The sequence below is a fragment of the Triticum aestivum genome, chromosome 1D (assembly GCF_018294505.1).
Source record: "Triticum aestivum cultivar Chinese Spring chromosome 1D, IWGSC CS RefSeq v2.1, whole genome shotgun sequence".
Lineage (NCBI taxonomy): Eukaryota > Viridiplantae > Streptophyta > Magnoliopsida > Poales > Poaceae > Triticum > Triticum aestivum.
Genome location: NC_057796.1, coordinates 183,647,254 through 183,719,342, shown reverse-complemented (window position 1 = coordinate 183,719,342; position 72,089 = coordinate 183,647,254). Strand labels below are relative to the sequence as shown.

Here is a 72,089-nt window from a genome sequence, read left to right as displayed (position 1 = left end):
CGCCGCCGCTCGCCCTGGATACGTCCAAGCCGCGCGCCCCGCCAGCGCTGTCCGCGGCCTCTCTCCCCTGCTGCCCGCTGCTGCGTTGATGCCGTTACTGCTTCTTCTGCCGCTGCTTACCGTGTTGCTGCTTTAGCTGCTACGCTACTACTGCTTCTTGTGCTGCTAGCTGCTGCTATACTCTGCTGCCCAGCCGCCGCTGCTCCTGGCCACTAGCTACTGCTGCTCCAGCCGCTACTAATGGCCATGGTCGAGCACATGCGGTGTGCGTGTGTGTGCAAAGCCACCAACAGCCGGCCCATGCAATTAGCTTAGGGGCTAATAACTCGTTTGGTTAACTACTAGCCAATGATAGTGGCCCCCACTATTTGTAGTTAAGCTAATTTAATTAAAGTCTAGTTAACCATAGACAATGACATATGGGACCCGCCTACACTATTCATCTATCTGACCCGCTGTCAGGGTCATCAGTGAGTCGCCAGACCAGTGAGTCGCCGGTCGTCGGGCGGGTTACCGAGGAAGCGCCAAGTCTCAGCCGGGTCATATATCCGGCCGGGTCATACCACGGGGTATATCCCCGACAGTCTCCAATACTCGAAGTGACAAATTTCAATCTCGATCCATTCCAACTCAACAAACACCTTCAGAGATACCTGTAGAGCATCTTTATGATCACCCAGTTATGTTGTGACATTTGATAGCACACAAGGTATTCCTCCGGTATCCGGGAGTTGCATGATCTCATGGTCGAAGGAACATGTATTTGACATTCAAGAAAGCAGTAGCAATAAACTGAACGATCATATGCTAAGCTAACGGATGGGTCATGTCCATCATATCATTCTCCTAATGATGTGATCCCGTTATCAAATGATAACACATGTCTATGGTTAGGAAACCTTAACCATCTTTGATCAACGAGCTAGTCTAGTAGAGGCTTACTAGGAACACAGTATTTGTTTATGTATTCACACATGTATTGAAGTTTCCGATCAATACAATTCTAGCATGAATAATAAACCTTTATCATGAATAAGGAAATATAAAATAACAACTCTATTATTGCCTCTAGGGCATATTTCCTTCACATAGTTGTGTCTCTCAGAAACGGAGGAAAAACACAATTTTTTTTGCTTCCATAAGAGGCACGGATTTGGTTACGCGAGAGGCACGGGTTTGCTTCCACGAGAGGCACGGGTTTGCTTCCACGAGAGGCACGTTTGTGCCTCTCAGAAACAAAAAAAGGTCTCTTCTTTTCCTTCTGCGAGAGGTATGGATTTGCTTTCGTGAGAGGGCACGACCATGCCTCTCGGAAACGGAAAAAAATGTGTTTTCTTTTTCTTCCGCGAAAGGCATGGGTCTCCTTCCGCGAGAAGCATGGGTTTGCTTCCGTGAGAGGCATAGTCATGCCTCTTTCGGAAAGGGAAAACTTGTGCTCCCGGTTCAGGTTTTCCATCCAGCTTTTTCGTCCGGGTTTTTTCCTGGAAAAAAAGTTTGACAAAACCTATCAACATGGGGTCTAGTTTTGAAGATCTCGCCGCAAGAAATCCAACGGTGAAAACAGTTCGAGATTTGGACGCACGGTTTAAGAGATAAAACATTTTGAATAAACGGATCTACGAAAAGAAAAGAAAAACTCTCATGCTGCGACAAGCGGCGCACATGTAGTGCGCCCCTTGTCACAACCTGGGAGGTGGAACTGACATTTGCAAAGAGTGCTCCTTAATTAGTGATTTTGATGATTTTGAGGATTATGAGAGCAGGAAACCTTGCCATATAGTTCAGAAAAAAGCGTTGATCTCGAGCACGTGTCTAGGGTGCCACAAAGGTAGAATCGCCCCTAATCTGCCAGGACGGCTCACACCTGGGGGACGCGGTTGGAAGATCAATCACGGGTGGATCGAGGATGGTGCGCTCGCTCGCTACAGTTGACGCGCGTCGATGACGGGTGGACCGAGTGCGTTTGCTCGGTACAGTCGGCATGCGTGGTGCGAGCGCCTCCAAGCCGTTCATGAAAGTGCGTTAAGTCGACTAGAGGGGGTGAATAGGCGATTTTTACGAATTCTTCACTGAGGAATTTCAGGGAGAGGAAATTCCTAAGAGAAGAACTACTTGCAGCGGAATAAGTACTCAGATGCAAACATAACAGAGCATAAACATGGTCATCATGATGAAATGAAAACAAGCACAGAGTACAGAAAGCGTAAACATAGGATACACAGGATGAAGACAAACAGACTGAAGAAATTGAACTGAGGAAATTGAGAAAGTCTTCAATCAAAGTCTTCGAACAGATATGAACACGCACACAACACAATAATGAGGAAATGGAAGAGTTGAGGAAATAGAACCAGTAGGCTTGGTGAAGACAATGATTTGGTAGACCAGTTCCAACTGATGTGACAGTTGTACGTCTGGTTGGTGCGGCTAGGTATTTAAACCTGAGGACACCCAGTCCCGGACACATAGTCCTCACCGTATTCTCCTTGAGCTAAGGTCACATAGACCTCGCCCAATCACTCGTGGTAAGTCTTCAGGTGACTTCCAAACCTTCACAAACTCGGTCACTCGGCGATCCACAATTTCCTCTTGGATGCTCTAGACCATGACGCCTAACCGTCTGGAAGATGCCCAGTCTTCAAAGGTAACAAGCGTCGGATCCACGCAGGATCAATCTCTTCAGTGATGCTCAATCACTTTGGGTTTGTAGGTGTTTGGGTTTGGGTTTTCCTTGTTGGGGAACGTAGTAATTTCAAAAAAAATCATACGCACACGCAAGATCATGGTGATGCATAGCAACGAGAGGGGAGAGTGTCATCTACATACCCTCGTAGACCGTAAGCGGAAGCGTTATGACAATGTGGTTGATGTAGTCGTACGTCTTCACGATCGACCGATCCTCAGTACTGAACGTACGGTACCTCCGCGTTCAGCACACGTTCAGCTCGGTGACGTCCAGCGAACTCACGATCCAGTAGAGCTTCGGGGAAGAGCTTTGTCAGCACGACAGCGTGGTGACCGTGTTGATGAAGTTACCGACGCAGGGCTTCACCTAAGCACCGCTACGATATGACCAAGGTGGATTATGGTGGAGGGGGGCACCGCACACGGCTAAGAGATCAATGATCAATTGTTATCTTGGGGTGCCCCCTGCCCCCGTATATAAAGGAGCTAGGGGGAGGCGGCCGTCCAAGGAGGAGGGCGCGCCAAGGGGGGAGTCCTACTCCCTCCGGGAATAGGACTCCTTCTTTCCTATTAGGCGTAGGAGAAGGGGAAAGGGAAGGAGAGAGGAGGAAGGAAAGGGGGGCGCCCCCCCCCCTCCTTGTCCAATTCGGACTAGAGGGGGAGGGGGCGCGCGGCCTACCCTGGCCGCCCCTCCTCTTCTCCACTAAGGCCCAATAGGCCCATTACACTCCCCGGGGGGTTCCGGTAACCCCCCCCCCCCGGTACTCCAGTATATGTCTGAAACCTCCTGAAACACTTCCGGTGTCTGAACATAGTCGTCCAATATATCGATCTTTACGTCTCGACCTTTTCGAGACTCCTCGTCATGTCTGTGATCATATCCGGGACTCTGAACTACCTTCGGTACATCAAAACACAAAAACTCATAATACCAACCGTCACAGAACTTTAAGCGTGCGGACCCTACGGGTTCGAGAACTATGTAGACATGACCGAGACATGTCTCCGGTCAATAACCAATAGCGGAACCTGGATGCTCATATTGATTCCTACATATTCTACGAAGATCTTTATCGGTCAAACTGCATAACAACATACGTTGTTCCCTTTGTCATCGGTATGTTACTTGCCCGAGATTCGATCGTCGGTATCTCAATACCTAGCTCAATCTCATTACCGGCAAGTCTCTTTACTCGTTCCGTAATGCATCATTCCGCAACTAACTCATTAGTCACTTTGCTTGCAAGGCTTATAGTGATGTGCATTACCGAGAGGGCCCAGAGATACCTCTCCGACAATCGGAATGACAAATCCTAATCTTGATCTATGCCAACTCTACAAACACCATCGGAGACACCTGTAGAGCACCTTTATAATCACCCAGTTACGTTGTGATGTTTGGTAGCACACAAAGTGTTCCTCCAGTATTCGGGAGTTGCATAATCTCATAGTCATAGGAACATGTATAAGTCATGGAGAAAGCAATAGCAGTAAACTAAACGATCAAGTGCTAAGCTAATGAAATGGGTCAAGTCAATCACATCATTCTCCTAATGATGTGATCCCGTTAATCAAATGACAACTCATGTCTATGGCTAGGAAACTTAACCATCTTTGATTCAATGAGCTAGTCAAGTAGAGGCATACTAGTGACACTCTGTTTGTCTATGTATTCACACATGTACTAAGTTTCCGGTTAATAAAATTCTAGCATGAATAATAAACATTTATCATGACATAAGGAAATATAAATAACAACTTTATTATTGCCTCTAGGGCATATTTCCTTCAGTCTCCCACTTGCACTAGAGTCAATAATCTAGTTCACATCGCTATGTGATTTAACACCAATAGTTCACATCACCATGTGATTAATATCCATAGTTCACATCGCCATGTGGCCAACACTCAAAGGGTTTACTAGAGTCAGTAATCTAGTTCACATCGCCATGTGATTAACACCCAAAGAGTACTAAGGTGTGATCATGTTTTGCTTGTGAGAGAAGTTTAGTCAATGGGTCTGCCAAATTCAGATCCGTATGTATTTTGCAAATTTCTATGTCTACAATGCTCTGCACGGAGCTACTTTAGCTAATTGCTCCCACTTTCAATATGTATCCGGATTGAGACTTAGAGTCATCTGGATCAGTGTCAAAACTTGCATCGGTGTAACCCTTTACGACGAACCGTTTGTCACCTCCATAATCGAGAAACATATCCTAATTCCACTAAGGATAATTTTGACTGTTGTCCAGTGATCTACTCCTAGATCACTATTGTACTCCCTTGCAAAACTCAGTGTAGGGTATACAATAGATCTGGTACACAACATGGCATACTTTATAGAACCTATGGCTGAGGCATAGGGAATGACTTTCATTCTCTCTCTATCTTCTGCCGTGGTCGGGCTTTGAGTCTTACTCAATTTCACACCTTGTAACACAGGCAAGAACTCTTTCTTTGACTGTTCCATTTTGAACTACTTCAAAATCTTGTCAAGGTATGTACTCATTGAAAAAACTTATCAAGCGTCTTGATCTATCTCTATAGATCTTGATGCTCAATATGTAAGCAGCTTCACTGAGGTCTTTCTTTGAAAAACTCCTTTCAAATACTCCTTTATGCTTTCCAGAAAATTCTACATTATTTTTGATCAACAATATGTCCTTCACATATACTTATCAGAAATGTTGTAGTACTCCCACTCACTTTCTTGTAAATACAGGCTTCACCGCAAGTTTGTATAAAACTATCTGCTTTGATCAACTCATCAAAGCGTATATTCCAACTCCGAGATGCTTGCACCAGTCCATAGATGGATTGCTGGAGTTTGCACATTTTTGTTAGCACCTTTAGGATCGACAAAACCTTCTGGTTGCATCATATACAACTCTTATTTAAGAAATCCATTAAGGAATGTAGTTTTGACATCCATTTGCCAGATTTCATAAAATGTGGCAATTTGCTAACATGATTCGGACAGACTTAAGCATCGCTACGAGTGAGAAAATCTCATCATAGTCAACACCTTGAACTTTATCAAAACCTTTTTCGACAAGTCTAGCTTTGTAGATAGTAACACTACTATCAGCGTCCGTCTTCCTCTTGAAGATCCATTTATTTTCTATGGCTTGCCGATCATCGGGCAAGTCAACCAAAGTCCACACTTTGTTCTAATACATGGATCCCATCTCAGATTTCATGGCCTCAAGCCATTTCGCAGAATCTGGGCTCATCATCGCTTCTTCATAGTTCGTAGGTTCGTCATGGTCAAGTAACATGACCTCCAGAACAGGATTACTGTACCACTCTGGTGCGGATCTCACTCTGGTTGACCTACGAGGTTCGGTAGTAACTTTATCTGAAGTTACATGATCATCATCATTAGCTTCCTCACTAATTGGTGTAGGAGTCACAGGAACAGATTTATGTGATGAACTACTTTCCAATAAGGGAGCAGGTATAGTTACCTCATCAAGTTCTACTTTCCTCCCACTCACTTCTTTCGAGAGAAACTCCTTCTCTAGAAAGATCCATTCTTAGCAATGAATGTCTTGCCTTCGGATCTGCGATAGAAGGTGTACCCAACTGCCTCCTTTGGGTATCCTATGAAGACAATTTCTCTGATTTGGGTTTGAGCTTATCAGGATGAAACTTTTTCACATAAGCATCACAACCCCAAACTTTAAGAAACGACAACTTTGATTTCTTGCCAAACCACAGTTCATATGGTGTCGTCTCAGCGGATTTAGATGGTGCCCTATTTAACGTGAATGCAGCTATCTCTAATGCATAACCCCAAAACAATAGTGGTAAATCGGTAAGAGACATCATAGATTGCACCATATATAATAAAGTACGGTTACAATGTTCGGACACACCATTATACTGTGGTGTTCCAGGTGGCGTGAGTTGCGAAACTATTCCGCATTGTTTCAAATGAAGACCAAACTCGTAACTCAAATATTCTCCTCCACGATCAGATCGTAGAAACTTTATTTTCTTGTTACGATGATTTTCCACTTCACTCTGAAATTCTTTGAACCTTTCAAATGTTTCAGACTTATGTTTCATCAAGTAGATATACCCATATCTGCCCAAATCATCTGTGAAGGTGAGAAAACAACGATACCCGCCACGAGCCTCAACATTCATCGGACCACATACATCGGTATGTATGATTTCCAACAAATCTGTTGCTCGCTCCATAGTTCCGGAGAACGGCGTTTTAGTCATCTTGCCCATGAGGCATGGTTCGCAAGTACCAAGTGACTCATAATCAAGTGATTCCAAAAGTCCATCAGAATGGAGTTTCTTCATGCGCTTTACACCAATATGACCTAAACGGCAGTGCCACAAATAAGTTGCACTATCATTATCAACTCTGCATCTTTTGGATTCAATATTATGAATATGTGTATCACTACTATAGAGATCCAACAAACCATTTTCATTGGGTGTATGACCATAGAAGGTTTTATTCATGTAAACAGAACAACAATTATTCTCTAACTTAAATGAATAACCATATTGCAATAAACATGATCAAATCATATTCATGCTCAACGCAAACACCAAATAACACTTATTTAGGATCACACTAATCCCGACAGTATAGGGAGTGTGCGATGATGATCTTGGAACTACTTCCAACACACATCATCACTTCACCCTTAACTAGTCTCTGTTCATTCTGCAACTTCCGTTTCGAGTTACTAATCTTAGCAACTGAACTAGTATCAAATACTGAGGGGTTGCTATAAATACTAGTAAAGTACACATCAATAACATGTATATCAAATATACCTTTGTTCACTTTGCCATCCTTCTTATCCGCCAAATACTTGGGGCAGTTCTGCTTCCAGTGACCAGTCCCTTTGCAGTAGAAGCACTTTAGTCTCAGGCTTAGGTCCAGACTTGGGCTTCTTCACTTGAGCAGTAACTTGCTTGCCGTTCTTCTTGAAGTTCCCCTTCTTCCCTTTGCCCTTTCCTTGAAACTAGTGGTCTTGTCAACCATCAAAACTTGATGTTTTCTTGATTTCTACCTTCGTCGATTTTAGCATCACGAAGAGCTTGGGAATCGTTTCCGTTATCCCTTGCATACTATAGTTCATCATGAAGTTCTAGTAACTTGGTGATAGTGACTAGAGAACTCTGTCAATCACTATCGTATCTGGAAGATTAACTCCCATTTGATTCAAGTGATTGTAGTACTCAGACATTCTGAGCACATGCTCACTAGCTGAGCTATTCTCCTCCATCTTGTTGGCAAAGTACTTGTCAAAGGTCTCATACCTTTCGATTTGGGCATGAGTCTGAAATACTAATTTCAACTCTTGGAACATCTCATATGCTCTGTGGCGTTCAAAACGTCTTTGAAGCCCCGATTCTAAGCCGTAAAGCATGGTGCACTAAACTATCAAGTAGTCATCATATCGAGCTTGCCAAACGTTCATAACGTCTGCATCTGCTCCTGCAATCGGTTTGTCACCTAGCGGTGCATCAAGGACATAATTCTTCTGTGCAGCAATGAGGATAATCCTTAGATCACGGATCCAATCCGCATCATTGCTACTAACATCTTTCAACTTAGTTTTCTCTAGGAACATATCAAAAAATGAAACAGGGGAGCTAAACGCGAGCTATTGATCTACAACATAGATATGCTAATACTACCAGGACTAAGTTCATGATAGATTAAAGTTCAATTAATCATATTACTTAAGAACTCCCACTTAGATAGACATCCCTCTAATCATCTAAGTGATCACGTGATCCATATCAACTAAACCATGTCCGATCATCACGTGAGATGGAGTAGTTTTCAATGGTGAACATCACTATGTTGATCATATTTTCTATATGATTCACGCTCGACCTTTCGGTCTCCAGTGTTCTGAGGCCATATCTGCATATGCTAGGCTCGTCAAGTTTAACCCGAGTATTCTGCGTGTGCAAAACTGGCTTGCACCCGTTGTATGTGAACGTAGAGCTTATCACACCCGATCATCACGTGGTGTCTCAGCATGAAGAACTGTCGCAACGGTGCATACTCAGGGAGAACACTTGTACCTTGAAATTTAGTGAGAGATCATCTTATAATGCTACCGTCGAACTAAGCAAAATAAGATGCATAAAGGATAAACATCACATGCAATCAATATAAGTGATATGATATGGCCATCATCATCTTGTGCCTTTGATCTCCATCTCCAAAGCAATGTCATGATCACCATCGTCACTGGCGCGACACCTTGATCTCCATCGTAGCATCGTTGTCGTCTCGCCAACTATTGCTTCTACGACTATCGCTATCGCTTAGTGATAAAGTAAAGCAATTACATGGCGATTGCATTTCATACAATAAAGCGACAACCATATGGCTCCTGCCAGTTGCCGATAACTCTGTTACAAAACATGATCATCTCATACAATAAAATTTAGCATCATGTATTGACCATATCACATCACAACATGCTCTGCAAAAACAAGTTAGACGTCCTCTTCTTTGTTGTTGCAAGTTTTACGTGGCTGCTACGGGCTGGGCAAGAACCATTCTTACCTACGCATCAAAACCACAATGATATTTTGTCAAGTATGTGCCTTTTTAACCTTCACAAGGACCGGGCGTAGCCACACTCCATTCAACTAAAGTTGGAGAAATTGACACCCGCCAGCCACCTGTGTGCGAAACACGTCGGTAGAACCAGTCTCGCGTAAGCGTACAGGTAATGTCGGTCCGGGCCGCTTCATCCAACAATACCGCCGAATCAAAGTATGACATGCTGGTAAGCAGTATGACTAGTATCGCCCACAACACATTTGTGTTCTACTCGTGCATATAACATCTATGCATAAACCTGGCTCGATGCCACTGTTGGGGAACGTAGTGATTTCAAAAAAAATCCTATGCACACGCAAGATCATGGTGATGCATAGCAACGAGAGGGGAGAGTGTCGTCTACGTACCCTCGTACACCGTAAGCGGAAGCGTTATGACAACGCGGTTGATGTACTCGTACGTCTTCACGATCGACCGATCCTCGGTATTGAACGTACGGCACCTCCGCGTTCAGCACACGTTCAGCTCGGTGACGTCCTGCGAACTCACAATCCAGTAGAGCTTCAAGGAAGAGCTTCGTCAGCACGACGGCGTGGTGACGGTGTTGATGAAGTTACCGACGCAAGGTTTCGCCTAAGCACCGCTACGATATGACTGAGGTGGATTATGGTGGAGGGGGGCACCACACACGGCTAAGAGATCAATGATCAATTGTTATCTTGGGGTGCCCCCTGCCCCTGTATATAAAGGAGCTAGGGGGAAGGCGGCCGGTCAAGGAGGAGGGCGCGCCAAAGGGGGAGTCCTACTCCCACCGGGAGTAGGACTCCTTCTTTCCTAGTAGGAGTAGGAGAAGGCGAAAGGGAAGGAAAGAGGAGGAAGGAAAGGGCCCCCCCCCCTCCTTGTCCAATTCGTACTAGAGGGGGAGGGGGGGCGCGGCCTGCCCTGGCCGCCCCTCCTCTTCTCCACTAAGGCCCAATAGGCCCATTACACTCTCCGGGGGTTCCGGTAACCCCCCGGTACTCCGGTATATGTCCGAAACCTCCCGAAACACTTCCGGTGTCCGAACATAGTCGTCCGATATATCGATCTTTACGTCTCGACCTTTTCAAGACTCCTCGTCATGTCCGTGATCATATCCGGGACTCCGAACTACCTTCGGTACATCATAATACCGATCGTCACAGAACTTTAAGCGTGCGGACCCTACGGGTTCGAGAACTATGTAGACATGACCGAGACATGTCTCCGGTCAATAACCAATAGCGGAACCTGGATGCTCATATTGGTTCCTACATATTCTAAGAAGATCTTTATCGGTCAAACCGCATAACAACATACGTTGTTCCCTTTGTCATCGGTATGTTACTTGCCCGAGATTCGATCGTCGGTATCTCAATACCTAGCTCAATCTCGTTACCGGCAAGTCTCTTTACTCGTTCCGTAATGCATCATTCCGCAACTAACTCATTAGTCACTTTGCTTGCAAGGCTTATAGTGATGTGCATTACCGAGAGGGCCCAGAGATACCTCTCCGACAATCGGAGTGACAAATCCTAATCTCGATCTATGCCAACTCTACAAACACCATCGGAGACACCTGTAGAGCACCTTTATAATCACCCAGTTATGTTGTGATGTTTGGTAGCACACAAAGTGTTCCTCCGGTATTCGGGAGTTGCATAATCTCATAGTCATAGGAACATGTATAAGTCATGGAGAAAGCAATAGCAGTAAACTAAACGATCAAGTGCTAAGCTAACGAAATGGGTCAAGTCAATCACATCATTCTCCTAATGATGTGATCCCATTAATCAAATGACAACTCATGTCTATGGCTAGGAAACTTAACCATCTTTGATTCAACGAGCTAGTCAAGTAGAGGCATACTAGTGACACTCTGTTTGTCTATGTATTCACACATGTACTAAGTTTCCGGTTAATACAATTCTAGCATGAATAATAAACATTTATCATGATATAAGGAAATATAAATAACAACTTTATTATTGCCTCTAGGGCATATTTCCTTCATTCCTCACTTGATGGTTTTCGCTCAAAGTCCTCGGAGGATGGGATGCTCTCAAATGACAAGTGTCAGTTTCTCTCGGAGCAGCCAACCAGCTAGTGGTTGTAGGGGGCGGCTATTTATAGCCTAGGGAGCAGCCCGACATGAGAAGACATAAATGCCCTTCAATGATATGACCGTTAGGTGGGTAGATATTTTGGGATAGTTGGCGCGTAGCACAGCAACGGTCGGAAATTTGACTATCAAATTCCTCATGGCTTATCATGTTCCTCACTTGTAGGCAATCCGCACTGGCGAATTCCTAACTCCTCAGTCAGAACAAATTCCTCAGAGACCAGAAGAACTTCATCTCTGTCACTGAAGAAATTGTCTGAACTGCATGAGATTTCCAATGGCTTCACTCAAAAGGATTGGTAGGTGTAGGATTTTGAGTTGAGCATCACATGGAAATTTTTCCTTAGTATTTCCTCGACCCCCTTTAACAGTACGGTGTTTCCTATGACTCAAGAAAGAGAAAATGAAACTACGAAAACAACAGTCTTCATGCTTCATGTTCCTCGAATGAATACCAAGTCTTCATGGTCACACCAATTTCTTCACTTTCAAAGTCTTCAGAAAGTCTTCAGAAATCCAAAGTCCTCAATCGAAGAACTTCATTTTTAGGGGTCGACTTTCTCTGTAAATATCAAATTCCTCATAGATTTATAGACCTGTGTACACTCACAAACGCATCAGTCACTTAACCTATAAGTCTTTAATACACCAAAATCACTAAGGGGCACTAGATGCACTTACAATCTCCCCCTTTTTGGTGACTGATGACAATATAGGTTAAGTTTTCAACGGGGATAAACATATGAAGTGTAAATACTGATATTGAGGAATTTGATTGCAAGATATATAAGAACTCCCCCTGAAGATGTGCATAGTGAGAAATTTGCTTTTGAAGCAATGCAGACTTGAAGAGTAGAATCATGGAGATCTCCCCATATATCTTGCAATTCATACACGCATTTAACATATACTATGAAGAATTTGAAATGCATGATGAAATATGGTGACTGATGTAATTCAGCATGCGTGCATTAACATATATGAGGAATAAGCATGCAGAAGAACACAGCAAAAGTATCAGACCACCATTGAGTTTAAGTTTACAACTCGATCCAGCAAAGTCTTCAAAAGAACGAGAGTTGTAACTTAGCAAAAAAACGCCCATATAGGTAGACCCGCTTGAAGACTAACTCAAATTTCTCCCCCTTTGTCATCGAATGACCAAAAGGATCGAAAAATGAGTACTAACGCCCCTGAAGAATATCATGATGATGAAGGAGCGCCAGCGTTGTTGGGGTCGGTTGTTGTAGTAGGGCTTGCCGCAGTGTCATCCAAATCTTCAAACTCGTCCTTGTCGCGTGATGAAGAATATGAGCTGGCCACCAAGGAGGGAACTTTGACCTTCTTGTATTTCTTCGCTGGTGGCTGAGACCAGTCAAAGTTCTGCTTGAGACCCATTTGCTTCAGATCTTCTTCACCATACAGATGTGACAGAACAGCCCAGGTGCGACCGAAGACTTCATGGAGGTAGTAATGGTTTTTCTTCACTGCATTGTGTGTAGCTGTCATGTTGTGAAGAATAGAACCAAACTGACGCTTAACCCATTTGTGGTTGCGATCGACCTTCTGGTGAAGACTGAGGAGAAGCTCACGATCAGTCATCACCCTTGGAGCTGTGCCTTGAGGATTTTGCTTTGAGGCATTAGCGGCAGAGTCATGAGTGGCAGAGTCATCATTGGTGGAGTAAGATGCAGCTTTGTGGAACTGACCATCCAATGGACGAATGCCTTCATCAATAACAGCAGTGGCCTTGCCCTTTTCATCAGCTGAGGAAAATGTCCGTTTGAGGACTTCAATGGGGGGCAAGTAGCTGAGATGATTTTGAAAATTAGCCTTGTAGTTGAGTGAAGACCTTGTTCTGAGGAATCTCATAATCCAAGGAGCGTAAGGCTTCAAGTCAAACGGAGAGAGTGCAACATTTGCCAGAGTCCTCATGAAGAAATCATGGTAGTTGACAGGAATGCCATGCATGATACTGAATAGCAGATTCTTCATGATGCCAACGACTTCTTCATCATTCGAGTCGTGGCCTTTTATTGGACTCAATGTCTTTGACAGAATGCGATAGACAGTTCTAGGCACATACAGCAATTCCTTCACGAGGAATTTGGTCCTTGGGGCTTAACCGGGCTTCAGCGGCTTCATCAACACTTACATGTAGTGAGCGGTAAGTTCAGGTTCATGGTATAGGCAACGAGCGCCTTCAAGGGGAGGACTGACAGGCAGGGCATGAAGCAATTCAGAGGCCAGTGCTTTGAAGTGAGTATTCTCTGTCATCCAGTCCAATACCCAAGAGTTCACATCATAAGCATCTCCTGTGATGTGCAGTGTTGCATAGAACTAAAGAATTAGCTCTTCATTTCAATCAACAATATCAGTGCAAAAGTTGAGCAGTCCAGCGTCATAAAGAACACTGAGGACTGGCGTGAAGCAAGGCAGTGATTCCATGTCCACGTGAGGAATATGCTCATGGTCGAAGACTTTGTCTTTGTTGAAAAGTAGTGAAGAATAGAAGTTGGCTTGGCTGGCAGTCCAGAAACGCTTCCTTCTAAGACAAGCAGAGTCATATGGGTTATACTCGGTGAAGAACACATGCTCGCCGAAGAAGTCATCAGCCTTGAATTTTTGCTTCTTCGAGAAGGGATCCTTTGGCTTGGGCTGAGGAGTGTCAGTCAATTGCATCACAACCTCAGGAATCGCAATCTCAGGATCCACAGGCTGAGGAATTTCAGTTTCTTCAGTGGCAGCCTGGGTCTTCAATTCTTCATCAACATTAACATCAGCACTAGTGGCTAGAATCTCGTCATGAATAGACGGAGTGGGTGAGGTTCTTGAGAGCCCATTTGAACTTCAGTTCGCACTGGGGACTGAGGAATTTGTTGCAAAGGAGTGAACAAAGGAGAATTGGGGTGCTGACTTTCCCAAAAGTCATCGTTCATCACAGGCGTTGTGCACCCAATGTCCACATCCTCACCTTCATCACTCATTTCTTCAACGCCGGCCTCTTCAGCAGTGAACTGAGGCATGGGCGATGAGACAACTGGGGTTGAAAGGATTGCATCCACTTCAATTTCTTCATCCAACTGCTCTGAAGAAGCAGCAGAAGGAATATCTTCATCGGATCCGCTTGGGATCACATATTCTTCATCAAAAGGAACAAGTTCCTTTGATGGCATGCTTGAGACTGGAACAACATCAATCGGATTCTCAAAAGAGCTAGTCAATTTCTTCATCTTCTTCGGAGCTGAAGATTCTGATGAAGTTGATGCTTTCCTTTTCTTCATAGCTGCACACTCCGCAGCCTTGGTCTTCTTCACATCTGATGCAGAGGGAAGAATTGTAATTGGTGTGGGTGCAGGAGGTGCAGAGGAAATTGGTTCAGTTTCTTCAGGCACAACTGATGCAGTTGCCCTGGCATTGTCAGTTTCTTCAGGCACAGCGGTTGAAGCTTCAGCTGGCCTGACTATTTCTTCAGGCACAACACTAGTGGTTGCCCTGGCAGAGTCACCAGCGGCTGGAATGCAGACACCAGTGGCTGGTACTAGCAGTTTCATCAGCAGCCTGATTTTCATCAGCGGTGCTGGCATGTTCTTCTGTAGGCTGAGCAGATGCCTCAGCCTGAGGAATTTCTTGTTGCGTTGGGGCTGCAACATTGGTAGTGAACTTCTCAGTTATCTTCACAAATCTGACCTTGGCTCCAAGCCAGTCAGCATAGTAGCGATCAAATTCATCACTCAGATTCTTGATCTCTGATTGCAGAGCTACAAGTTCTTCAGGTGAAAGCTTCAAGATGTTTTGCTTCAGAAAGCGCTCTTTCTTGTACTGCGCTTTCTTCACCTTCCTCCCTTGTTCATATTTCCATTTCTCTTCATCAATGAAGGCAGTCAACACATGACTTTGACCAGAAGTGAGGTTCATCTCAGGCAGAGGTGTGTTGGGGTCCTTGTGCCATAAGTCGATGAAGTCAAGGATTAACTTTGGATCCAGCATCAATGGCACATTACTGCCTTTGGCTCTAGCGGCCCTGTGCTGCCTATCTCTGATGATTTCAGTGAGTTCTTCATCATCAGCTTCATCGTCATCGGACGGTACTTGGAAGGCGACCTGCTTCTTGTGAGGACTTGGTCGAGAACCTCGTCCAGCAGTGGCCTTAGTCTTCAGCAGAGTGGGGCCTGTTGAGGAATTTGGAGGAGCTGAAGAACTTGCAGAGGCTCCTGAGGCAATAGATATGCCTATTATCCTTTAGCATGAGGCGAGATGCGCAGGTGCTGAGGATTTGGAAGGAGGAGCTGAGGACTTTGGAGGAGCTGGTGCAGCTTGAGGAAATTGCCGTGAGGGCTTTGCTGAGGAGCTGGGCCGTGAGGGCATTGCAGATGAGCTGGGCTGTGAGGACTTTGCTGCAGAACCCATGGGCTTGTGTGCGGGCTTCTTTGGCATGGCCTTTTTAGGCTTGCTAGCAGAGGCCTCAGCAGTGGCAGCAGCAGAATCTTCATTAAATTTCTTCACTTCTTCGTTTGCCATTTTGGCCAGCTTAGCTTGTCGCTTGGCCCATTCCTTGGGAAATTCCTCACCTCTTCTGATGCTAGAGGGATCAGCAACTTGGCCAGGTGCCAATGGAGGTCTTGGGCATGGAGGGTGTACAGGGAATTTCTTCATGTACTTGGGTGTAACGTAGCGATATTCCCTCCATTCCCGTGCCCATCTCCTCTCTATCTTCTGTATGCGCACCTTGCGCTGATTCTTGGTCTCCTTGCCATGTTTGGCCTCATAAGGAGTGCAATATTCATCATAGACATCCTCAAGGATTTCAAACGTTGTGTTGACTTCCAATTTCTTACCTCCCTTCTGAGGTTTCTTGCCATCTGCCATTTTCTTCAGCTGAGGATTTTGAACTATTGATTTCTTTGAAGAGGTATGCAACTTTTCTTCGAGGAACGCTGCAAATGAGTTAAGTTGATGAGAACCTAGAGATTCAGCAGCGGACATTTGTACCTGTGAACAGAGTATAGGTGTGAAGAATTTGGAGAGGTCATATGCGTTCTCAAAGTTTTTGCAAAAAGAACAAGTTTGAGGAATTTGACCATATGAGTCTTGAGGAATTTCACTAAGTGTTCTTTGACTTAGGTTCCAGAGTTGTACAGATTAAAAATCCACACAATTGAGGAATCTTGAAGAAAAATGTTGCTTAGGGAAACAGATCAAGAACAGATGATATGTGAGGTGTTTAGTGTGTGAAGATTTGAAGAATAAACACCTTTTGAAGATTTTGTAGAAAACATCGGAATCAACAAGGGCAGTAAAAGTAACTTTTAATTACCCTTGACGAAGAACACGACGAACTGTGAAGTGTAGATTTAGAAGCTCGTCAGTTCGGATCTTCCACGCCCTAACTTGGCAGAGGAAGACATCTACGGCGGAGTGAAGAAATCCGCAGCCGGCGCGAGTACGACGGCGACGAGGTCGAGGCAGTGAAGCTCTTCCTCACCGGCGACGATGGAAGTAGCGGCGGCGCTAGGGTTTGAGAGCTCGAGCGAGGGAGTGAGGTCGAGCGGAGTATTTATAGCCGAAGTGAGAAACTGCTCGCCCGAGGAAATTGGACGAACGTGCCCCTGACCCTTCTCATTCGTGTGACATGTGTCACCCACGTACTGAGAGGTGGCGATCGTGTACGATCATGGGTGAATAGGATAATATATCGTGGAATGTGGAACGGTTTGAGCGGCAAAAGCCGAAAATTCAGATAAGATAAGTTTTAAAGTTTCGTTCGCAAATTCTTCAGCTGACAAGGACACAGTGAAGATTTTGAACGAGTTTCAAATAGAACGCACATGAAGAATTTGTGAATAGACTGGGTTGAGTTTAGCATAGAGGGGGAAGAGTCCGATCACATTCACTTAGCAGAAAAGTCAACTTGAAGAAAGCAATAAGTGAATGTTGTATAGGACATAAACTCATATATATATATTGCCAATGAAGAACAACAACGGAAAGAGTGAAGACATTGCAAATTTGAAGAAAATGAACAACTGGGGAATTTTAAAAATGAGGAAAAACTCAAATTGAAGATTTTCAACTTTTGGTGGTGGCGTGACCCACCGTATAAGAATGATGATTTCAGACACCGCGTACAATTGTCGTAGGGTTCTGAGAATCAAATTCTTCGTTAATTTCTTCACACTTAGGTGTTAGTCTTCATTGATTGAAGAAAAACGTTTCTTTGCGTGTTGCACATCTAAGTCATCAATTTTGGATAAGTGTTAGGATGTGTGTCCTTTTCAAAGGACATTCGAAGATTCTAGGATATTTAGCTCACACCTCAACTTGCTAAATCTCTTCTCATCCAAGGGCTTTGTGAAGATATCGGCTAGCCGTTCTTCAGTCTTCACATGCTCAATAGAGATGTCGCCCTTCAACACATGATCACGAAGAAAATGATGACGAATCTGAATGTGCTTTGTCTTCGAGTGCTGAACAGGGTTATGAGCAATCTTGATGGCACTCTCATTGTCACAGTAGAGAGGCACATTCTTCATGTTGACGCCATAGTCCTTGAGGGTTTGCTTCATCCACAACAATTGAGCACAGCAAGAACCAGCAGCAATGTACTCAGCTTCAGCAGTAGACAGTGATACGTAGTTCTGTTTCTTCGAGGACCAACAGACCAAGGATCGTCCGAGGAAATGGCATGTGCCTGATGTTGACTTGCGGTCCACATGATCACCAGCATAGTCAGAGTCCGAATATCCAATGAGATCAAAAGCCGAGCCCTTGGGATACCATAATCCAAGTGTTGGTGTGTGAGCTAGATATCGAAGAATATGCTTCACAGCCTTATGGTGTGATTCCTTTGGTGTAGCTTGAAATCGGGCACACATGCAAACACTAAGCATAATATTTGGCCTAGATGCACATAAATACAATAAAGAACCAATCATGGAGAGGTATACCTTTTGATCGAAGTCAATACCATTTTCATCAGTGCATAGATGGCCATTTGTGGGCATAGGGATTTTGACGCCTTTGCAATCTTGCATGCCGAATTTCCTCAGTACATCCTTGAGGTATTTCTCCTGAGATATGAATATGCCATTGCGCTGTTGACGAATTTGAAGACCTAAGAAGAATTTCAATTCTCCCATCATAGACATTTGATATTCTTCACTCATCATATAGGCAAATTCATCACTGTAACGTTGGTCAGTACAGCCAAAAATGATATCATCAACATATATTTGGCACACAAACAATTCACCATCATAAGATTTAGTGAAAAGAGTTGGGTCAAGTGAACCGGGTTTGAAGCCTTTCTTCATGAGGAATTCCTTCAAAGTATCATACCACGCCCGAGGGGCCTGCTTGAGGCCATAGAGGGCCTTATTGAGTCTGAAGACTTTGTCAGGATGCTTTGGATCTTCAAAACCTGGGGGTTGAGCAACATATACTTCTTCCTCAAGCTTACCATTGAGGAATGCACTTTTCACATCCATTTGATATAAGATGATATCATGATGGTTAGCATAAGCAAGTAATATGCGAATAGCCTCAAGTCTAGCAACAGGTGCAAAAGTTTCATCGAAATCAATTCCTTCAACCTGTGTGTAGCCTTGAGCTACAAGCCGTGCCTTATTCCTCACCACAAGGCCATTTTCATCTTGCTTGTTGCGGTAGATCCACTTTGTGCCAATGATATTGTGCTTGCGAGGATCTGGACGTTTGACCAGTTCCCAGACGTTGTTGAGCTCGAATTGATGTAATTCCTCTTGCATAGCTTGAATCCACTCAGGCTCCAGAAATGCTTCATCTACCTTAGTGGGCTCTGTGATAGAGACGAAAGCAAAGTGCCCACAAAAGTTAGACAAATGTGAAGCTCTTGAGCGTGTGAGAGGACCTGGAATGTTGATGTCGCTGATGATTTTCTCAATCTGCACTTCATTTGCAACGCGAGGATGAGCGGGTTGTCGTTGAGGAATTTGATCAGCATTTTCTTCAGCACCATTTTCCTCAGGTGCATCAGCATGATGTTCTTCACGTTCTGGAATGACTTCTTCAGCAGATTCTTCGGTAGGAATGACATCCTCAGTAGCCTTGAACTTGATGGATTCCTCAGGTGATTTTCATCTAGCACAGGAGGTAGGTGCTCTCTTTGCGAGCCATTAGTTTCATCGAACCGCACATCTACAGTTTCAACAACCTTGTGGTGAACGTTGTTGAAGACTCTGTAGGTGTGCGAGTCCTTTCCGTAACCAAGCATAAAACCTTCATGTGCTTTCGGTGCAAATTTAGAATTGTGATGAGGATCTCTAATCCAACATTTAGCACCGAAGACTTTGAAATAACTCACATTGGGTTTCTTGTCAGTGAGGAGTTCATATGCAGTCTTCTTGAAGAATTTGTGAAGATATACCCTGTTGATGATGTGGCACGCAGTATCAATTGCCTCAATCCAGAAATGACGAGGCGTCTTGTATTCATCAAGCATAGTGCGAGCCATCTCAACAAGAGTCCTGTTCTTGCGCTCCACGACGCCATTCTGCTGAGGAGTATAAGGAGCAGATAACTCATGAGTAATACCAAGTTCATCAAGATAGTCATCAAGACCAGTATTCTTGAACTCAGTTCCATTGTCACTTCTGATGTGCTTGATCTTCACACCAAAGTTGGTTGAAGCCCTCGAGGAAAATCGTTTGAAGACTTCCTGCACTTCACGTTTGTAAGTGACAATATGCACCCATGTGTAACGAGAGTAATCATCAACAATAACAAAGCCATATAGAGATGCTTCATTAGTGAATGCAGAATAATGGTTAGGACCAAAGAGATCCATGTGAAGCAATTCAAATGGTCGAGTGGTAGTCATGATAGTCTTTGCTGGATGCTTGGCCTTGGTCATCTTTCCAGCTTCACAGGCTCCGCACAAGTGATCCTTGAGGAATTTGACATTCTCAATGCCAATGACATGCTTCTTCTTCGCGAGCGTGTGCAAGTTCCTCATGCCAGCATGACCTAGTCGTCGATGCCATAGCCAGCCTTCTGAAGCTTTTGCAAGTAGACATATAGCTGGTTGTGGTCCTGTAGAGAAATCAACAATATACAGATCTCCTCTCCTAAAGCCTTCGAAGACTTTGGAATTGTCAGCTTCCATGATCACAACACAACGATACTTGCCAAAGATAACAACCATATCAAGATCACAAAGCATTGAGACTGACATGAGGTTGTATCCTAAGGACTCGACAAGCATGACTTTGTCCATGTGTCGATCCTTTGAGATCGCAACCTTACCTAGACCCAATACCTTGCTTTTGCCTTTGTTAGCGAAGATGATATGCTTCAGATGCGATGGAGATAAGGGAACATCCATCAATAAATTCTTGTCGCCAGTCATGTGATTCGTACATCCACTATCGAGAACTCACTCAGTGGCTTTGGGTAGATCATCCTGCAGATGAATTAGTGCAACTTATGAACTCATATACTTCATCAGTGAAGAATATGATATCAATTTCATCAGATCAATTTCATCAAGCAATAGAGCAGATAAAGCAGTATGAGGACGTGAGAAATGAGGATTCATTTCTTCATGATTAGCCTGCGTCCTTTCAGGCATATTCAGGTCTCCAGCAAATTCTTCAGACGTTTAAGTACGTCTGGAGACCTGACCCTGAAGGGGTGGCAAAGAGTTCATCATTCTACGAGCTCCATAAGAGAACGGTGGCATTGAAGCCAGTCCACTTCGTTTCACATAAGAGGAGTTAGGGTAAGCATATGAATAAGCAGAAAAATTCTTCAAGGACTTATGAACATGATGGTTAGAAGAATAATGCTCATATTCATAGCCCTTAAATCTTCCCGTTAGCACGATGATGTTCATATGAGGACTTTGATCCTTTTGAGGAATTTGATCCACGTGAGGAATTTGGTCTGTACGAGGACTTGGATCCACATGAAGAATTTGGTCCATATGAAGAATTTGATCTGGGGTTCCTATTCTTCACAGGTGGTTTCATGATGACATTCACCTAAAGACTTTCAAGGCACCTTTTGGGAACCCAGATTTTCTTCATAGGGGAACCGTTCCTGCAGTTGGTGCCAACATATCTAGCAAATACTTCACCATTCTGATTTTTGAACAGTTTATAGTTGGAGTCAAATGACTCATCAAAAGAATGAGGAGATTCACATGTAAAGCCAGATAGAGTAGAAGGATCTACTGGAGGTCCCTTTGGAGCAACCCATGAGGTTTTGGGATACTGCTCAGGCTTCCAGTAAGTCCCATCAGCATTGAGTTTCCTCTCAAAGGCAATACCCTCTTTCCTAGGGTTCCTGTTAAGGATCTGCTTTTTAAGCACATCACAAAGAGCCTAATGCCCTTTGAGGCTTTTGTACATGCCTGTCATATACAATTCCTTCAGCCCTGCATCATCAGTGATACTAGCAATGTCCTCAGATGAGGAATTAGTGATAGCAGAGACAGGTGAAGAATTTGTAACATTAGAAGCATTTGAACATCCAGGTGAAGAATTAGCAGATTCACGTCCAATGCACTTCAAACATGGAGGAATGAATTCTTCCTAGGCAGCGCTGATTTGTTGAGCAAGTAATGAATCATGCTCCTTTTGAAGATCTTCATAACTCACCCTTAGCTTTTCAAGATCTTGCTTTCTTTGAAGAAATTCATAAGAAAGCTTCTCATGATCAGATAAGAGAGTGTTATGATGATTTTGAAGGGTGTCAAACTTAGATTGAAGTCTCTGAAGACTTTCAGCCAAAGCTTTCGACTGATCCATTTCTTCACCCAACATATCATCGCTCTTATTCAGCATGTATTGAACTTTTTCCAAAGCTCTTTGTTGTTTAGTGGCAAGGGAAGCAAGTTTGACATAACTTGGTCCAAATTCATCACCAGATTCATCATCACTGGACTCGGATAGGTAGCATTCAGTTACCTTAGCACCTTTTGCCATAAGGCATGGTGTAGAGGATGATGACTCTGGTTCGAATGCCATAGCTTTGAGTGATTCCTTGAAATCCTCAAACCAAGGATCATGACGAGTTCGATGACCTTCATAGACCTCAGAGAGTCGGTCCCAGATGAGCTTCGCATGACTGAGATGCATGATATTCCTGAACTGATTTTGAGACAGACAGGAGCAAATGACGTCCTTCGCCGTGAGGTTGAGTAGAGTGTACTTGCGAATGTCATCAGCTTCCGCCATCTTGCACAGATCGGTAAGACCAATCTCAGTGATGGTCCACAGCTCGCTGTTCATCGCCATGAGGCGCTTCTTCATCATGGCTTTCCACTTGGGATAATCGTGACCGTCAAAGATGGGGCATGACACGGTCTTCATTCCTGCGGTCGACATAACTAAAACTCCAGGCGGTTAAACCAAAATCACACAGAACAAGGGAGTACCTTGCTCTGATACCAATTAAAAGTGCGTTAAGTCGACTAGAGGGGGGTGAATAGGCGATTTTTACGAATTCTTCACTGAGGAATTTCAGGGAGAGAAAATTCCTAAGAGAAGAACTACTTGCAGCGGAATAAGTACTCAGATGCAAACATAACAGAGCATAAGCATGGTCATCATGATGAAATGAAAACAAGCACAGAGTACAGAAAGCGTAAACACAGGATACACAGGATGAAGACAAACAGACTGAAGAAATTGAACTGAGGAAATTGAGAAAGTCTTCAGTCAAAGTCTTCAAACAGATATGAACAAGCACACAACACAGTAATGAGGAAATGAAAGAGTTGAGGAAATAGAACCAGTAGGCTTGGTGAAGACAATGATTTGGTAGACCAGTTCCAACTGCTGTGACAGTTGTACGTCTGGTTGGAGCGGCTAGGTATTTAAACCTGAGGACACACCGACACAGTCCTCACCGTATTCTCCTTGAGCTAAGGTCACACAGACGTCGCCCAATCACTCGTGGTAAGTCTTCAGGTGACTTCCAAACCTTCACAAACTCGGTCACTCGGCGATCCACAATTTCCTCTTGGATGCTCTAGACCATGACGCCTAACCGTCTGGAAGATGCACAGTCTTCAAAGGTAACAAGCGTCGGATCCACGCAGGATCAATCTCTTCAGTGATGCTCAATCACTTTGGGTTGTAGGTGTTTGGGTTTGGGTTTTCCTCACTTGATGATTTTCGCTCAAAGTCCTCGGAGGATGGGATGCTCTCAAATGACAAGTGTCAGTTTCTCTCGGAGCAGCCAACCAGCTAGTGGTTGTAGGGGGCGGCTATTTATAGCCTAGGGAGCAGCCCGACATGATAAGACATAAATGCCCTTCAATGATATGACCGTTAGATGGGTAGATATTTTGGGACAGCTGGCGCGTAGCACAGTAACGGTCGGAAATTTGACTATCAAATTCCTCAGGGCTTATCATGTTCCTCACTTGTAGGCAATCCGCACTAGCGAATTCCTAACTCCTCAGTCAGAACAAATTCCTCAGAGACCAGAAGAACTTCGTCTCTGTCACTGAAGAAATTGACTGAACTGCATGAGATTTCCAATGGCTTCACTCGAAAGGATTGGTAGGTGTAGAATTTTGAGTTGAGCATCACATGGAAATTTTTCCTTAGTATTTTCTCGACCCCCTTTAACAGTACGGTGTTTCCTATGACTCAAGAAAGAGAAAATAAAACTACGAAAACAACAGTCTTCATGCTTCATGTTCCTCAAATGAATACCAAGTCTTCATGGTCACGCCAATTTCTTCAGTTTCAAAGTCTCAGAAAGTCTTCAGAAATCCAAAGTCTTCAACCGAAGAACTTCATTTTTAGGGGTCGACTTTCTCTGTAAATATCAAACTCCTCATAGACTTATAGACTTATGTACACTCACAAACGCATCAGTCACTTAATCTATAAGTCTTCAATACACCAAAATCACTAAGGGGGACTAGATGCACTTACAGTTCGTTTCTAGGTGGCGTGCATCAAGGGCTTCTCAAGGGCGCTCCAAGCTGTTCGATCTGCCCGAAAGGCTCCGAGACGGGCAAAGCCGTCTGGAACGTCCATGACGGGTGGCACTAAAGTCACTAAGGGGCACTAGATGCACTTACAGTTCATTTCTAGGTGGCGTGCATCAGGGGCTTCTCAAGGGCGCTCCAAGCTGTTCGATCTGCCCGAAAGGCTTCGAGACGGGCAAAGCCGTCTGGAACGTCCATGACGGGTGGGCCGATGGCTCGTCCGGGGCCATCGGCATGCGAGGGACTTCCGTGCTACCCCTGCCCACGAGGGAGAGAGTGGCCGGACACGCTTGTGGTGTGTTCGTGAGATAATTGAATCTATAGTCCTCGTAGTTGATGGCGATGTCTAACTTGATCATGGTAGTTGTAAAGTGCTTCAATATGGTCCCGGTACAAGAAAATACATGCTTAATACGGTCCCTGAGGTTGAAACAGCAGTCCTAACTCTACGAGTTGTGTACGTATCTCGACAGCAGTTCAGGCTCTACGTGTTGTGTACGTATCTCGTATTTCTATAGCTGACGGCCCATTTGTTTGTGGACCAAAAAATAAAACGAAAAAAAGTGCGGCGCAACGCGCGGCGATGACGGGTGAACCGAGTGCGCTCGCTCGGTACAGTCGGCATGCATGGTGCGAGCGCCTCCGAGCCATTTGTTTCTAGGTGGCGTGCATCAGGGGCTTCTCAAGGACGCTCCAAGTTGTTCGATCTGCCCGAAAGGCTCTGAGACGGGCAAAGCCGGCTGAAACGTCCATGACGGGTGGGACGATGGGTCGTCCGGGGCAATCGCCAAGCGAGGGACTTCAGCGCTACCCCCACCCACAAGGGAGAGAGTGGCCGAACACGCGTGTGGTGTGTTCGGGAGATAATTACATCTATTGTCCTCATAGTCGATGGCGAGGTCTAACTTGATCCTGGTAGTTGTAAAGTGCTTCAATATGGTCCGGGTACAAGAAAATACGTGCTTAATACGGTCATCGCTATGCGAGCTAGCCACCAGGCCAAGTCCGTGATGTTGTTTAATATCGGGATGCATTGTCTATTATATGCATATCGTTGTCTTTAAAAAATCGTGAATTTATAAAATGTTCATCAGTTTTTTCAAAAAAGCATTCATCGATTCAAAGAATGTTCATGATTGAAAAAATAAAAGTTCGTATCTACAAAGAATGCCCATGATTTTTTTTTTAATATTCAAAACAATGTTTTGGAATCAAAAAAAAAAAGATTTCCAATTATTTTTTAAAATGTTCACTGATTCAACAAGATATTCATGAATTCAGAAAATGTTCGTCACAAACAATAAATGTTTCCAAATTTCAAAAGTTGTTTCTGAATTTAAAGAAATGTTATTCCAAAAAAGCATTCATCTATGCAAAAGAAACTTGTTGACAAGTTCCAAAAAACATGTACGCAACTTGGAAAAATGTTCTGGAATTCAAAAAGATTCACGAACTTGTAAAAAAGCTCATGAATTTAGAAAATGTTCGCAACGTGAAAATTATGGTGAACTTTTTTTCAATTAGGTGAACAAATTTTAAATTCGAAAAATGTTCACCCAATTTGTAAAAAATATTTACCGATTTGACTATGTATACCTAAATTGATTTCTTTTCTAAAAAGCCTAAATAGATTTCTTATAGAAAATACTACATATATTAGAAGTGCATCTCCGCACATATAGCACACACATGCTTGGTCGAATACACTGTACATAGTTTGCATAGTTTGATAAAATTCCCAACAACGTTCAGAAAATGTTTATTCCCATTCTAAAAATAAGTGTGACATTAAAAGGAAATACTCACATATTTCCAAATAATGTATGTGAAATTTTCCAAAATGTTTGTACAATGTGAAGAAAAAAGTTTGCATAGTTTACAAATAATGTGTGTGAAAATTTCAAATGTTTATACAATGTAAAAGAAAAGTTTGCATTGTTTGATAAAATTCCCAATAACGATGGGCCAATAAAGTTTTTTGGAACTCGTCAACAAGTTTGTTTAGATAGGCGAACATTTTCTAGAAATTGGGGAACAACTTTTGAAATTCAGAAACAATTTTTGTTTGTGACAAACATTTTATGAATTCATGAATATTTTTTTGAATCAGTAAAAATTTGGAAATCTTTTTAAAAAATTCCAAACATTATTATGCATATTTTGAGAAAATTCATAGACATTTATTGTAGACACGAACTTTTATTTTTGTATGATGAACATTTTTTGAATTGATGAATGTTTTTAAGAAAACTCATGAACTTTTTATAAATTCACAAATTTATTAAAAAGACAACTATGTCCATATAATAGGCGATGCATCCCCATATTAAACAAGATAGCAGATTTGGCGTGGTGGCCAGCTCACCCAGCCATGGGGCAGAGCTTGTCAGTCTCGAATCCCCCCAGCGGGAGCGGTGCTTTTTCAACCTCAGAGACCGTATTGAGCACATACTTCTTATGTGTGTGCTTCATGAATTTGACGTTGTGCTGGTGAAGCGCTTGCAAATTGCTTGCGTAGAAGCTCTTTTGATGTCCTGTACATGGAGTTCTCCAAAGCGCCAGTGATGTATTCACATTACAGTGCTGGGGCCAAAGTAAGTAAACTGATAACGTTACAAGCAGGATGCAAACGAAACAATGAATGTGCCGTTACACCTCTGGTTCCAGTGTCACCTACTACCCTTTGCGTTTGTCAACCAAACACCTCCAAATAGTTTCCCTACACATCACATCTCAAGCATCACATCGCAAGGTCCGCCAAAACACAGCATTATAAAAAAGGAAAACACACTCCATCTTCCCCGCACGCCAAAGCAAATAACAATTTTTTAATGAAAAATTCGAACAACACCAGCTACGTGCGTGTCCAACCCTTCTAATAGAGATTAAAATTGGCAAGACACTACAAAATTATCGAGGTTATGCAATTTATTTGGTTCAAAGAAAAACAAGCAACCACGATCACATGTCTCGGGCATCTATAATTCATCAATGTACGAGCCTACAAACACAGAATAAAGAAGAAATTCCTATATTACACAAAATACATGAATGAATTCCATCAGTTGTTCCAATGCAGTCGCGCCACTTACGGGTCTGCTGATATTCTATAAGACGAGTTCTATACTCCGGCAAAAGGCATAACTTCATACATTAAACAACCGACTTGAAGAAATATACAAAACGGATGTATAGTAATGATGCATCATGAGCACGCACATAGGGAAACATGCAGAGCTGAACTGACCATACCTAGCACTATGCTTGTTGGTACCAGTCCATCTGAATTAGGTGGCCCTGATTCAGAGTGCTCCGTCTTACGGCCATCACTGCCTGAACTACGGTCCCCATCATCTTTGGGATGGTCATCAAAACTGTTTCCATCTTCGTGGTCGTTTGAGCTCCCGGAGCTACCATCCCGTGTGAAACCCTGGACTAGATCCGGTCTTGGTTCTACTCCAACTCGCCTTAAGTGTAGCTGCCAGTGTTTTGCAATTTGTTCTTCAAAGTTCCACATTAACAAACAAATGGAAAAGGAAGATAATCAACAATACCTGAAGGTACAAATTGACCTCATCTGGACGTGACAGGAAGGGAAAATCCCCACCAGTCCTCAGTACTGCACGCTTTGCACTTGAGTACCTTTCATTCACTTGGTCCTTCAACTGCCGAGGAACAGCAGAGTAGTCGTTCGTCTGTGCATAGATGTTCACTGAACATAGTTACCGTACAAGGGATGCTGGAGTGTCAAAACTAACAGATAGGAGAAAGAATCAATCTTGGAAGTCCTTGTGAATTGAGGGTTTCAAATGCATAGATTATTATATGGTACACAAGATTAACATGCGTTTTGCGTCGCCGCCGGTTACGCTGCGCCGCACCAGGCCTCGCGCTGCTGCACCCCCCGCGATTGGACGTTGGGTGACTTCCTCCAGGCTGCCACCAAGCACCTGAACGCAGCCCTGCCTCCCCCTGGTAGGCGTCCACGGAGGCAACCCCTCAACTTCTCCCCTCGCCATGGGCGCTCCACCACTGCGCCCCCCCCCCCCCCCCCCCCTCTCCTCGCCCCAAGAAGGGCGCATATTCAAATCCTGCGCACATTGGGCATCATCGGTACGGGCCAGAAGATCACCCCCGCCGAGATGAAAGCATATGATGGTGTCTTCGCGACACCCCTCCCCCTCGCCGTCATCTCAGCCATCACCGCTCTAGTTGATCAAGAGATCCCGCATGACCTTGGTGCCATGCCTATCCCTGGCGCCCCTTGTCGACGCTACAGCAACTTAGGCATCACGTTCCCCCCTCCCCCCGTCGATCTAGTTATATGGATCATGGCCTCAAGATCGTTGAACGTGCGCAGCCTCAACTCCCGCGCCTTCCGTTTGAGTATGTGATCTCTCCTTGACACTACGGGGCCGCTATTGTTTGCCTCCAGGAAACGAAAATGGAGTTGATTTGCTCCTCGGTGGTTTTAGAGACTCGCTTCGGAGTTTGAAGAGTATGTGTATCTACCTGCGATCGGCACGCGTGGCGGCATCCTACTCGCTTGGCGGGGCAGGTCCGTATCTATCACAGACCCCCAGTTCCCAGTTCACCACGAACGCGATTACCGCCAGGTGCAGACAGGCTCCGGCACTCCATGGTGGATGTCCGTGGTTTACAGACTGCAGGAGGACGACAACAAAATTGCTTTCCTCCAAGAGCTCCGTGACATTCGCCTCGATTGTGCTTGGCCTTGGATGATTTGCGATGACTTCAACCTCATATATCGCGATGAGGACAAGAAAACGGCAATCTCAATCACCGCGTGATGGGCAGGTTCCGGCGCCTAATCAACGACCTAGCACTCAAAGAGGTTTACCTCAATGGCCGGCGCTATACATGGTCAAACGAGCAATCGCCGCCCACCCTTGTCCACCTCGACAGGGTGCTGTGCACTTCGGGTTGGGAGGAATTGCACGGGGAATGCCACCTACGATGCCTCGCGTCGGTAGTGTCGGACCATTGCCCCTTACTCCTGGATTGCGCCCTGATGCCCATCGCTCGCCAGCGTTTCCGGTTTGAGGACTTCTGGTTACGCCTTGACGGCTTCCAGGAGATGGTGAACACTGCTTAGACCTCTGTCCACGACGATGACCCCTTCAAGCGCCTCGTCCTCCGCTTGCAAGCCACTGCCCGTGGCCTGACCAGCTGGAGCTCGCGCTCAGTCGGCTTCGTCAAGCAGAAACTTGCAATCGCTCGGGATATCATATCGCGATTTGACCGCGCCCAGGAGGATCGCGTCCTCACGCCGTAGGAGGACTGGTTGCGCAAGCAGCTTAAGATTGTGCACCTCGGCCTCGCCTCGCTGGAGCGCTCCATTGCCAGGCAGCACACTCACGTCTCGACACGAATACGAGCTTCTTCCACCGGCAATGTTCCTACCGCCGTCAAAAGAACAGAGTCCACAGCCTTGTCACTGGCAACCGCGTGCTCCTCGACCACACCAACATGGCCGAGGCTGCTTTCCAGCACTACGACGACCTCCTCGGGACTGCTGTTGATCGCGACCACACCATCAACTTCGAGCTCATTGAGCCCAGCAACCTGATCGATTTGGACGCGCCGTTTAGCGAGGGTGAGATCAGGAGCGCTGTGAAGCACCTTCCCACGCGCAAGGTGCCCTATCCCGACGGATTTACCGCGGAGTTCCTCCACGCGTGCTGGAGTATCGTCAAGAGCAACTTCGTTGCAGTGTTCCAGCAGCTCTACGACATGCATGGTCGTGGCTTTCACCACCTGAACCAGGCCCTGCTAACGTTGCTGCCTAAGCGCGCCGACGCCAGTACATTGGGCGACTATCGTCCAATTAGTCTCATTCACTTGGTCGTGAAGATCTTCGCAAAGGTTCGCTCCCTTCGCCTCGCGCCCAAGCTCGACAATTTGGTGAGTCGAAACAAGAACGCGTTCATCCCCGGCCGCTGTCTTCACGACAACCTCGTGCTGGTGAAGCAAACAGCGCGCCTCCTGCATCAGTTGGGCGCACACCGAGTTATGCTAAAGCTCGATCTGACCCGCGCATCCGACTCGCTCTCATGGCCCTTCCTCTTTGAGGCCCTTTGCCAGTATGGCTTTGGCGAGAGATTCCTCGAGTGGCTTGCGATCCTGCTCTCCTCGGCCAATACCAGGGTCCTGCTGAACGGCGAGCCGGGGCCCTCGATCTGGAGGCGCTGTGGATTGCGCCAGGGCGACCCCCTCTCGCCGCAACTTTTCTCCCTGGTTGTGGACATCCTTGGGCGGCTGATCAAGCGCGCCATCGACGACGGCATACTACAGCGACTCCACCCTCAACGGCCAATACAGGCAATCTCGCTATACGCCGACGACGTGGTCCTCTTTTGCCAACCATCGCCGGCCGACCTAGCTGCTGTCAAGGGTATTCTGGAAATCTTCAGGAGAGCCTCTGGCCTGCGAATCAACTACGCCAAGAGCTCAGCGACTCTGCTGCACTGCGATCCCAAGGAAGCTGCACCTGTGGTCGAGACACTTGGGTGCCCCATAGTCGAGATGTCCTTCTCCTATCTTGGGATCCCGCTTACGTTGTGACGCCCTACTGCCGCGCAACTCCAGCCCTTAGTGGATCACACTGCTGGCTGCCTCCCCTCCTGGAAAGCCCACCTGATGAACCGCGTCGGCCGTCTCGCCGTTGTCAAATCCGTCATGGGCGCGATACCGATACACCAGCTCCTGGTGTTCACCCCGCCTAAGAAGACTCTCAGACAGCTCAAAAAGATACAGCGAGGTTTTCTCTGGGCTGAACGCGCCGCCGTTCCACGTTAATTGGCGCCGCGTATGTCGCCCCCTGCCCCGGGCGGCCTGGGGGTCGAGGACCTGGAGCGCACTAGACTCGCCCTTAGGCTGCGTTGGCTTTGGTTCTCTCGCACTGACGACACCCGCGCCTGGTCTACTCTTGACATGCAGTTCTCCGCGGAGGAACAGGCCATATTCTTTGCGTCAACCTACATGATGATTGTTGATGGGCTCACTGCCAAATTCTGGGAAGACCGCTGGATTAGTGGGCGTTCGATCAGCGAAATTGCCCCACTCCTATACGCGTGCATCCCCAAGAGGCGCGGAAAGCACAGTACCGTGGTTGAGGGCCTCCATGACCATGGCTGGGCCCGTGACATTTAGGGTATCCTTGGCGTGCACGAGATTGGGCAGTACCTCTTGCTTTGGCAAAAGCACAAGGGCCTCACGCTCACTGAGGAACCCAATCGCCTAATCTGGAAGTGGACCTTGAGCGGCGTCTACACTGCGCAATCCTGCTATCGCGCTTCCTTTGGTTGTGTCCTGCGATGCATGGAAGCTGATCTGGAAATCTTGGGCACCCCCAAAAGTGAAGTTCTTACGCTGGTTGGCGAGCCAGGATCGGTGCTGGACGGCCGACTGCCTCACGCGGCGAGGCCTACAACATCCTCCCCGGTGCCCCCTCTGCGATATAACTCTGGAGACAATCCGTCAGCTATTGCTCGAATGCCCCTTCTCTCGACAGGACTGGCATGAGATATTGGCTTGGTTACAAATGACGACCGGCGCCCAACGAATGAAGCCTCGCTGAAGGATTGGTGGCAGCAAGCAAGGCAAGACACCCCCAAGCCCCTTCGCAAAGGCTTGGCCTCCATCGCCCTCATGCCATGGATGATCTGGAAGCACAGGAACGAGTGTGTTTCGATGACAATCTGCCGTCTATCCACTCCCTCATTAACAAGGTCAGGGAGGAAGCTGCCCTTTGGGCTAGAGCGGGAGCGGCTGGCCTGCGTGCCATTCTGCCCACCTGGGATGTACATTAGTTACTTCCGTGTACTCCCTCCGGTCCTTTTTAGTTCGCATATAAGGTTTGTCTGAAATCAAACCTCGTAAACTTTGACCGAATTTATAGAGAAAAATACCAACATTCAGAATGTGAAAATCAACAACATTAGATGCGTCATGACTTTAGTTTTCATATTGTATAAATTTAGTATTGTAGATATTAATATTTTTTTCATATAAATATGGTCAAACTTTATGAAGCTTGACTTCAGACAATTCTTATACGCGGAGTAAAAAGGACCGGAGGGAGTACTCCGTAACCTACCTCCTAGGAGGACTGTAAACACAAACTCTCTCTTTTCAATGCAATGAAACGCAAGTCTTATGCGTTTTCTCGAAAAAAAGATTAACATGGTTTTCTAAGCATAAGTCACAGAGGTTAGGAACTGATTTATCAATCTTAAATTAACCAAAGACCACAGCAAAAACTCTCACAGGCAATCGTTGGAATGAAGTAAAAATAATTTAGGAAAACTTACATACACTAATCTGTCATGCTACAACTGAGTTAGGTGCTTACATCCATTATTGTGATGAATGAATCAGGTAGCGATAATGACCCAACTGATGCAACATTGACATTTAATATCAACCTTGACGAAAGGTCTTCTCTTGATAATGTCTCTACCTGGCATGCAGAAGTTCGATCTTACCAAATCATAAACTAGGAAAAATAGAAGAGCATCAAGATCCATTACTTTACTTATATTTATAACATGCGTAAGTGTTTGAACGTGATACAACCTGACCCACTACAAAATCCACAGAATCTGCAATGAATGGTTCATGTGGACCATCTCGGATTCCTGTTAAGAGATACCTCTTCAGCAAAAAAGAAGGGGTCCAGCTGACACTGCAATATCACAAAGTAGTTGAGACAGAATAAATGATTATTATCTGCAGTAATGATTTATAGGCAAAATGCAAACATAAAATATTAGCTAATGTTGCATTGAAGAAATCCTTTGAGATTTTATTTTCTTTTCAAAACATGCAGGAGAGCTGCATGTAATTTCATTAAGATACAACACCAAGATAGGCACGACCCATACATCGCCATAGGCATGCCCCAACTATAGAACCAAACGACCCAAGGATTGCCAACCTAAGAATCGGCGATCCGCCACTAGAAGACCGACAAACCCAACCTAAACTAGAACGGCAAGGCAATAGCAAGACAACGTCCACTGTGAGATCCTGAACAACAGCCAGCATAGCAAAGACAACGTCCACTGTGAGCCTGAACAACAGCCAGCAATCACGCCCCATACAGGATTAGAGCATCTCCAATCGCCCCCCCCCCCCCCCCCAACAGGCCCCTTTTTTATCACCGGCTCCAAAAAAACGGCCCCGGTGGGAGTGAGCATATTCAGGGAAATTGGGCAGTGGGGGATAATTTTTACTCCACTGTAGCGGTTAGGGGATGGCTAGGTGCGCTGTAAGGGAGGATAACCGAATTTATCCTCCCTTACGGCCTTCTTTGGGATCGGTTAGAAATGCCCTAAGTGGAGATGGGCCCTGGCCCATACCGGTTCAACAGTCCCCCTCAAGATGGATGGTAGATATCTATCAAACCACATCTTGTACAAGCCAAGTTACAGTTCTTTGCTCCCAGCCCCTTTGTCAAGCAATCTGCAATCTGCTGCCTAAAGCTGATATGAGCAAGGCTGATGATCCCAACATCAAGTTTCTCCTTAATGAAGAAGCGATCAATTTCCACATGCTTTGTCCTATCATGTTGAACTGGGTTATTACCAATGCTTATAGCTAACTGATTGTCACACCAAGCCCTAGAGTCCCTTCCTCTGAAGTTTCAACTCGCTCAGTAGGTGCTTTACCCAGAGGATCTCTCTCAGCCCTTGAGATAAGGCTCTATACTCGGCTTTTGGTATTAATCTAGACACAACTATCTGTTTATTGCTTCTCCATGACACCAAATTTCCTCCCACAAAACACAATAGCCAGAAGTTGATCTTCTATCATCTTGACAACTGCCCAATCAGAGTCACTCTAGCCATCCACCTCAAGATGTCCACTCTCCGCAAACCACAACCCTTTACCCGGAGTGCCTTTCAAGTATCTCGGGATTCTGTGCACAGTATCGAGATGCCCACTCCTTTGTTCATGAATGGATCTGCTCACCACACCCACGGCATACGTAATGTCAAGAGATCCAAGGTGTATTTCCGCTGGCACAAAGATATTCCCTTCGCTGTCCGGGCCACTTCAATGCCAACCAAGAAAGTATTTTAAGTTGCCCATATCCTTTACCTCAAACTCCTTGCTCAAACACCCCTTCAATCTCTATTTCCTTCTTATCATCTCCAGTGATGATAATGTAATCCACATAAACTGCAAGAATGGTGATATTTTGATCAGAGTGACTGCAAAACACCACGTGGTCACATTACATTGACTACCCAAGCCACAGACAACAAGTTTGAACCTATCAAACTATGCCCTCTACGGTTGCTTCAGTCTATACAAAGACTTATTCATCCTGCGTACCTTCCCCGTAGTTTGTTCCATACCAAAACCTGGTGGTATCTCCATGTATACCTCTTCCTGCAAGTCACCATGTAAAAAGGCATTCTTGACATCTAATTTGTGCAATTTCCACCCAAAGTTTGCAGCACACGAAACCAGTATCCTTACTATGTTCATCTTTGCAACAGGAGCAATCTGGCAACCAATCTGGCCTTATACCGTTACACCTTTCTCTCAGGATTTTGCTTCATGGTATAGATCCACTTACAACTCAGTATGTTCTTTTCTGCCGGCAATGTGGTTAGTGTCAACGTTTTGTTTTTCTTCGGTGTTTCCAACTCCTCTATCACCGTTTCATGCCACTTCGGATCTTGCTTTGCAGCCTTCCAATCCTTTGGAATTGTCACTGTTTGTAGAGAGAGACAAAACGCTCTGTAGGAAGGAGACAAAGCCTCATAAGGCACAAAATTGCCAATTTCATGATCATAAAAAACATCCAGCGGTAAAGCCTTCTTTACTGCTTCGCGCACCCCCTTTCGCAGCGCAATAGGCAGTTCCATTGTGTCTGATGAGCTTGCTGTTAAGCTTCATGCACTAGCCAACACAACCAAAAGTCCGAACTGATGGAAAGGGCTAGGCAATCCACATATACACTTCAACACCCCCTCTCACGTGTGACGCGGAAAGTCAACACGTAGATAAGACTCAAAGGTATGGCTCAAGAGGCCTATACGTGGACAAAGGGGGGCAGCAACAATTTTTGGATAAACTGCGACAGCCAGAACTTGAACTCAAGACCTTGGGCTCTGATACCATGTTAAGCTTCATGCACTAGCCAACGCAACCAAACGTCCGAACTGAGGGAAAGGGCTAGGCAACCCACATATACACTTCAACACTTGCATCATTGCATTGTTGCTTCCCTTGCACTAATTGCTCCTCCTGCACATGTGGCTGTTGTCGTGAGTACCAACAGGAATTGTACTCACCATTGGTTGGACCTGAGCCTGCACATCATCATCAGTGTTAGTCCCTCAGAATCACCATGAGTATGAGAGACGACCTTCGCCCCCTCTTGACCACCTTCCAAATCTATGTTTCTCAGAGGGACACCACATTTATACCCCTACTGACTAGAAGCATAGCCCAGAAAAATACATTTCACTGTCCGCGGATCTAACCCCGCTTTAGATGGCCGCCAGGACGCTGATGGCGCACTCCCGCCCGCGGCCTGCCAAGCCCTCCATGGCATGCGCCCACGGGGCCGAACGCCAACATCGACGTCACGTCCACGCAACGCCACGTCGGCTGCTCCGCTCCACGCGCGCAGCCACGCCAAGCTCCACCCGTCGTCGGGTTCCTGCACGCCCCCGTGGACGCCGCTCCCCAAAACAACTCACTCTCCCGAGTTGTTGAATCTCACCTCTCTTCTTTCTATGGCTATGGCGGCTGATGTCTGGTCGGGGGCGCCCGCTGCTAGGTTGTCTTGCTGGAGTGAGAGCTCTCCATGCTCCTTATGCATTTTGCAGATGATGTGTTGCTAGTCGAGGATAGTCGAACGAGGGTTAACAGAAAGTTAGAGCTATGGAGACAGGCTTTGGAATCAAACAGTTTTAGCTTAGTAGAACTAAAACTAAGTAAATGAAGTGTGGTTTCAGTACTACTAGGTACGAGGAGGAGGTCAGACTTGACAGACATGTGGTACCTCAGAAGGACACCTTTTGATATTTGGGGTCAATGTTGCAGAAGGATGGTGATATCGATGAAGATGCAAGTCATCGAATCAAAGCTGAATGGATGAAATGGTGCCAAGCTTCTAACGCTCTGTGAGAAGAGAGTGCCACAAAAGCTTAAAGGCAGATTCTATAGGATGGCGATTCGACATGCAATGTTGTATGGCGCTGAATGTTGGTCAACTAAAAGGTGACATGTCCAACAGTTAGGTCTAGTAGAGATGCGCATGTTGAGATGGATATGTGGCCACACAAGAAAGGATCAGGCTCAAAATGATGATATGCGAGATAGAGTTGGGGTAGCACCGACTCAAGAGAAGCTTGTCCAATATCGTCTGAGATGGTTTGGGAATATAGAACGCAGACTTCCAGAAGCGTCAGTGCATAGCAGACAGTTAAAGTGTGCTGATAATGTAAAGAGAGGTCAGGGTAGACCAAACTTGACATGGGAGGGCTCCGTGAGAGAGCTCTGAAGGACTGGAGTATCACCAAAGAACTAGCCATAGGCCAGGGTGCGTGGAAGTTAGTTATCCAGGTGCCAAAACCATGACTTGGATTTGAGATCTGATGTATTTCAACTCTACCCTACCCCAACTACTTTGGGACAGAAAGGCTTTGTTGTTGTTTTGAAATCTGCAAGTACATTTTTGAAAACTTCAAAAATATAGGGATCAATGTAACTTGGAAATCTGCATGTGACTAAGACTTTATACGTACGAAAGTGTGTAGGCATGTAAACACAATAAAACACTTTCACATGGGCATATCACTAGGTTATAATAAAGCAATCATGTGATCTTACAAAAAAGTTCTTAAAACAGACTACATACAGTGGAGACCATGGCATAGCAGCAGCAAACTTGTGTGTCTCAAGAAAGGTATTTGATAGCACCAAGGACTTTACTCTCCTTGGGCGGTATTGAGCAAATATTTGTGCAAGAAATCCACCAAGAGATGTACCACAGATATGAACCTGCTTCATAAAATGGTTGAATATAAATCAGTACCACTCCATCCATTACTAACTATTACCTCCGTCCCAAAAAGCTTGTTTAGATTTATCTAGATACAGATGTATCTAACACTAGAACGTCTCTAGATACATCCGCATCCAGACAAATCAAAGACAAGCTTTTTGGGATTGAGGGAGTATTTGAGTTAGCTTTCACCTAACTCAAACTTCTCTATATTTACCAAGACCATAAAAAATGTGCTAATATCTACATACAGTATGGAAATATATTTTATCATTAATCCAATGTAACTAATTTGGTGTTGTGGATGTTCATATCTTTTATATGGACGCTACTATGTAGCAGACGCTGCATCTTAGTCTTTCCATGGGGCCATCCAACCTCTCTCTTTCTCTCATACTCCCTCCGTTCCAAAATAGATGACTCAACTTTGTACTAACTTTAGTACAAAGTTAGTACCAAGTTGGGTCATCTATTTTGGAACGGAGGGAGTACAAGCATGGTATCGTATGCATCCAAAACATGACATCAGCAAATATTCTCTGCTTTGACTTTTAATATATTTTAAAGTGCAATACAGAGATGCAGAGAGGCGACGTCAACCAGGACATCTTCGCAGAAGTGGGGAGTACTTCACCACTGTGAATCGCTAATCGGTGTGAGACAAGCCATTTTTAAAATTCCAATTTAGCAATTAATGTAGATGAAGTCAACATGTGGTGGCAGATTCATGCCCTATTGGAAGGCGCGACAAATGTGCATGTGTGTGCCCATTAGATTGTCCAATTTTACAGACTTGGTTAAAACTTAAAAACGTTTGACATGGTACAAAGCTAGAATTTCAAATAATTTGGAACGGAGAAAGTACTTCGCAAGAGTCCCTCAGGGATTAAGCGAATAAAATACGACATGTGCTGTTAATTTGCACAGAATGGGCAATTAAGTTAGAAAACCATGCTACAGCCGTCTCTTAAGGGAATCATAGAAAACTAGTAAGTACAAACTGTACCAACTTCTAATAATCAGAACCACGTGTATTTCAAGAACAAGTAGGAGCAGAACTAATTTAAGTTCACATGTCGATACCCCATGATACCGTGCTTATATTTTATTTTTTATGTACCAATAAAAACTTCAACAACACTACAAAAATACTCCCTCCGTTCCTAAATATAGGTCTTTCTAGAGATTTCAACAAATGACTACATACGGAGCAAAATGAGTGAATCTACACTCTAAAATATGTCTATATACATCCGTATGTGGTAGTCCATTTGAAATCTCTAAAAAGACTAATATTTAGGAACGGAGGGAGTAATTCAGGATTATAGGTGCAGCAGGCACACACACATGAAGTGAAGATGCATTAGATCCTAGGAAATATGGGTTCGCAATTTTAAGCAAGGCTGGAAATGAAAGAGAGCAACACATTACTAGGCTAACAGCCTCGTAGAAAAGAAAGTATTATAATATTTCCTTACATGATGGATATTCATGGAGTCCAAAAACTTTTCAAAGGAATGAATCCATTCATGGTGATTCCAAACTTGGGGAACATCAATAGATATTACTCGATAACCCTGAAAAAAATGAAGACAAAAATCTTAGGTTGGTCCGATATATGTATCTAACAATTATACATGTGCCAAGCAGAACTAAAGGAGGATTCTGCAATTGTTGACCTCTAATAAAATTCCAAGAAGAGAGAGATGGCTATTCAAATTGGATACACTTAACAGTGCCACCACAATTTGGACGTCATGCAAAGCATGAAAATCTCATAGAACACTAATGTAGCAGAAAGAAATCAAGGCCTCTTGCCCACATTTTGTTGAATTCAAATCGGTGCATTTTTATGTCAATTTCATTTCATGTTGTATATATAGAAGATGAGGAGATCCTTTTCACCAGTGCGTTGAGTTTAAATTATTGATTTAATAAACAGTTGAGCTTTATTTTGCATATTCTCGCCTTGGATATTTTTGGGAATGTATGAGGTATTTTTGGTGTAGTTATAAGTGTCAAAGTTTATCCATGTTGCCAGAAAAAAAAATTGGCCCAGGGTTTGCTTCAATCCTTGCTCCGCCACTGTATGTCAGCATAAGGGTTGCATATCGCATTGTGTATACATTTGCAGGTACATATGAACACTCAAGACAGCTAGCAAAATCAGAAAAGATGTGTGCTGAACTGGCAATGGAATGGGACTCATTCATTCTCATTGTAAGCACCTTCATAGAGAGGGACATTATCTGTTTATAGTATACATCAGCCGTCCCAGCAATTCCTGGGATGCAGATAAGGGGTGGCACAGCCTTGGGGCCAAAATCATAATATCTCCACAATTTTGATCCAATCTACAAAATCCAATAGAAAGAAATAATTTAGAATCTCGCCAACCATAAGAAATGTAGAAACAAGTTTAAAAAAATATATTTTTTGAGCAATACTTTCCCTTTTTTCTTCCAAAAGGCATGAATCACACAGTGTATTTGACTAACCAGATTTAAAACTGGATTGGTAAGATTGTAAAACATACATTTGATTTTGTACTGGATAGGGGACTTGTTAACCAGAACAAAGATTTATGTTGAACGTGTGTATCGAACGAAGCTTCCAATACTTCCCTAGCTTGTGTAGAGGCCATATATGTGTCTATTTGTATGATCACGTGCGCGCCAGTTAAATGGATAGGTAGCCACAGCCAATGAATTAATTTTGTTAGCAAATATGGAACTTGTATTTCCTGGGGGGCGGGGCGGTATATACATGTACAGCTCGTAAATACGCAAGAAACCACTCATACAACAGGGAAAATACATAGGCTATACATGGAACATAATATAACTCTATCACCCCCACCCCCCCCCCCCCTTCAAACACAGGGTGGATCCATGACAATGAGTTTGTAAAGATAAAATCCATGTTGCGCTCTAGTATGGGCCTTCGTAAAGAAATCCGCCAATTGTAACTCGGAAGGCACATAATGAGAGCAAATACTTAGTCCTCCACACCAGCGCGCACAAAAGAAGCATCAACACCAATATGCTTGGTGTGCTCATGCTTCACAGGGTCACGCGCAATACTGATAACACGCACATGTACACACCAAACTCTTGAAGTAAACACAGTAACCTTTGCCGTCAAAAGGGTCATAGCTCGGAACTCAGCCTCTTCGTAAGGATGTTCCAAAAATAGGAGCATTGAGAGCTGATTCAAGTGCATAGTCCACCGTACGCACTAGTGATGTAGAGTGCTTCAAGTGTGTAGGCCGGGGACATATGAAGCGTGAATGTCCTAATGAGAAGAGAGTATTACTCACAAAAGATGGATACATCAGCTAGTGATGAAGAGAAAGTTGATGACAGATCTAGTGAGAAGTCTGAAGATCTTGAAAAAGAGGCCATGAGTTTTGAAGCTGCTGAATCATATACGTCCTTGATGGTGCAGCGAGTGCAAGAAGACCGTATCGAGGACAAGGGGCAACGCTGGATATTTTTCAGTCTGAGTGAAAAATCAGCGACACCAATTGTAAGTTGATCATCGATGGTGGAAGCTACACCGATGAGGTCAGCAAGGGGTTGGTGGGTTATTTAGGATTACGTGTGTGGAAACACCCACAACCCCACTTAGTCGAGTGGCTGTATAACACTGAAAAGTTAAATGTTGCTCACAAGGTGTGCATCAAATTTTTGGTTGGCAACTATATTGATAGGGTGATATGTGATGTTTTGCCAATTGGATGCATGCCACTTACTGTTGGCAAGGACGTGGCAACATGATCGTGGTGCCACACATCATGGGAGGTCCAACACTTATTCATTTAACGGGAAACGACATGTGCTATAACTGATGTTTGCCAATGATATCAAGGTGGATGCTATTATTTCAGTTCCAAAGAAGGTCCCCAAAGCAACCACGAAACCAAGGACAGCTTTGTTTAAAGAGGGAGGCGATGATGTGGCAACTAGAGCTTCTTCGGCCGCGACACGGACTCAAGAATGTCTCCATGACATAGTGTTGTTTGCTCAAGAGAAGAAAGATGGCAAAGGAATCCTGGGAATTGCACCGTATGCTAAATCTGCTAACACAAATTTGAATGGTGAAATTCCTGTCAAGTTAGTAGTGCTGAGGGAGGTCGTTTTTCTACAATGTTAATCTTTTGATGATGCGTCGCAAGAGCACAGCGAGAGTCGCTACGAGATTGATTTTTGATCTATCTTGTGCTGATTTTGTTACTTTGGTTTCTTACATCTCGCTCGATCCATGGTATTTGTTCGGCTACATCTTCATCTACTTTGCTGCGTCTTCGTTTCGTCAAGGACCGTGAAAGATTGAGACCTTTACATGCGCAAATTTGCATCTCACTTGTTTGTGTTTCATCACGCAGCTAGCAAGCACCAAAGTCATGTAATCCCCTGCTCAGTCATGGGCTAGCTGAAGAGGTCAACGTAGATGCACCCGGAAATGGAGAACCGGAGGCAATAAGCAGTTCACGAAGGCGCGCAGTCTCCTGCTCAGTGACGCAGCTAAAGTAGTCAACGCAGCAGCACCAGGAGAGGAGCAGGCACTGCCACCCGTGGAAGTCGCTAGTCGCTAGAGGAGGCGGTGTAGCACACCCAACGTCGATCCGCAGAAGCCAGTAGAGGAGACAAGGTCACAGGCACGTAAGCACCAAGGGAGGACGTGCGTGCGAGACGGAGTCGGTGTAGCAATGTGCACCAATACTGCCGATGAAAGTCACGGGGGGAATTAGTGTAGAGCGACAATCAGCATCCACGGAGGTTGCGAGAGGACTCGTTGTAGAGCAGCCACCACAGTCTGGGTAAGGCGCCAAAAGGGATGACATCACAAACAAATGAGCACCAAAGACCGAGGAAAGGCACATCGCGAGATGGACTAAGTGTTGGGAACACCAGAAACACCATTGGAAATCACTAGAGGGCGAGCGAGAGACACCATGTCTAATGATATTGTTTTCCCCTCTTTACTTTTCTTACTTCTTTTTTCACAAACTAATCAGCTCGTAGATGGCTTCAAGAAAAGCACTCCAGCCCGATCGCACAGGTCAACCCAAGTGCACGCAGCCAGCCAACCTGGAGGCCACGCTTCCGAGCACACACGCCCAACAGAAAGAACAAGGCTGCGGGAGGCTGAGCAGAGACAAGACAACAAGAGCGAGGCGCCACCAGTAGCAGAGTCGGCAGCTAGATGGACGGCAGGCGGTATGAAAGGCAGTGGCCAGGGAGCACGACAGCGGCCGATTTGGGAGCAACGGCGGCCGGTCCTAGAGGAGGGCCCCAGACGAAGCTAGCAGTCGGATGGGGAACACGATGACAAGGGAGCCCATCAACGGAGCCAGTGGGCTGCAACGAGGGAGAGCCTGGAGAGAAGCGCCATGGCCTGACCTGAGACAAGAGGTGGTGTGTGGTGATCTGGAGACCTGCAATGCAAAAGCGAGCACGATAGAGGGAGAGAAATTGGGATAAAGGGAGAGGAGGCAGCGACGGCCGGCCGAGAGGATGACGACAGCCCAAGAGGAGGCAATGACTGCCAACCAAGAGGGGGGCGGCGGTGCAAGCGTGAGATTGGACTGGAGCACGAGCTGCGCGTGGAAGAAAAAATAACCTAGGCCTTTAATACCATGTCAGGAAATATGCAACTTGTATTTCCTTGGGAGGGCAAGCCGGTATATATATATACATGTGGTAAATATGCAGGAAACCCCTCATACAACGGGGAAAATACACAGGCTATACATGCAACACAATATAACTCTTAACTAATCTCACATTTTGTAAGAATTACGCTCCAGTTAAGCCGCGTAGCCGAGTGCGGTGAGGATAACTGCTAAAAGCATATAAGTAGTAAGCCCACCCAAAAATGAGTGCTCTCTCCTCTGACTTCCCTAGAGCCTCCGGTATCACAGCCGAGACGGCGACGGGTTCTCTACCCATACGGGATGGAGCGACAGCAGTATGGAAATAGGATAAGGTAGCGGCGAGACGAGCCGTTTAAATAGGTGTCAAGTGGAAGTGTAGTGATGCATGTAGCTGAGGCATCCTAACAAACGAACCTTGTTCCTACACGGCTACCAGTGATTCACCACGCAAGTAGTATATAATGGCTATGAGAGGGATATGCAAAAAAAAAACTAAATTACTTGCCTTTACATTTTCGCAACTAGAACCCTAGCATAGCTATCTATCCCGGTCGATTTCCATCTCTTCTGTCGATCTTGACAAGGGTATCAGAGCCTCTCACCCATTATTGGCTCAAATTAGCGAGCAAGGTATGAACACCGCTCACAATAACCTGCTAAAACCCTACCGCCGCGGATTTGACAGACCGAGGACGATTCAGCAAAGCAACGAAGAAGGGTTGGTGGAACAATGCAAAATCCCACGATTCAAAGTGAGTTACGACGACGGTGACGAAAGGAGCTCTTCGAGGCGATGGAAGAGGAAGTGACTACTCTGGCGGTGGCTAGAAGCAGGAAAGAAAGCCGCACGCGTCGAGGAAGCAGTGCGTGATCATTGGCCCCAAGAGATGGTGCGCCTCCATGGGCAAAAGGATCAACAAGACTCGTTGCTCTCTTTGCACGGTGAGATCTCTAAGCTAATAGAGGTGGTGATGAGCGTTAATTTTAGCAAGTAGCCATCGACTGACTGCAATCCACTCGTGAGTTGAGTTCACTGCATGAACTTCTGAGGTTCACGATCGGTTCGGTCATCACATGTCTTAAGGGCCCAGCGAGTATCTGATGGCCATTCATGAAACCAATTACAGCTCTACTACTGAAACCCACAATATGCCACTCACCCCTTCCAGGTTGTCATGAAGGATACAGTTTGGCAGCCTAAGACCGAGCCACATGTCTCGCCAACCTACACCCAATGTTCACACTCCTATACCACCACTGCAAAACCTAAACCAAACCCCACAGAAGAATAGCCTAACAACAACAAACAACAACACCTTTGGTCCCAAACAAGTTGGGGTAGGCTAGAGGTGAAACCCATAAGATCTCGCGACCAACTCATGGCTCTGGCACATGGATAGCAAGCTTCCACGCACCCCACAGAATAGCCTAAATGCCACTAAATGCCACAACCACAATTTTCTTTACTTCACTCCTACCTAAACAACAGCAGAACTTCTTTGTCCATTCTCCAACTCAAAACCCACAATTTCAGACTACTCCACAACAGAACCAACACTCCCATCGCATGCCTACCACCACATCTACAGCCAAACAACAGCAATCTCAATTACCAGCAACCTTACCTACCTCAAAACTACTATCCAGTAGCACATATTCCTCGAAACACACCAGTATATCACCCACAAGATCCACCCCACCTCTATTGTTACTATCCACAAATTCCTCAGCTACAACATCAATAGCAGCATACCACCAGCCAATCCTCCACCCCCACCCCCTCAACACCATAACCTCCAATTGAGCCCCTTATTTGATCACCCTCTAGAAATTCCCATTTACAATGGAGATGACATAATCACTTGGATCCAGCAATGTGAAAAAATATTTGGGCTATCAGGCATCCAACAAGATCAGTGAGTAAAAGTGTCAGTGCACACATTAGAGAAAAAGCTCAAATATGGTCGGCAGAGGACAATATACAGCTGCACTACTTCAGCTGGCATCAATTCTGCAGCTTGCTATGTGACAGATTTCCTGAAGCAGACTGGTATGATGCAATGGACCACTTCCAACATCTAAAGCAAATCAACAGTACGGATAATAACATTGATCAGTTTGAGACTTGGATGCAACTAATGACGAGGGACAATCCCTATTTACCTGAATATTTCTTTGTGCTGAGATTTATCAGTGGCCACAAGGATAATGTGAAACGTATGGTCAAATGTGATAAACCTAACACTGCTCGGTGCATACGAGTCCTCCAGGCAGCTAGAACAAACTCATTTGGCAGCAGCAAAAAGACATGTTCTTGCTGCCACTCAAAAGGGGGCCAGACCCAATCAATTTCAGCAGGGATCAAGGCAAGCACCTGCAAGAGATAACTGACCCAGGGCTCCAAATGACAAAGGTAGAGAACCAAAGAAGTGTTCGTGTTGTCCTAAGAACTGGTTCTATGAGCACAAATGCAAGGGGCTGCAAAGAGCATGAATGCACCCAAAATGCAAGGTCCTTCTGATGATGAGCAAGAGGAACTGGAACAAGAACAACTTCCAGCACAAGAGCAAGAGCAACAACAAATATCCTGTCCCAGTGATAGAAGAGTTATTAGATGAACTACAAGGGGCAGGCCATTATATTAACCAAATTGGACCTCAGATCATGGTACCATCCAATAAGAATGCATCCAGATAATGTCCACAAAACTGCATTCAGAACACATCTAGGGCATTATGAGTATCTTGTAATGCCTTTTGGGCTTACAAATGCACCAGCAACATTCCAAGCCATTATGAACAACATTTTCTCAAAGATACTCAAGGAACATGTACTGGTGTTCTTTGATGACATACGGGTCTATAGCAAAAGCATAAAACAGCGTGCAACTCATCCACACTAAGTTTTGGAAATATTTTGAGAAAGAACGAACTGGTTGTGAAGAAATTAAGCGTGTTTTTGCACAACCTGTTGTTGAATATTTGGGACACATCATTTCCTCTAAGGGGGTAGCTATTGATCCTTCAAAGATAGCTGCAATCATTGCTTGGAAACAACCAACAACCCTCAGTAAACTCAGAAGTTTCTTGGGGATGACTAGCTACTGCAAAAGGTTCATCAGAAATTACAGTTACATCCGCAAGCCTCTCTATGACATGCTCAAAAAAGAAGCTTTTCAGTAGAAGCAGAGCAAACTGCTGCATTTGGATTAGTGAAGACAACAATGACTACTGCACCTGTCTTGGCATTACCTGATTTTTCTCTGCCTTTCACACTACAAGTTGATGCAAGTGGTACTTCTATAGGAGTTGTTCTCATGCAAAAGGGACATCCTGCCTATGTCGGTAAGAGTTTAGGTCTAAATGCAACTGCACAGTCAACATATGAAAATAGGCCATTGCAATTTTGGAAGGCTTGAAAAAGTGGAGACATTACTTCACTGGCAACAAACTGATCATCAAATCAGACCATAGAAGTCTCAAGTTCATGTTCAGTCAGAGATAACTAAAGGGGATACAACACAAACTCATGCTCAAGCTCTTAGGGTATGATTATGCTATTACGTACAAAAAACAAGTAGAAAACAAGGTAGTATCCAAGAAAGACCAAGAAAATGAAGTGATTGTTGTAATGCAATCTCAATGGTAATCTCGGCTTGAGTGAAAGAAGTGGAAGAATCATACAAAACTGACGACAAGTGCTTGAAATTACTACAGGAACTGGTTGTAGCTCCCTCAAGCAAACCAAAATATTCATCTGAAGTTGGTATCCTCAGATACAAAAGAATAATTTATGTGGGCAACTCCAACAACCTCGGGAAACAAATCCTCACTTCTTCCCATTCTTCCATCATTGGAGGGTATTATATTCTTGCAGAAGAGTGACATGTCACAGAATTAAGAAGCTCTTGTATTGGCATGGGTTAGAAGGAGAAATTGAGCAGTTCCTTGCTTAGTGTCCAAATTGTCAGGTTACTAGAGGAGAAACAATTAATTACCCTGGTTCGCTCAACCCACTCAGAATTCCTAGAGGCATGATCCCAAATATCCATGGATTTTATAGAGGGATTGCCTAATCCAAGGGCAAAGATTTTATTCTAGTGGTGGTTGGTCAACTGACAATGTATGCACACTTCCTGCCTTTGGTTCACCCATTCACTGTGCAAACTGTGGCAAAAACTCTTAATGGATAATATCCATAAGCTACATGGTCTGCCTCAGGTGATTGTATCTGATCAAGATAGGATGGATTTCTTCACATCTCTAAATGAAGAACTGAAATTGACCACCACTCATCACCTAGAAACTGACGGACAGCCTGAACCTGAACGTGTAAATCAATGTCTCGAAAGCTACCTCGGTAGCATGGCATTTCAGGAACCCAAGCGTTGGTGTAATCTGCTGCCAGCAGCAGAATGGTGGCACAACACATCATACCACATATCTTTGAAAACTTCTCCATTGAAGGCTCTGTATGGGTATCAGCCACCTCAGATTGCTGAAATGGCAATTCCTTGCACTGTCAGTGAAAAAGCCAGAGCTGCACTAATTGACACAGGAGCTACAATGGCAAAACTGCAGGAAAATCGGGATCATGCTTAGGCCAGAATCAACAAATTCGCAGACCTGAAGCAGACAGAACGCACTTCAACGTGGGAGAGATAGTATACCTTAAACTTCAAGCATACAGAATTACTGCATTTGGTCTCCGTTCCACCTTGACGGTGCAGTCCAAATACTACGGCCCCTTTCACATCCTTCAGAAAGTGGGTGAGATGTCTTATAAATTGCAACATCTGGAGAGCGCTCAAATCCACCAACTGTTTCATGTCAGTCATCTCAAGTAGCACTTGGGCCCCAATGCTCTCCCAAACCCTCAACAGCATATGATTAGCTCTTCCGGCTATCCTTCACAAAAATGCTGCAATGGTGCAATGGCTTGTGCATACCTGGGAGGATGCGCATTCATTCAAAAGGTATTTCCTGCATTTTAGCCTTGAAATCTAATCTCAGGAGGTGCAGTGTCAGGACCCAAATATCCTAGTCTGAACTTTTCAACAGTCAGTCTATTCTCCAGAAGAGTAACAAAGGAACGGGCAAACATTATGTTCCTCGGACGGTTCAGATCCCTCAAATGCAACAGCAGAGAACAATTCCGACAAATTACCTTTCCTGTTCAGTTTCATCTCGGCTTTGTAGTAATTACACTCCAGTTTAAGCTCTAAGTGAGCTACTATTGATTCACCGCACGAGTAGTATATATACTCGGAGCTGGATATGAGAGGGATAAACAGAAAAACCCTAAATTACTTGCCTTCACATTTCCGCAACTAGAACTCTAGCGCAGCTATCTCTCTTTGATCGATCTTCCTCTCTTCTTCCGTCAGGATTTTCCCAAAATTCCCCTACCTATCCACTTCGATCCTGAGAACTATCCACGACCTCAGAACAAAACGGAACCCACTACACGGCCCGTGCTCGAGACCACGGCACCACGCTAAAGTCAGTGCCCGCGTTGGTTGACGGCGAGGCCGGGGAGGGGTTCGGAAAGGCCGGAGCTTACAGAGATCTTGTGGAGCGGGACGACGGACTTGAAGTAGACGTAGTCCCCGGGGGCCGCCGCGCCGCCGCCTAGTCCCGTCATCTCCCTCTCTCACAGCCTCCGACCAGAGCGGCAGCGAGACCGGGGACGGCAAATCGGACAGGCAGAGGGGAAGAGCAAATCGCATCCAGTGGGCTGGCTTTGCGAGTATTCCAGTGGGCACGTGCGTAGTTAGACTGTCCTCTCTCTCTCGGACCCATGAATTTTTATTTCTTACTCCTCGTTCCTAAATATTTGTCTTACAGATTTCAACACATACGGATGTACATAGATATATTTTAGAGTGTAGATTCACTCATTTTGCTCCGTATGTAGTTAGTTGTTGAAATCTTTAGAAAGACAAAATATTTAGAAACGGAGGGAGTAAAATCTAAAAAGTGTGTACGCACTATTCGGGGAGAACGAGCGGCCGGCTCTCGATCTCACCCGTATCATCACGCGTGCTTGGCGCTCGCCGCTACGCGACAAGACCCAATGCGGCCCGAACGACCAACCCACTCCCGATTATCCCCCAACCTAACTAGCCGCCACTCCCTCACCCTTCTTGCGTGCATGCGACCATGGCTACCATGGCAGTCGCCGGCGCACCCTCTGCCTAGCCATTCCTGCCGCCGGTACTCTGCATCTTCAGTTGCTGCAGATCACCCCGCAGGTCGCCTCGTTCAAGGTCGGTCGCACCGCCGCCCCTGGTCGAATGACCCGCCGCCCCAAGTCAACCAGAACGTCGCGGCGCACAACAGGCTGTTGTGCTGGTGCACCGGTGTGACGCCCTCGATTCAGTCGTACACTAATCATACACGCAAACGTGTACGATCAAGATCAGGGACTCATAGTAAGATATCACAACACAACTCTAGACATAAATTAGAGTCATACAAACTCGTATTACAAGCCAGAGGGCTCGAATACATAAGCTCGAAACAAACGAGTCGGCGAAAGCAACAATATCTGAGTACAGACATAAGTTAAACAAGTTTGCCTTAAGAAGACTAGCATAAAAGTAGTATCGACCGAAAAGGCAAGGCCTCCTGCCTGGGAACCTCCTAACTACTCTTGGTCGTCAGCGGTCTCCACGTAGTAGTAGGCACCTCGGGGTAGTAGTAGTAGTCGTCGGCGGTAGCATCTGGCTCCTGGGATCCGTCATCTGATTGCAACAATCGGGTATAGGGGAAAAGAGGTAGCAAAGCAACCGTGAGTACTCAGCCAAAGTACTCATAAGACCTACATCAGATCTAAACTAAGTATGCATCTCTATCAAAGGAATGGGTTGTATCTGTGGACTCAACTGTAGAATGCCAGAAGAGAAAAGGAAAAGCCTAGCCTATCGAAGACTAGCATCTTCAAGCATCTTGCAACATCAGAAGAGATAAGAGTAACATATTATAATAGTTGTAAGTATGTTGTAACATCGCCCAGAGATCACTTCTTTGACTCCCTGCGAGAAAGCAATCCCGGAGCCATCATTTCCATTTCCTGCCTCAGCATCCAGTTCTAATTGTATCGATCGGGATACAACTCCGAGTGTCCGTTACCATGGACATGGCTATTCGAATAGATAATACTTCCCTGTAGGGGTGCACAAACTTACCCAACACGCTCGATCAACTCCGGCCGGACACACCATCGGGTCATGACCGGCCTCGGCCGATCAACACACCGCAGTCCTACCTAGGCTCAACATAGAGGCCAGCACGCCAGTCTACATCCTAAGCGCAGAGGGGTCTTGGGCCCATCGCCCTTTGCACTCCTGCACGTTGCGTGGATGGGCGGGATCAGTCCTGGCAATGTCCTTATACAAGGCAGGTGCTTACGCGGGCCACCCGGGCGCGTGTCGCTCGGTCGCTGACGTCTGAAGAGCTTTCGGCTGGTACATATGATGCGGAGTGCCCATACTTATTCCCGCGTGGTGGTCGGTGCGAAAAGGCCAGAGGCCTACTCAGATCACATATCCAAATCGTTAGTGTCTTGGGAGCGCGCGGGTACCCTTCAGGTCAAACCGACTTCACATCACTCATCACATTTCTCTCGCAGGTACCCCTCGGGGCTGACCCGACTCCATCATGATTCTGTGGTAAAGTCATAGTAACCGTGTGTCCAAAACAGCAAGGAGGGAACCCGAGGAATCACCCTCGATGAATTCCCGCTCGATGTAACCGTCAAGATGGACTTGGAGGAATCACCCTTGATGGTCCACACTTGAGGGGCTGCACGACAGAGTCATATCGGGAGTGGTGAAGGAGGAACCACCCTCGAAGACCACAACTAATTAGCTACACAACAAAGATCTCATCAAATGTGCTATATGAGGCATCACCCTCGGCACTCGATAGTAGTTGTGCAGAGTTGTACAACTAAGGGGGTGTGATGTGATGTGTCGGGCTCTGGATGTGGATCATGTTGATCGAGTCATCGGTCAACGAGCGGGGCAACTGGGACAAGGTGAGGGGTCACTGGTGGATCACTAACCAACCTACACTAAGTAGTTTAGGATAAACAAGTAAGTTAACAATTGCAAGTTACAAAATCATGCTATGCATCAGAACAGGATCATACAAAAGCAGTAGCAGTTCTAATGCAAGCATGAGAGGGAAAGAAATGGGCTATATCAGAATGATCAAGAGGGGTTTGCTTTCCTGGTTGCTCTGTAGATGAAAGGAATCTTCGCAAGCGTAGCCGTAGTCGAACACTGAAGCATCAACGGTCTCGGGGTCTACCGGAGAGGAAGGAGGGGAAGAAACAATAAATAACAGGCATACAAAGCAACATAAAGCATGACATGACCGCAAGCTATGGTAAGGGTGACCTAACGCAGTGCTACACGATACCGACGAAGGGGGAAACATCCGGGAAAGTTTTCCCAGTGTTTTGCATTTTTCGGACAGATGAAACGAAGGGGACGGATCCATGTTCGCTAGGTTAGAGGCATGTGACAGGTATGTGGATGGCATATTCGGATTCGTCATGTTTTCTCAGCAATTTTCATATATAAAATATTTTTATCCGAGTTAAAGATTATTTTATATGAATTTCCAAAGTTTTAATGTTTCTCTGAAATTTCTGTAATTCATTTGATTCGAAATTAAATAGGAGAAACTATGTGTACCTAGTGGTTGTCTAGCCATAGAGGCTGACATGTGGGCCCGTTGACTGTTGAGTCAGTAGGTCAAAGGTCATAGTTGACCAGTCAACATGGCTGGTGGGGTCTACCTGTCATTGACTCGTAGCTACTAGATTTTAATTAAATCTGTTTAATTCATAGGGGACCCACATATCATACTCTACTATTAGTTTAACAGCTTTTTTAATTCACTAACTGGTCAATTGGGGTGGTGGGTCCCCGATGTTAGTGGGTTAGAGAGGGGGGTTCATTAGCGAGGGGGGGGTTAGCGAGACCGATGGTTAAACACCGGTGGCTTCTGGCCACGACGGAGGCACGTCGGAGGCGCTACGGGCGCCCGTCGGCAACGCGGCAGGCGACGGAGGACGGCCTGGCTTAGCCAGGCTGTGGCCGAGCGAGGGCGGGCGCGGAGATGGACGCGACGCAGCGGGCGACGGCAGGGTGGTCGGCCACGGCGGGTGGAGGCGGGGCGACTAGCCATGGCGGCGGAGGCGGGCGCCTCGCAGTAGCAGCGACAGTGCACGTGGCAGCAGAGAGCAGCGGCTAGCGCAGTAGCAGCAGCAGAACAAGCAACGGAGCAGCGAAGCAGCAGCGGCAGTAGAAGCAGCAGGCGGTAGTGGGCGGCACGTGAGTTCGGCAAGCACAGGGGCGGGCACGCGCGGGCACATGGGCGCGACCAGGCTGTGGCGGCTCACGCGTGGGGCGCGGCCAGGGGCGATGCAGAGCGTGGCGAGCAGAGCTCCAGCCCTGGCGGTGGGGCTGCGGTATACTGCGACAAATCAAAGCGGGGGAAAGGGGAAACCGACGGAGGGGATCACTACGGGTCCGATGGCGTGCTCGGGGAGGTTGGGGAGGCTCCGGAGAGATCGAATCGCAGGCAAACACCGACGGTACCCGAGGATGAAGATGATGGCAATCCGGCACCGCAGAGGTTCCTGGCTCGAGCCGGAAGTTGCAGACGACGATGCGGTCGACGGTGGAGCTCGTGGACGCATCCCTACGATGCAGGGGTGACAGCGGGCGCGAGAACGACAGGACCATGGCGACGACGGCGGCGGGTGAACTTGCGGAGGTGGATCCAGAGGTAAAGGAAGATGGGGGCACGAGGGGAGGCAAGCTAGGGTTTGGGAGGGGCGTCGGTCGACTTGTAGGCAGGGCAGGGGTGCGGATGGCCGCCGGGAGGCCATCCATGGCCATGGGCGGCTGCACGACAGCCACCGAGTCCCTGATGAATAGAGGTAGAAGAGGGTGTCGGTGGTGGGCTGGGCCGGTCCTGTTTGACTTGAAGCCCAGAAGTGCAGTGCACCTCTGGCCTTCTCTAATTTCATTTTCTGTTTTTTAATCTCTCTTAGTTGCTAAATGTTTTGGTACAAAATTAATTTTTTTAAATATGGGATTTGGCTCAATAAATACCCTGCAATATTTGGCACTGCTATAAAATGGCTGGGGTAATATTTGAAATCATTTGATTTTTGACTAAATGCAAATGGATTAAAGTGGTTGTTTTGGGTACTGGTTTAAATAGGTTAGGGGTAATTTAATACTATATAAAATGTTGGTTTCTACATAATACTTAGTTAGTGATTTTTTGCAAACTAGCGAACATTTTTGTTTTACTGTTTGGAGAAATAATTTATTGGACTTTATTTTAAATTTGAAATTGAGTTTGGTTTGAAACAACGTGAGGATTATCAACTTAATTATGATGACACAGCATCTTTAGGCATGAGGTTCTTGTAGCACGATTCTCGAGGTGTTACAAATCTCCTCCACTAAAAGAAATCTCGTCCTGAGATTTAAGAGGTGGAGTAAGGGGGGAAGTTCTGGTTACGAAATTCTAACAGATATTCTCGTTCTTAGTTACTCTTCTCGAAGAGGTCGATCCATTACATTGATGTCTTCATTCCTCTATTTTAGGTCATCATGACGAAGTCATCATCCTTTCTTCCGGATCTTCATCGTCCTACGAACGCGATAAGAGGGAAAACTCTGGAAGAACGCATCTCCACAAAGTTGGGCATCTGACGGTGAACTCACGGAAAAAGACATTAATTATTTCTCAAGTTGTAACTCAGGGCAACCATTGAGAGCAGTATGCGATGGTACAAAAGTTTCAAACGTGTAGGCAATCATTCGATGCCCGAAGTAGAGCGTGAAAGGGGGGTTCAGAGCAACGGAATAAGTATTGCGGCTGAAACCAGAATAGATCATCTCTAGGAAGGTGGCTCGTGATCTACATACGAAGCCAAGCGTGAGGAATAACTTTGGAAAGATGGGTGTACAGGAGAGTCAGGTTTTGATCCTATGGAACTGTGGGTTATGGGCCCACCATGTGGTTTAAAAGTAGAAAGGGCGTTGACATCTTGCACGGTCATGATAGCAAGGCATGTCAGAGGATAGCCTGTCAGTCATGTTGGCAACAATCGTTGGTACCAAGGGCGAGGAACGAAGAGAACCATTTTCCTGCTCGTTGAAACGAGGCGGGCCTATAGGCAAAGTTCTTGTCCATCGGTGGTTACCAGAATGTCATCACAATAGTAACATGGTCTTACTGACAAGGTTGTACACCGAGGTGCTACTTAGATCATATAATTCACAAGAAAGGTTAAATAAAACAATGGAGAGGAAAACGTGTTTAAACAAAAGTATCAGGAGTATATCCTTCCCATCCCTGTCAGGACAACAAGTAGATAACCAATTGGGTAAAGGGGCGAGGGAATTCATGATGTTACCCATACAACAGTGCTAGCATAATTGACCAAGAAATATTTAGCATTGCGCTTTAAATGTTTTTGATGATGATCGGAGTACTACAGACATGCTTCGGGATAGCATTGACATGGTCATCAGGTAAAGGTCAGACTTTGGGTTCACAAAGGATCCATCAGGAACAACTTATAAAATAAGTCATACGATTTCAGCATGGAAAAGATGGGGATGTGGCCGACGGGCTCAACAACAATTCATCGAGGTTCCCATAAATATGGATTTCCACAGTTAAGTGAATAAGGTGATAGCATTGGACACACCATGGTATATAATGAAGTATGTTTGAAGGCAATATCCACAATTAAACATTGATCGAAAGTGCACCTGGAAATCTGGACTAGGTAGCACGATCAGTGTTAGAATGTTGATTCAATAGCCAGCACCCCAAGCATGAAATTATCAATCATTAACTTCAAAGCAATAGGGTTGCTAGAAGTACTTAATCCAGGCATTAACATTCACTTGTTGTTATTCCGGTTAGAAACAACACGGGGAGTCGGGGACAAAGAAATGAAAGGAGATGGCAAGAAGTACCACTTGTAACAGAATCCTTAAGAGGTGGAAAAATTCTCACAACATTCTTGACATAAAGGATGGTAATACACCAAGTTAGAACATAGCATAAGTTGGATAGCAAGGAACTCAAGGTATAACACAAAACATGAACAAGTTTGTGTTGGAGGGAAGGCGATAGTGTTGCTGATGATAACACAAATTATCGAGGGGCAAGGATGGTATTTCTCAACATGAATTCGATTGATATCCTGGAATAGCTCAGAATGTTGACGATGACCATGACACATTTGTGTGACGCCCCCGATTCAATCGTACACTAATCATACACGCAAACGTGTACGATCAAGATCAGGGACTCACGGGAAGATATCACAACACAACTCTAAAAATAAATAAGTCATACAAGCATCATAATACAAGCCAGGGTCCTCGAGGGCTCGAATACAAGTGCTCGATCATAGACGAGTCAGCGGAAGCAACAATATCTGAGTACAGACATAAGTAAACAAGTTGCCATAAGATGGCTAGCACAAACTGGGATACAGATCGAAAGAGGCGCAGGCCTCCTGCCTGGGATCCTCCTAAACTACTCCTGGTCGTCGTCAGCGGCCTGCACGTAGTAGTAGGCACCTCCAGTGTAGTAGGAGTCGTCGTCGACGGTGGCGTCTGGCTCCTGGGCTCCGACATCTGGTTGCAACAACCAGGTAGAAGGGAAAGGGGGAAAAGAGGGAGAAAAGCAACCGTGAGTACTCATCCAAAGTACTCGCAAGCAAGGAGCTACACTACATATGCATGGTTATCTGTGTAAAGGCCAATATCGATGGACTGAACTGCAGAATGCTAGAATAAGAGGGGGATAGCTAGTCCTGTCGAAGACTACGCTTCTGGTAGCCTCCATCTTGCAGCATGTAGAAGAGAGTAGATGGTAAGTTCACCAAGTATCATCGCATAGCATAATCCTACCCGGCGATCCTCCCCTTGTTGCCCTGTGTGAGAGCGCCGGGTTATATCTGGCACTTGGAAGGTGTGTTTTATTAAGTATCCGGTTCTAGCTGTCATAAGGTCAAGGTACAACTCTGGGTCATCCTTTTACCGAGGGACACGGCTATTCGAATAGATAAACTTCCCTGCAGGGGTGCACCACATAACCCAACACGCTCGATCCCATTTGGCCGGACACACTTTCCTGGGTCATGCCCAGCCTCGGAAGATCAACACGTCGCAGCCCCACCTAGGCACAACAGAGAGGTCAGCACGCCGGTCTAAATCCTATGGCGCAGGGGTCTGGGCCCATCGCCCATTGCACACCTGCATGTTGCGAACGCAGCCGGAAGCAGACCTAGCCTAGCAGGCGTTCCAGTCCAATCCGGCGCGCGCCCCTCAGTCGCTGACGTCACGAAGGCTTCAGCTGATACCACGACGTCGAGTGCCCATAACTGTTCTCGCGTAGTTGGTTAGTGCGTATAGGCCAGTGGCCAGACTCAGATCAAATACCAAGATCTCGTTAAGCGTGTTAAGTATCCGCGAATGCTGACCAGGGCCAGGCCCACCTCTCTCCTAGGTGGTCTCAACCTGCCCTGTCGCTCCGCCACAAAGTAACAGTCGGGGGCCGTCGGGAACCCAGGCCCACCTCTACCAGGATGGAGCCACCTGCCCCTTCAGCCCCCATCTCCGAACAGTATCATAAGTAATGTAACAGTATAAAGTATATAACATATGCCCGAGATCACCTCCCGAAGTGATCACGGCCCAGTAGTATAGCATGGCAGACAGACAAGAGTGTAGGGCCACTGATGGAACACTAGCATCCTATACTAAGCAGCAGGATAGCAGGTAAGGGTACTGTAGCAACAATGACAGGCTATGCAGCAGAATAGGATTAACCGAAAGCAGTAACATGCTACACTAGTCTAATGCAAGCAGTATAGAGAAGAATAGGAGATATCTGGTGATGAAGGGGGGGGAGGGCTTGCGTGGTTGCTCTGACAAGGAGGGGTCGTCAACACCGTAGTCGTACTGGGTAGCAGCGGCGTTGGTCTCGGTGTCTAGCGAGAGGAGAGGGGGAAGAAACAATAAATATAATGCAAACATATGCATATCGATGCATGACAGTACAATGAGCGGTGCTAGGTGTGCCCTAACGCGGTAGGAGGCGATACCGACGAAGGGGGGAAACATCCGGAAAAGTATTCCCGGTGTTTCACGTCTTCGGACAGATGAACCGGAGGGGGAAAGTTGCGTGTTTGCTATGCTAGGGATGTGTGGCGGACGAACGAGCTGCGTATCCGGATTCGTCTCGTCGTTCTGAGCAACTTTCATGTACAAAGTATTTTCATCCGAGCTACGGTTTATTTTATATGATTTTCTAAAGTTTTAAATCATTTTTAGAATTTATTTAATTAATTTAATTCAACCTTATCCAGAATAGTGTTTGCTGACGTCAGTAGTCAACAGGGTGTTGACTGGGTCAAACTGACGTGTGGGACCCACCTGTCATACTCTAATTAATTAACTAATAGTTAATTAGGTTAATTAGTGATTAGATTAATCTAATACAGAATTAACTAAGTTAATTAATTCTTTAATTAATTAATTAATATTTTTATTTATTATTATTTTTAAACCTTTTTTAAGTTCAGGGGCTGGGCCCCACTTGTCATAGGGCCAAAGGCCTATTGGGTTTGGGCGCTCGGGTGCGGGTGTCACCCGAGCGAGCGCTGGGCGCTAGCGGGCGAACCCGATGGGTGCGGGCGGGGCGTTGCCCGCCATGGCGCTGGGTGAGGCTGTGGCCATGGCGAGGCTCGCCGGCCGGCCACAATAGCGCGGCGAGGGAGCCTCAGCGGGCAGCGGCTGGAGGGCGAGGGGAGGCGCGGTTGCGCCGAGCAGCACGGCAGGAGAGGCCGCGTCGAGGGCGCGGGTGCGTGCGGCGTGCACGCGGCGGAGCAAGGCGGCTAGGCCGCGGGACGCGGGCTCGGCAGGCAGGGCGCGGCAAAGCAGCAGCAGCTCGAGGAGCAGTGCATGGTCGAGGTGTGCAAGCGCGCCGGTGCGGACGGTGACCTCGTGGCGCTAGCGGGGGGGAAGTGGGAGCAGTGAGGGGCCAGCCGTGCTCGGCCGACGGGTGAGCGAGGCGTGGCGTTCGGGGCACGACTCGACGCGTGTATGGGGCGGTGTGCGCGTGCGTGCTGTGGACATGGGTCGCGGCAAGTGCGACCAAGGCGCGAGGGAGGGAAGAGGCTCACATCAAGCCTGTCGTTGTGCATTCGCGTGCTCGGGGAGGGCCTGAGGTAGACGGACGGCGATGATGAGGTCGGGGTCGTCCGGCGAGGCAACACCGGCGACGACGTCGGAACCGCGGCGTCGAGGCGAGGAGGCCGTGGCATGGGTGCAAGGGGGGTCGTCGCCTGCGGGCGGCTCGTCCACCGTAGCCGGGGCGTCGGGCGGCGCGGGGCTCGAACACGGCGCCCTGCGGAGCCAGGGCGGCGGCCCGATCCAGATCGTGGGAGGGGGTGAGAGGATTGGGGAGAAGTGGGAGGGGATTTAGGGTTAGGTGGGGGAGGCCAGCCTAAGTAGGCCAGGGGAGTGGGTGGGTCGGCTTGCTAGTGGCCAGGTGGGTCAAACGGCCCAGTGGGAAAGGTGCCTTGCCCGTGTTTTTATTTTTGATCGCTTTTCTTTTTGCTTCCGTTCATTCATTTCTTTACTGTTTTTACTTTGCTTGTAATTAAAAAAATATGTAGAGGTAGCTCCTAAACTAGTATAACCAAACATACTACAACCACATTAATTCTTAAACAAAATAAAATAGTTATTTTTTTACAAAACTCAAAAGGCATTTTATTATTTGTTTTTGTTATTGTTTTGTTTATTTTTTAGCATCTAACTATTTTATCAAAATGTGGTTTCTCCACCATAATTACTCATGATTTATTTGACCCATCTTGAACATTTTAGTTTTAATGTTTGAAAACTTTGATGTTTGCCTTTAATTCAAATTTGAATTTGAGTCGGTTTTTAAACTAACGCGAGATCATCAACAGTAATCGAGGTGATGTGGCATCATTAGCATGGAATTACTGTAGCTTAATTATCCGGGCGTCACAATTTGTCGAGAGGTTTCATGAAGATGCAATCGATCATCGATGACATCGAGCAAAAGGAAGGGTGAAGCGAAAAGTTAGCAGAACCACAGATAAGATTGCAAGCTCGGAATCGAAATCGCCTTTCACGACAACCAACATGATGTTGAAAACTCGATGTAAGCTTAGTGCACTGTTGGAATTGTGTTCCGGGGATGAAGGACATAGGTAGCATGGTCAAGCTTTAGCATGACGATGATGATGTAGTCAATCAACTAGGAATGACATGATCGAGTACAAACTCGTAAGTAATGAAGATTGATAAGAGTTGTTGAATCACAGCGCGGAATCGATTTATTTATGGGTGTCCTCGAGTGACTAACAACTCAAGACCCGTGGAAAAATGGAATAGGTGAGAAATAATAGCTGATGGAGAACTCATAAGAAGTTATGTAGTTCCGTGATATTTTTGAGATACCAGAGTGTAAAACTCGAAGGTAGAATGGAATAGAAACTGAACTGGACCATTGACTTGCGAGCAGATACTTTAACCTTGTCAAAAATAGACAAGGACTGGAATTGATTCCTTTCAGATATATTGAATAAGGTTAGCATGGTTGGGACCATAACTGCAAGGGATCCAATTTAATGACACCGGAAGCATTATTGAAATGATTAAATATTTTGTAAGAAGCTTCCATGATAAGTTCCACATCGGGTCCATGGCATGAACACAAAGGTTCAAGGTTGACTCCCACTTCTTCAATGCATAACCTTTCATTCACTCCCCGCTTTCAATGAAGTTGTAGTGTTGAAATTTTACTTGGAAAACACCAGAAGAGTATGACTCGTGAAAACTCTCGGGTTCACACAGATTACGGAAGGCATAGGTTCAAACCATAGGGGAATCTTAGGAACATATACCACAAACTTCAGGGGTAGATAGCTCAAGCTCGGAAGCAGAGCATGGTTGACAAAAGCAGGGGATACAATTTACCAAAGGCATTATGTATCGGGGGAAGAACTCAAGGTTTTGAGATTATGCAGGAATGGTGGATAATAATCCAGCAAAGGATCTGGCGGGCCGCAAAGAATTTGATGTGAGTATTGATGTTCAACCAGAAGAAGAAATAATGCAAAGACATCGGATTATAGAAATATCTGTATAATTTCAAAGTTTAAATACAAAGAAATTACGATTTCCAAATCGGGGGATCGGAAGCAGATGCTCTGATCAAAAGATAAGTAAGTTGAATATGCATAGATCAACAATCAATTAAGGTTTGATTTGCCGAGAACCAGCTCATGCAAGGCAGTAGCTCAAAGGGTTCTCGGAACAACGGAGAGTATTTCAAGGCATCTTGTGATAACAAGAGAAATTGGGAATGAACGTACGAAAGGCAAGTGTATGAAGTTTTACATAAGGATGTATCGGTGGTAGGGAATTGCAACAGCGATGGGCACAAGGGTCTCAGGAAACATCGAAGAGTATCTTCAAAATCTTTTGGTGAATCAAGCCATTGTCTTGAATGAGGGGCTCTCTGGAAGGAAGTATTTACGAGAACCTAAATTTAGGGTTTAAATCTTTAACCTGAATAGAAGGGAGATCAGAATCCCAGAGTAAAGACGAGGAATAAAAGATCCTAATACCACCCAATTGTGATGTGGGCCCATAAGCCACACAACAATGTTAGTAATAGTTTTCCAAAGACTAGACTCAACTTTGGCCAAGGAGTTAGAAAGGGGGCTACCTACATGCAGTTGGCTATGATACCAACTTGTGACGCCCTCGATTCAATCGTACACTAATCATACACGCAAACGTGTACGATCAAGATCAGGGACTCACGGGAAGATATCACAACACAACTCTTGGCACAAATTAAAGTCATACAAGCTTCATATTACAAGGCAGGGGCCTCGAGGGCTCGAATACATAAGCTCGAATACAAACGAGTCAGCGAAAGCAACAATATTTGAGTACAAACATAAGTTAAACAAGTTTGCCTTAAGAAGGCTAGCACAAAAGTAGCATCGACTGAAAAGGCCTCCTGCCTGGGAGCCTCCTAACTACTCCTGGCCGTCGGCGGTCTCCACGTAGTAGTAGGCACTCTCGGGGTAGTAGTAGTCGGCGGCGGTGGTAGCATCTGGCTCCTTGGATCCATCATCTGATCGCAACAATCGGGTATAGGGGAAAAGAGGTAGCCAAGCAACCATGAGTACTCATCCAAAGTACTCGCAAGACTTACGTGAGATCTAAACTAAGTATGCATTTGTATCAAAGGAATGGGCTGTATCTGTGGACTGAACTGCAGAATGCCAGAAGAGAAAAGGAAAAGCCTAGCCTATCGAAGACTAGCATCTTCAAGCATCTTGCAGCATCAAAAGAGATAAGAGTAACATATTATAATAGTTGTAAGTATGTTGTATCATAGCCCAGAGATCACTTCCTCGACTCCTTGCGATAAGCAATCCCGGAGCCATCATTCCCATTTCATGCCTCAGCATTCAGTTCTAGTTGTATCGATCCGGACACAACCCCGAGCGTCCGTTACCGTGGACACGACTATTCAAATAGATAATACTTCCCTGTAGGGGTGCACAAACTTACCCAACACTCTCGATCAACTCTGGCCGGACACACCATCAGGTCATGACCGGCCTCGGCCGATCAACACACCGCGGTCCTACCTAGGCTCAACAGAGAGGCCAGCACGCCGGTCTACATCCTAAGCGCAGAGGGGTCTTGGGCCCATCGCCCTTTGCACTCCTGCACGTTGCATGGACGGCCGGGATCAGTCCTAGTAACCTCTTTATACAAGGCAGGTGCTTACGCGGGCTATCCGGGCGCGTGCCGCTCAATCGCGGACGTCCGAAGAGCTTTCAACTGATACATACGATGCAGAGTGCCCATACTTATTCCCGCGTGGTGGTCAGTGCGAAAAGGCCAGAGGCCTACTCGGATCACATATCCAAATCATTAGTGTCTTGGGAGCACGCGGTAACGATCAATGATCCACGATATCCCGTCTCACGGACTTACGGCAAGGGCTAAGAATGCCCGATCCTGCCGTGTAGAAAACTCGCGGGTACCCTCTAGGTCATCCCAACTTCACATCACTCGTCACATTTCTCTCACGAGTACCCCTCGGGGCCGAACCGACTTCATCACGATTCTGTGGTAAATTCATAGTAACCGTGTGTCCAAAACAGCAAGGGGGGAACCCGAGGAATCACCCTCGATGAATTCCCACTCGATGTAACCGTCAAGATGGACTTGGAGGAATAGCTCTCGGCGGTCCACACTTGAGGGGATGCACGACAGAGTCATATCAGGAGTGGTGAAGGAAGAATCACCCTCGAAGACCACGACCGATTAGCTACACTACATAGATCTCATCAGAAGTGCTATACGAGGCATCACCCTCGGCACTCGATAGTAGCGTGGCAAGCAGAGCTCCAGCCCTGGCGGTGGGGCTGCGGTATACCGTGACAAATCAAAGAGGAGGAAATAGGGAACCGACGGAGGGGCTCACTGCGGGTCCGATGGCGTGCTCGGGGAGGTTGGGGAGGCGCCAGAGAGGTCGAATCACAGGCGAACGCCAGCGGTGCCCAAGGATGAAGATGACGGCAATCCGGTGTTGCAGAGGTTCCAGGCTCAAACCGAAGTTCCAGACGACGACGCGGTCGGCGGTGGAGCTCGTGGACGCATCCCTACGGTGCGGGGGTGACAGCGGATGCGAGAATGATGGGGCCATGGCGACGACGATGGCGGGCGAACTCATGGAGGTGGATCTAGAGGGAGAGGAAGATGGGGGCATGAGGGGAGGTGAGCTAGGGTTCGGGAGGAGTGCGAGTCGACTTGTAGGCGGGGTAGGGGTGCGGATGGCCACCGCGTGGCCATCCATGGTCGTGGGCGGCTACACGACGGCCACCGAGCCCCTGATGAATAGAGGTAGAAGAGGGTGCCGGTGGTGGGCTGGGCCGGTCCTGTTTGACTTAAAGCCCAACACTACAGTGCACCTCTGGCTCTAATTTCCTTTTCTGTTTTTTTTTAATCTCTCTCAGTTGCTAATTGTTTTGGTGCAAAATGACTTTTGTAAAATATGGGATTTGGCTCAATAAATACCATGCAATATTTGGCACTACTATAAGATGGTTGGGGTAATATTTGAAATCATTTGATTTTTTACTAAATGCAAATGGATTAAAGTGGCAGTCTTGGGCACTGGTTTAAATAGGTTAGAGGTAATTTAATACTATATAAAATGTTGGTTTCTACATGATACTTAGTTAGTGAATTTGTGCAAACCAACGAACATTTTTGTTTTACTGTTTGGAGAAATAATTTATTTGAGTTTATTTTAAATTTGAAATTGAGCTTGGTTTGAAACAATGTGAGGATAGCAACTTAATTTTGTTGACACGGCATCTTTAGGCATGAGGTTCATGTAGCATGGTTCTCGGGGTGTTACAAATCTCCTCCACTAAAAGAAATCTCGTTCTGAGATTTGAGAGGTGGAGTAAGGGGGAAAGTTCTGGTTATGAAATTCTAATGGATATTCTCGTTCTAGGTTACTCTTCTCGAAGAGGTCGATCCATTACATTGATGTCTTCATTCCTCTGTTTCAGGTCATCATGCTGAAGTCGACATCCTTTCTTCCGGATCTTCATCGTCCTACGAACGCGATAAGAGGGAAAACTCTAGAAGAAAGCATCTCCACAAAGTTGGGCATCTGACGGTGAACTTAGGGAAAAAGACATGAATTATTTCTCAAGTTGTAACTCAGGGCAATAATTGAGAGCAGTATGCGATGATACAAAAGATTCAAACGAGTAGGCAATCATTCGATGCCCGAAGTAGAGCGTGAAGTATTGCGGCTGAAACCAGAATAGATCATCTCTAGGAAGGTGGCTCGTGATCTACATACGAAGCCAAGCATGAGGAATAACTTTGGAAAGAGGGGTGTACAGGAGAGTCAGGTTTTGATCTTATGGAACTGTGGGTTATGGGCCCACCATGTGGTTTAAAAGTAGAAAGGGCGTTGACGTCTTGCGCGATCATGATAGCAAGGCATGTCAGAGGATAGCCTGTCAGTCATGTTGGCAAAAATCGTTGGTACCAAGTGTGAGGGACGAAGAGAACCATTTTCCTGCTCATTGAAATGAGGCGGGCCTATAGGCAAAGTTCTTGTCCATCGGTGGTTACCGGAATGTCATCACAATAGTAACATGGTCTTACTGACAGGGTTGTACACCGAGGTGCTACTTAGATCATATAATTCACAAGAAAGGTTAAACAAAACAATGGAGAGGAAAATGTGTTTAAACACAAGTATCGGGAGTATATCCTTCCCATCCCTGACAGGACAACAAGTAGATAACTGATGTCGCTTGAAGCTACGTCGGTATTTCCCCAAAGAGGAAGGGATGATGCTGCACAATGACGGTAGGTATTTCCCTCAGATACGAAACCAAGGTTATCGAACCAGTAGGAGAACCAAGCAACACAACGTAAATAGCCCCTGCACATAGATAACAAATCCTCGCAACCCGACGTGTTAAAGGGGTTGTCAATCCCTTCCGGGGTACGGCGCCTCAAGTAGGCAAACGGACGTGAGATAAATTTGTAGTAATTTGATAGATCAAACGCCAAATATAATAAATAAGGATAAATTGCAGCAAGGTATTTTTGTATTTTTGTTTTAATACATCTGAAAATAAATGCAAGGAAAAAGTAGATCGCAAAGGCAAATATATGAGAAAGAGACCCCGGGGCCGTAGGTTTCACTAGTGGCTTCTCTCGAGAAAAATAGCAAACGGTGGGTGAACAAATTACTATTGGGCAATTGATAGAACTTCAAATACTCATGACGATATCCAGGCAATGATCATTATATAGGCATCACGTCCAAGATTAGTAGACCGACTCCTGCCTGCATCTACTACTATTACTCCACACATCGACCGCTATCCGGCATGCATCTAGTGTATTAAGTTCATGGAAAATGGAGTAATGCAATAAGAACGATGACATGATGTAGATAAGATCTATCTATGTAGAGATAGACCCCATCGTTTTATCCTTAGTAGCAATGATACATACGTGTTGGTTCCCTTTCTGTCACTGGGATCAAGCACCGTAAGATCAAACGCACTACAAAGCACCTCTTCCCATTGCAAGATAAATAGATCAAGTTGGCCAAACAAAACCCAAATATAGGAGAAGAAATACGAGGCTATAAGAGATCATGCATAAAAGAGATCAAAGAAACTCAAATACTTTCATGGATATAAAAAGATAGATATGATCGTAAACTCAAAGTTCATCGATCCCAACAAACACACCACAAAAGAGTTACATCATATGGATCTCCAAGAGACCATTGTATTGAGAATTCAGCGAGAGAGAGGAAGCCATCTAGCTACTAACTATGGACCCGAAGGTCTACAAAGAACTACTCACGCATCATCGGAGAGGCACCAATGGAGGTGGTGAACCCCATCCGAGATGGTGTCTATATTGGATCTATTGGTTCTGGACTCTACGGTGGCTGGATGAATATTTCTTCGATGCCTCTAGGGTTTTTGGAATATTTGGGTATTTATAGAGCAAAGAGGCGGTCCGGGGGGCACCCGAGGTGGGCACAACCCACCAGGACGCGCCTGGGCCTCCTAGCGCGCCCTGGTGGGTTGTGCCCTCCTCGAGGCAGCCCCAGGCGCAGCCAGGGCCCATTATGTTCCTTCTGGTCCAAATAAAATCTCTGAAAAGTTTCGTTGCGTTTGGACTCCGTCTGATATTGATTTCCTGCGATTTAAAAATCATGCAGAAACCAGCAACTGGCACTTGGCACTATGTCCATAGGTTAGTACCAAAAACTGATATAAAATGACTATAAAATGATTATAAAACATCCAAGATTGATAATATAACATCATGGAACAATAAAAACTTATAGATACGTTGGAGACGTATCAGCATCCCCAAGCTTAACTCCTACTCGTCCTCGAGTAGGGAAGTGATAAAAACAAATTTTTTGATGTGGAATGTTGCCTATCATGTCATATCATATTCTTTTCTTTATAGCATGGACATTTGGACTTTTATATTGTTCAAAGCAATAGTCTAGTTTTGACATGACAATTTAAATACTCAAGCATATCAACAAGCAACCATGTCTTTCAAAATATCAACGCTAAAATAAGTTATCCCTAGCCTATCATGCTCAACCATTGATCCATTCATGAAACACACATGCAGATTAGTTACACCCAATACTTAAGTACGATCATATTGCCTCCTAGTTGGTGCTTTTGTAAGAGAAGATGGAGACTCAAATTCAAAAAAATAAAAATTGCATAAAGTAAAAGAAAGGCCCTTCGCAGAGGGAAGTAGGGATTTGTAGAGGTGCCAAAGCTCAAAGCGAAAAACTTAGAGATAAAAACATTTTGGGAGGTGTATCCATCCCACCAACGAAAATGACTTAGAGTTCCCAACACTTTCCATGCTAGATATATCATAGGAGGTTTCCAAATAGAAAATAAAGTTCATTCCTTTTTCAACCATACTTTCACTTTCCATGGCTAACCGTATCCACGGGTGCCTTCCATACCAACACTTTCCAAGGAATTTATTATTTGACAACATAAAGTAAATTCATTTTTCATTTCGGGACTGGGCATCCCTGATAGCTTTGCCTTACTCTCATGCAATGACAAGTGAGGCATCCCTAATAGCTTTGCCTTACTCTCGTGCAATGACAAGTGAATAAACACTCATCTTGAGAATAACGCATCTAGCATGGAAAATATTAGCCACCCCTCACCGCTCCACGAGTGAAACAAACACACAAAAGAGAAGTTTAATTTGAAAATTAGAGATGGCACATACAAATTTGCTTAGAACGGCAAAAGAATACCGCATATAGGTAGATATAGCGGACTCATGTGGCAAAACTGGTTTAAAGGTTTTTGGATGCACAAGTAGAGATCATACTTAGTGCAAAATGAAGGCTAGCAAAAGATTGAGAAGTGACCAACCAAGAAACGAATAATCTCATAAGCAAGCATTAAGCATAAATAACACTGAATAATGCACCACAAGTAGGATATAATTTCATTGCATGACTATTAACTTTCGTGCTTGCATAGGGAATCACAAACCTTAACACCAATATTCTTACTAAAGCATAATTACTCATCAACATAACTCACATATCACATCATCATATCTCAAAAATATTACTAGGAATCAAGTTTATTTTGTCCAATGATGTTCATGAAAGTTTTTATTATATCCTACTTGGATATCTATCACTTTGGGACTAATTTTCATGTGTTGCTTTTCATAAGCTCAAACAAATATAAGTGAAGATCATGAGCATAAATTTCTTTCTTTCTCTCAAATTAATTTAAGTGAAGCAAGAGAGAATTTCTTGAAAATTTTACTAACTCTCAAATAAATCTAAGTGAAGCAAGAGAGCATTTCTTCAAAAATAATAAAGCACACCGTGCTCAAAAAGATACAAGTGAAGCACTAGAGCAAGTCCATTGCTCATAAAAATTTAAGTGAAGCATAGAGAGCAATTCTAACAAGTCATGACATAATTTTGGCTCTCTCAAATAGGTGTGTCCAGCAAGGGATCAAGACTTTAAAACACAAAATAAAACAAGCAAAGACTCATATCATACAAGACGCTCCAAGCAAAACACATATCATGTGACGAATAAAAATATAGCTTCGAGTAAAATATCGATGGTCGTTATAAGAAAGAGGGGATGCCACTCGGGGGCATCCCCAAGCTTAGTTGGTTGCTCATTTTTGGATAACAGCTTGGTATGCTAGGGCATCCCCAAGCTTAGGCTCTTCTATCCTTTATTCCTTCATCCATCGTAAGATAACCCAAAACTTGAAAACTTCAATCACACAAAACTCAACAAAACCTTCGTGAGATCCGTTAGTGTAAGAAAGCAAATCACTACTATAAGTACAATTCATATTTTGTTTTTGCATTATATCTACTGTATTCCAACTTTTCTATGGCAAAAACTCATCAAAGAAAACCATAGAGCCATCAAAATAAGCACACAACACAAAGAAAACAGAATCTGTCAAAACAGAACAGTCTGTAGCAATCTGACTATTTCGAAAACTTCTGGAACTCCAAAAATTCTGAAAAATTAGGACGACCTGAGCAATTTGTATATTAATCTTCTGCAAAAAGAATTAGTATTTTATCACGCTCAGGTAAAAAATAAGAATTGTTTTTGTGAGCCCAAAAGTTTCTGTTTTTCAGCAAGATCAAACAACTATCACCCAAGAAGATCCTAAAGGCTTACTTGGCACAAACACTAATTAAAACACAAAAAACACAATCATAACAGTATCATAATTGTGCAAACACTCAAAAACAGACAGCAAAAAGCAAAAATAAATTTTATTCATTGGGTTGCCTCCCAACAAGCGCTATAGTTTTACGCCCTTAGCTAGGCATAAAGCAAGGATCTAAGTTTTGTCATCTTTGGTTTGGGATCTATAAGATGCCCTCGTGATTGATTCATATGATGGCCTAATTCTTGTTCTAGTAAAGTGTTCCATACCCTTCCGCAAAGGAAATTGGAACTTAATATTGCCTTCTTGCATATCAATCACGGCACCGATAGTGCGTAAAAATGGTCTACCAAGAATAATTGGACAAGACGGGTTGCAATCAATATCAAGAACAATAAAATCTATGGCACATAATTCCTATTTGCAAGAATAATATCATTAATTCTTCCCATAGGCTTTTTAATAGTAGAATCCGCCAAGTGCAAATTTAAAGAACAATGTTCAAGATCGGTAAAACCAAGCACATCACATAAATATTTCGGAATTGTAGAAACACTAGCACCCAAGTCACACAAAGTAAAACATTCATAATTTTTAATCTTGACTTTGATAGTAGGTTCCCACTCATCATGCAATTTTCTAGGAATTGAAACTTCCAATTCCAATTTTTCTTCAAAAGCTTTCATCATAGCATCGACAATATGTTTAGTAAAAGCTTTATTTTGTTCATAAGCATGGGGTGAAATTATCATGGATTGCAACAAAGAAATACAATCAATCAAAGAGCAACTATCGTAATTAAGGTCTTTGTAATCCAAAAGAGTGGGCGCATCACTAGTTAAAGTTTTGACCTCTTCAAACCCAATTTCATCAATTTTCTCAACAAGATTTTCACCCTCCGAAATATTGTGACGCCTTCTACCTAAAGTTGACTCTTCTCCAGTCCCTTTTTCATCAATCTTAACTTTACTAAACAAGGAATTAATAGAAGAAACACCAATCATTTTAAGATCTTCATCACTTTTACGAAAGAAATCACTAGAAAACGCTTTTTCTAAAAATTCTCTTTTAGCTCTAAGCATAACGGTTCTTTTCTGACTTTCATCCATAGAAACATAAAGAGCTTTAATTGATTCATCTACTTTAGGCACAAAAAATTTCATCTTGAAATTTTCCACATCATGAGCAATTCTATCAACACTTCTAGACAAATCATCAATCTTACTCATCTTTTCTTCTATGGAAGTGTTGAAAACTTTTTGCGTGTTGATAAATTCTTTAATATTGTTCTCAAGATCAGAGGTATTCCTATTATTATTATAAGATTGATTTCCATAGGAATTACCATAATTATTAGAGAAATTACTAGGAAAAGGCCTAGGATTAAAATTACCTCTATAAGCATTGTTGTTGAAATTATTTCGAGAGATAAAATTCACATCTATGGCATCACTATTTTGCTCAATCAAAGTAGACAAAGGCATATCATTAAAATCAATAGGAGCACTTTTACTTGCAACCAATTTTATAAGAGCATCAACTTTTTCACTCAAAGAAGAAATTTCTTCAACCGAATTAACTTTTTTACTAGTAGGAGCTCTTTCGGTATGCCATTGTGAATAATTTGCCATAATATTATCAAGCAATTTGGTGGCTTCACCCAAAGTAATTTCCATAAAAGTCCACCCGCGGCAGAATCTAAAAGATAGAGAAACAAAATTCAACCCGCATAAAATTTTGTATGATCATCCAAAGATTTAACCCATGAGTTGGGCAATTCCTTAGCATCATTTTCATCCTTTCCCAAGATTGTGCAACATGCTCATGTTCAAGTTGCTTGAAATTCATGATCTGGTTTCTAAGGGAAATAATTTTTGCGGGAGGAAAATACTTAGTGATAAAAGCATCTTTGCACTTATTCCAAGAATCGATACTATTGCGAGGCAAAGAACAGAACCAAATTTTTGCAGAATCACGCAAAGAAAACGGAAATAATTTCATCTTCACCACATCATTGTCCACACCTTTTTTCTTTTGCATATCGCATAATTCCAGGAAGGTATTAAGATGGGACGCGACATCCTCATTAGGAGTACCGGAAAATTGATCTTTCATAACAAGATTTAGCAAAGCAGTATTAATGTCACAAGACTCCGCACTAGTGGCGGGAGGAGCAATTGGAGTGCCAATAAAATCATTGTTGTTGGTATTTGAGAAATCACATAACTTGGTGTTCTCTTGAGTCATGATGACTACACAACAAGATTGCACTCAAAAACAGATCCGGCAAGAAAACGGTGAACGAAAAAGAGAGGCGAATAAAACAGAAAATTTTTGTGAAGTGGGGGAGAGGAAAACGAGAGGCAAATGGAAAATAATGTAAATTGCAAGGAGATGATATTTGTGATAAGGAACCTGGTATATGTTGAAGATCCTCCCCGGCGACGGCGCCAAAAATTCCTTTTGATGTCGCTTGAAGCTACGTCGGTATTTCCCCAAAGAGGAAGGGATGATGCAACACATCGGCGGTAGGTATTTCCCTCAGATATGAAACCAAGGTTATCGAACCAGTAGGAGAACCAAGCAACACAACGTAAACAGCCCCTGCACACACATAACAAATCCTCGCAACCTGACGTGTTAAAGGGGTTGTCAATCCCTTCCGGGGTACGGCGCCTCAAGTAGGCAAACGAATGTGAGATAAATTTGTAGTAAATTGATAGATCAAACGCCAAATATAATAAATAAGGATAAATTGCAGCAAGATATTTTTGTATTTTTGGTTTAATACACCTGAAAATAAATGCAAGGAAAAAGTAGATCGCAAAGGCAAATATATGAGAAAGAGACCCGGGGGCCGTAGGTTTCACTAGTGGCTTCTCTCGAGAAAAATAGCAAACGGTGGGTGAACAAATTACTGTTGAGAAATTGATATAACTTCAAATACTCATGACGATATCCAGGCAATGATCATTATATAGGCATCACGTCCAAGATTAGTAGACCGACTCCTGCCTGCATCTACTACTATTACTTCACACATCAACCGCTATCCAGCATGCATCTAGTGTATTAAGTACATGGAAAAACGGAGTAATGCAATAAGAACGATGACATGATGTAGAGAAGATCTATCTATGTAGAGATAGACCCCATCGTTTTATCCTTAGTAGCAACGATACATACGTGTCGGTTCCCTTTCTGTCACTGGGATCAAGCACCGTAAGATCGAACCCACTACAAAGCATCTCTTCCCATTGCAAGATAAATAGATCAAGTTGGCCGAACAAAACCCAAATATCGGAGAAGAAATACGAGGCTATAAGAGATCATGCATAAAAGAGATCAAAGAAACTCAAATACTTTCATGGGTATGAAAAGATAGATATGATCGTAAACTCAAAGTTCATCGATCCCAACAAACACACCACAAAAGAGTTACATCATATGGATCTCCAAGAGACCATTGTATTGAGAATTCAGCGAGAGAGAGGAAGCCATCTAGCTACTAACTATGGACCCGAAGGTCTACAAAGAACTACTCACGCATCATCGGAGAGGCACCAATGGAGGTGGTGAACCCCATCCGAGATGGTGTC

General features: G+C 44.9%; 1 protein-coding gene across 5 annotated transcripts; it reads right to left on the bottom strand.

Annotated features, from left to right (window-relative positions):
- Window positions 1-27,282: 27,282 nt before the first annotated feature.
- LOC123180891 (maspardin) lies at window positions 27,283-48,890 on the bottom strand. Of its 5 annotated transcripts, none has more exons than XM_044593072.1 (8): window positions 48,645-48,890; window positions 39,652-39,777; window positions 38,902-39,000; window positions 37,277-37,422; window positions 32,971-33,079; window positions 32,747-32,854; window positions 27,927-28,067; window positions 27,283-27,850 (listed from the first exon to the last, which is right to left on the bottom strand). In XM_044593072.1, the coding sequence occupies exons 1-8, from the start codon at window positions 48,723-48,725 to the stop codon at window positions 27,578-27,580; spliced, it is 1,083 nt and encodes a 360-aa protein (XP_044449007.1). In that variant the 5' UTR covers window positions 48,726-48,890; the 3' UTR covers window positions 27,283-27,577. The 5 variants fall into 5 exon arrangements, with proteins under 5 accessions (XP_044449007.1, XP_044449008.1, XP_044449009.1 ...); XM_044593073.1 differs by having other exon boundaries at window positions 37,277-37,419; XM_044593076.1 differs by having other exon boundaries at window positions 27,309-27,839.
- Window positions 48,891-72,089: the final 23,199 nt, after the last annotated feature.

Excerpts from the sequence above, each read along its gene's own strand:
- LOC123180891 (XM_044593072.1), bottom strand. The coding sequence starts at position 48,725 with ATGACGGGACTAGGCGGCGGCGCGGCGGCCCCCGGGGACTACGTCTAC. Across the intron at positions 37,423-38,901 it reads ACTCCATGAATATCCATCAT|CAGGTTCATATCTGTGGTAC; the intron begins GTAAGGAAATAT and ends CATTTTATGAAG. Across the intron at positions 28,068-32,746 it reads CATTCATCACAATAATGGAT|ACGAACGACTACTCTGCTGT; the intron begins GTAAGCACCTAA and ends ATCTATGCACAG.